We start from the raw sequence: 72,089 nt of genomic DNA, 5'->3' as shown, positions 1-72,089 counted from the left end.
ACCACATTACTCAACCAAGAGTCAATCAATTTCCAAACAATTTCAGCCACTATAGGCAAACCAAGTCATTGCTCAACCAATTTCCAAACAAGCGTCCATTCCAGTCTGCATAAGACAATTTCTCAAAACTCAACACAATATTCCATTGTTTCAAACAAATCATTCTATTCCAATATCATTTCATACAAAAATCAAACTCCTCAGAGTTTCCAAACTGGAAAAATACAAAACTTTGGGAGATTTCCAATCAACCCATCTGAATACCATGAAACTTCATAGCTTCCATATCAATCCACTGAAAAGGTACAGTCAAGTTTTCTAAAATTCTATAGGTATCAGATAATCTAGGTAGACCATACTCAAATTTTGGATCACTCAGTCTATTGTAATATCTATCAAACAAGGCTATTCTATTTGCAGAGACAATTCTAGTCACTTCATGATAAATCCACTGATTTTGCGTCATCCTCACGCCACCAATTGTAACCATCCTATCAACTCTCGTTGGCAAGAACACGTACAAACGTACTGGTCCCAGCTCCTCGAACCATCTAAGTTTGCGGAGATCCGTTGATAGATTCGTGATCCGATCAACCCGTATGTTAAAGTATCCACCTGACAAGTGCCATCCTTCTGACCACTGTACTGCTCTAGTGGGGTATGATGGATTTAACTTCTCAAGGGTCCATAACATCATCGTCTTGAAACACAGGTCTGATGATGCACAAGCCATGTAGTACATAATCAGGAAAATATAGTACTTGTCGTAATCATTCTACGAACCAATTATATTAGGATTAGGGTAGAACGAAGAACATGGGGAAATACATAAGTACGAAAACAAGCAAGTACCAAATCAAACATTCCTCAGACATGGTTATCATAACCAACAATTCCTAGGTCAATCTATAATCAATAACTAACCCAGATCAATTAATCAACACATAAGAAAACTGCGCTCTGATACCACCCTGTGAGTAACCCGTCCCAGCCTAGCACAATCACCTTGATCCGCCCAGTCACGAACAAGCTATACTCAGTAGTTGGCTAGCTAATAATGGTAATCCAACACATGCCATTCTAGTTCCAGTAATGAAGACATGGAATACAAGCCATTGGCGCCTAGCATAGCTCTACCTCGCAGTCGAAAGCTATAAAGAAGAGTAAAATAATTCCCTTCACCTTTTTTCAACTCATCAGGAAAGGTCTTGACAGGAACACTGGCTGTTGACATAACTGGGTTATCTAATGCTTTTTTTCCATATTTTCAGGGCATAGCCATTAGATTAACAGTTCGCCCCTTTAATTCCAATGCTTTTTTCCTCATGTATGTTTGAGGCATAGCCATTGTATCTCCAAGACTTTTAGTCACGGAACAAACAAAAATAAAAGAAAACAATCTAATGTGTGTTTCAATGTTTAACAGTTTTAATTTGTTGGAAAGTTACTCGACTAATCGAGTCCACCCATCCATTGAAAGGAGCCGTCGGGGCAACCAATCACCCACTTTCCACCCTGCACACACCCTTTCTTTTTTTAGTGAACTAAGCTACCACACTGTTTAACATATAAAAAAATCTTCCTTATTTATTTCCAAACTTCATTCGTTAAATCAGCCCTTCAATCAATTGAAAACAAATGAATACAGAGACCAAGTAAAACAGTTCATTTAAAAACAAAAACAATCCTTTTCTTGTCTTAGTCTCTTTCATACTATTCATCAAATCATTTCCAATCCAAATATTTCAATCAAATCACAGTCCTCAGACTTTTCAGCACAGTCTCCACAAGACTTTTTCAACATAGTCATCTTTCTTTCAATCTAGTAGGTGTATCTAGAATCCAACCTCTCTCCTAAAGCTACCCACAACTAGGAGAGGAAAACCAAGGGACCAACTCAAACCTTCTTCTACCGGTGCCGAAAAAATTAACGCTCATAGCCCTTCTAAGCTTTTCCGCCCCTCCAAAGTGGTGATCATCTCTTGGGGGCACTCTTTGCACCATTGGTCTCTCAGCCCAGCAAAAACCAACAGCTCATCCACTTCATGGGGACCTCAGTTGCATGCAAGTGGGAGAAAGAAACACAGGAGAGTAGGGATTCAACTCCTTGTTCTAAACCATAGTCAATAATATTCTCTTCTTCGTCATAGACATGACGGAATTCACATATCTTTCTTTCGCCATAGACATGGCAGATTTCATATCAATTCATATCCTTTTCCTCGTCATAGACATGACGGAATTCAACTTCTTCTTGCCATAACTTTACCATATCCTTTCCATAACTTTTCTTACTCTGATTGCAAACAAACTTGAAATCAAACAGCTTCTTTTGGAAAACAGTTTACTTTCCTATTTATGCAAGAAAACATATGCTCATAGTTTCGTGTTTGGAAAAACCAAAACTTGACGTTCAATTCTCGAAAATACTATAGGCAATTCTAGCGTCCGTCTATGCATGCGTGCAATTTAAATTTACAACTTGAAATTACTGGAACCTGATTTCGTATGAGATTCGGTTGCACTGGAGCAACTCGTACTGGCGTTGTCGCTACTGCTTCATTCGCCACTGCTTCTTGAATAATCAAGATTTCTTCTTGGTTTTTTTGCATCTCTTTGTGTACTTCAGGATCATTAACTTGCACTTGTGGGTTAGGAACGTCATTACGGCCACCACGACCTCCACTACCACCACGTCCGCTCGAGTACATGTCATAATGTAGAAAATTCCACGAAAAATCCACACAAGGAGAATACTGCAAATAAACTACTTAGAATTCATCCAAAACACATAGGAAGGTTTGTATTTTCATCCCCTTATTTTTAGAATTCAAAAACTCTATTTTTAGAGCTAATTTGCTCTATTTTTAGGCAAAAATACACACTTTTTACTCTTTTCAGATAGTAAATGAATTTTTATAGTAGCTAAAAGTAATCAAAAAATTCCATAAAAATTAAAGAAAATCACACAACTTAGCTAAAGTACGTGATAATTTTTTCAGAATTTTTGAACTATGGAAAAAGGTATGGAAAACTCAAAAATGACTGAAAATAGTCAAAAATAGGCTGTTTTGACACTAGAAAATTAATAATAAATTTTCTACCCATAAATAAATTCAAAAAAAATTATTTTCATAAAATATAGATGTAGGCATTAGGCTCCTAAGTTTTCATGAATTTTGGAGTCATAAAAATATAAAAAGCATCAAAAAGCAACCCTTGCTGTCCTAAAAAGCAAGAAATAAAGCAAACGGGAGTACGGGTTTGCATCTACATCATCATAGATCTTGGGATATGGGAGTAGCTAATGGATGTAGCTCTCCTTCATCAACAAGATTTACATAAACAAGACAAGAACTAGGGTATGGATGCACAACAACACATGCATCAACACCAATAAACAGTAAAAAAAACAAGGGAGAGGGTAGAGAGAGAAGGTGGGGAAGCATACCTGGCTATGGAGAGCTTGGAGGAGAAGACCACCGTTTGCAGAGCTTCAAAACTTCAACAAGATCAATTGAGTTATGAGGGGGGGTCTTGCTTCTTATATAGGCACCGGGCACTCCACAAATAGCAGAAAAAGCAAGCAGGGGGGGAGAGCTTCAAAATTGCGCAATTTTGATTCTAGAAGCTTCCTCAATTTTTTCTTAGCTTGCCCCCCAAGTTTCATGCTTTTTTTGCACTTTTTCATCTATTTTTGGCAATTCTGACCTATTTTTAGTAGTAAAATCCTAATTTTGCAATTTGGATGCTTCTGGAACATTCCAACACACAAAAATAGTCTTCCCCATAATTAAATACAAAATATATTAAAAATACGTGCTCTGGACTCAATTTTTACGGGAAATTAAGTCTACTGCACTCAGAAAATCCAATTTTGAATCCGAAAAATACGATAATTCAAGAAAAATAATCTTTATTAATAAAATAACTCAGAGTACAAAATTTCCAGAGTCAGGTAATTTTTACAAAATATCTTGGGATATTACATATAGGCCCAATTTCTTCATGGTATACTCAGGCATGATGTTGACTCCCTAACCACCATCAAGGACCACCCCTGCTAGTTCTTGCCCTGCTATGTGTACCACTATGTGTGGGGTGCGGTAGTCAACTGTGGGAGTACTAGAAGGATTGACATTTAGACTAGACACGGAAGAATGTGATAGACGCCCACCACTATAAGGTTCTTGGGATGCAAACTGAGTAATCATTGAGGAAAGGTGGAACCTAAGTATAGGGCTAAGACACATGATATCATAGAGGGAGATAGGCGAGTTACCCAAGGGAATGCTCCTAATAAGTTTGTCATAGATAGAAGTAGCCATGGGACTAGTGGGTGGTACAGGTATAGATGAGAGGGGATCAAAAACTGGGCGTAAGGTTTCTAAATCCTCATAGGCTTTCCTGTAGGCTAGGTCAATGTGGTTATGAGCCATAGGTAAAGGAGCATGTGGTTGTGATGGTGGTTCCAAGTCAGCTAATGGTAGCTTCCCCTTAGAACGGGTGATAGTAGCACAATATGGTGAGGATTGGCTAGGATTAAATAGAGATGAGGCCATGAGTGTGTGTGGATTGGTGGGTTGTGATGGGTGTTGAGATGTGGAAGCATAAGTGGAGGATGATGAATGGATAGAGATGAGTCATGCAGTTGGGGGTGCTTGAGGTGGTGGTTGTGTTGGTGGTGGTGGTGGGTGGTTAGGTGGGTTTGGGCAATCTTTTGTGTAATGATCTTTGGAATGAGGACAATTCCTACAAGGTGGGGAACCTTCAGGAAGAGGACATCTAGATTGGAAGTATCCACACTCTCCACATCTATAACACATGATAGGGCGGTTGCGTACAGGGGGTCTAGCAGGTGGAGATGGGGCAGCTACAAAAGAAGCTGTGTGTGGTTGTGGTGGAAGTTGGGTCGGGACTGGTAGTAATGGGGGTGATGGTTATGGAAAAGTTGGTGGAACAAAATGTGGATAGGTAGGTGAAATATACTGACCTGGCATAACTGGCTGAGCAAATTGGGGTGCTGCTACTGCCGGTTGGGGAATTTGTTGTTGTAAGTGTCAAAATCCCTTGAGGTAGTAACACTCACTATCATCATGACCCCCTTTCTCACAAAAATGACAGTATTTTTGCTTGGGACAATCTTGGTGAGTATGGCCACGCTCATGACAGGTAGTGCACCACATACTACGTTTGACTTCTTGTTTAACTTTGAGCTGCTCCAACTCTTGATTGAGTTGTTTGATACTATTCCCAGGAGAATGATCACTTTTGAGCTTGTTGATTTCTTGACGTAGTGTCTCTTCCTCTTGTTTGACTTGTTGGAGCTTCAATGCATCCAATTCTTGTCGAAGCTTAGGCGATGGATCCTTCAATGCTTGTCGAAGCTTAGCTACTGGGTCACCCCGTTCGGTGGCAGTTGAAGTACATAATAGAAGACGAGCATTTTCAATCTGAGTAGCCATATTTTGAAACTCCACATCTGCCTTGAGATTCTCAGTGAGCCTTTGTTGAGTGCTCCTTGGGAGTGCTTGTTGAACTCATTGTCTGACCATGAAGTCACCCAAGTAGGCTGGTAGCTTAGCTACTAACACATGAGCCCTAGTCATTAGTTCTGCCACCATTTCCCCAGAACGGAGGGGTAGTTTATGGAGCTCATGCAAAACCCTATCTTGATAATTACTTGGCCTAAATGTAGTGTAGAATGCCTCCCTCAAGTCTCCCCATGTTGGAAAATGATTAGCAGCAATCTGGCCGAACCATTGATCAGCATACCCTTCTAATGTAGAAGGAAATAGGGCTAGATATGCATCTTCTCTCTCTAGACCTCTACTTTTACAAATGGCCAGGAACCTCCTGACATGGTCATCAGCATCTTCACTAGCACTCCCCTTGAATGTAGGGAGCTTGACATTGACCCGCCCTAGAATAGTAGTCAAGAGCTCCAGTTGGTTAACCATGGAGACTAGAGGTGGTGGAAGTATGGATGATAGTGGTGGTGATGGAGATAATGTAGAAAGTGGTTGTGCAGGTGAAGGTGGTGTATTTGGTGTTGAATAGAGGATGAAAGGTGTTTTTCTTACTTTTTACTAGTGCTAGCTAACTGTGAGTTTGCCCTAGTTGATACAGGCATGCAAAATGTGTTAGACCCCTGCAAGTTAGAGAGATCCCCAGAAAATTTGCCAAAAATGAGTGCCTATAGATAGGATTGCTACCCACAGATGTGTGGATGGGCCTCTCTTGCGGACGATATGCCCACAGGAGTCTACACTAGCACAATAGCCAAATTGACGCAAAGTACTAACATAGAGGTGTTAACCAAGTGTGGCATTGATATGCATAAGTGGTAGCTAAATGTAAAGATGGTGGTGCTCAACATGAAGGTGATAGCCAAACATGATAGTGACAGTGTGGTTAGACAACACAAAGGTGATAGTCAAATGTGACAGTGCTAGTGCCAATGACTAGCAGCAGGTGATAGTGAGACAAGAGAGAAGTGAGAAGAGAGAGTGAGGTAGACAACAGGAAGGTAGACTACAGAAGGATAAACAAGAGAGAGAAGCATTAGACACAAGGACTAGAGAAGAGAGATAGACAAGCAAGATAGCCAAGACACAAGAGAAGATAGACAAAAGCATGGAACCTATCACAAGTTACTTGTAATCCCATACAATGTTGATACATAGCCTCAAGTAAGGTGAGGTAGAGATGGCTAGTGCACAATGTGCTTGCGGTGACTCACAGTGTGCTGTGCTGTCTACTCAGTGATATCTCTTTGATGAGTGGTGGGTGTATATATACAAGATTATCTGTTGCCATAGAGATAAGATAAGGATGTGTGGTGTGAGGGTAGTACTACCAATAGAGATAGAAATAGTAAATGCATGGTCCGGTGCATGTTATCGAAGAAGTGGCCTTCACCATGTGGGTAGCTGTCATCATGTGGGTAGCTATCACAAGAAAGTAGCATCAACTTGGGTAGTTGTCCCACCCATTGCTTCACGAGGAGTAAGAAAGCAGCATCAACTTGGGGTGTTGTCCCGTCCATTGCTCCACAATATGCATATCATTTAGGATTTAGTGCTTTGTGAGCTCTTTGGAGCATTCATTTTCAGTGTTTTTTGTGTTGTTTATGTTGTTTTGATACTTGATTTTCATAGAGTAGATGTACATGTGTGTTTGCAAGGAGTAAGGTAAGTAGGCATGACCCTAATCCCATTAGTTGGCCATCAAATGCATGTAAGAATCCAAAACAGTCAAAAATGCCATAACCTTCATGCAGATGTTTGAAGGGCAAATGAAGTCCAAATTCAGTGATCAAGGAGTCTATAGAAAGATAAGAATAATATCTAAAACCTGCAAAAATCAGAAATAAGAAATTCATTTTTTTTAGTCTCTGTCATGGGACACGCGTGTCCCATGCACATGCACCAAATTGGACCAAATTTTTGACAGAGCTTCCTTAGAGCCTGTATATCATCTGTCTAGGCTTACATTTTGAGTTGCATCAAGTTTTGCATGTGTTTGAGCACAAAAACTGAAAACAGGGACAAAAACGCAAAAGAACTCCAAAATCACCAAAACAGTCATTTGACAGGTCAAATCTTTTTGAGACACCATTGGAAAGAGGAAAACACCCTCTACAACCTGCACAAGTCAGAATTGCAAAAATCCACCAGTACTTGGGACACGCGTGTCCCATGACACTACTTAAAAACTGACAAATCTCTGCACAATTGACTGAAAAGAAAGAGGAGAGAAAGAGAGAGACCTTCTTGCAAGCACACACATACACAAGGAGAAGCTACACAAAGAGATGGAGGGTTGAAATCTACTTCTTCTTCTTCTCCAATAAAAGTGACTAATACATAAAGAAAACCTACTCACATAAGTAGTATATGAAATGACAATAAGCAGTCCATAGTGTGAACCCGCTAAGTAGCCATGTTGACTAGATAGTTATGTCAGCTGTAGAATCCCTGCTGAAGATATGCGGTGTCGCGGTCACCAACCATGTCGGTGACATAAGTGCTCGCAACGGTCACCGAGGCCCATCATGAGTGCCAACTCATGGACATCTCAACACTCCCCCTTGAGCTCGACATCTTGAGGAGTCCAAGCATGGTACAAAATCTACAGAGCTTCTCAACTCCCATGGCCTTGGTGAAAATGTCTGCAACCTGCTCCTCTGTGCCGACATAGACCAAGTCGATGTCTCCAGCCAAAACTTGCTCTCGAACAAAGTGGTAGTGGACCTCTATGTGTTTGGTCCGTGCATGGAACACTATTCCTGGCTATTTGGATGCCACTAATGTTGTCACAATATATGACAACTCCTCTGTCCACATGCATCCCTAAATCCATAAGTAGCTTGTGTAACCAAGCTACCTCACATGTCGTGATAGCAACACCTCTGTACTTAGCCTCTGTTCTTGACAAGGCAACTGTGGGTTGCTTCTTGCTGCTCCAAGTGATAGCAGCACTCCCAAGTGAAGACATAAAGCCGCTAGTAGATCTCCTGTCTATGATACTACCAGCCCAATCTACATCTGTGTAACCATATAGCTCCAGTGGCACACCTGCTACATAAAACAATGCTTAGTACAATGTAGCCCTCACATAATGCAACGCACATCGCACTCCATCCAAATGTGGCTTCTTTGGAGCGTGCATAAATTGGCTCTGCAAGCCAACAATGTAGCTCAAATCTGGTCACGTGATCGTCAAGTAAATGAGGCTACCCACAATCTTGCGATACATAGTGACATTCTCGAGTGCATCACCAGCATGTGCACTCAACTTCACATTCACATCCAACGGCATAGAAATTGGCTTGCAATCAGCCATACCATATTTGGACAGCATGTCTAAAGCATATTGTCTCTGTGATAACCATATACCATCAGCGGCGGTGTGTATCACCTCAATGCCAAGAAAGTAGCGCAGCTCTCCCAAATCCTTCATTTCAAATTCTTGCTTGAGAAGCCCCTTAACATGCTCTATCTGTGTCTCACTGTCACCTGTTGGGGTAAAGGCCAAAGTGGCCTGCTGCCCATCTAACTCACTAACCCTAATACATGTGTACACTCTATGCTCATTTCTTTTAGTAATAGAGCAATAAGGTGTGGCTCATACATTGTGAGCAAGGGCACCACAAACCTTGTGTGTCTTCATCTCCTTCTTCACGCACACACCACGCACTGCACAGCTCTCACAACTGGTATCAGCGCAAGTGGGAGCCTTAACACAGCGTCGCAGGCCCGTATAGGTAACCTCCTCAGTTTGCCCTCAAATTTGGTGTGCACAAAGAGGGGTATAAGGTCTGCAAATAAACCCATAGGGCTATCCTACTATTAGATTTTGAGTTTGGGCTCATTTCGGCCTCCGTTTACGGCGCGAAGCTCAAAAACAGGTCATGTCGCTACTTCTGCCTACAGGTCGATTTTATGCAATTTCTGTAGATTTGGGGGTTTTGGTCTATTTGAATAGTGTTCAGAGACCGAATGCTATATTAGCATTCTCATCTACACAGGTTATAGGTTTTCTTTTGACATTGCAGATTTTTGGTGCTGCTACTATACAGGTTATTACAGGGTGTGCATATTTGTAGATTTCTCGACATCTGCATTTATGTTTAACATATGCATGAACAGTTGATGTATTTGACATTGTGGGTCTACTTGTTGGACAAACCACTGCTGTGGTTCATAGTCAGATCTATTGTGGAGACGTATAAACAATGTGGTTATGATGTATCATGGCACATATATGCAACCATCTGTGAGGGTCGTTGTGAGGCTTTGTGAAGCTGGCTGGTACCCAAGGTGCGGACCAGTTTGGTGGATTAGCAACTAGAGCAATCCCTCGCGTAGCCTCTCTAAAGACATCACATGCTTTATGGTGTGGGATACAGATGTATGATATTGTGGCAGGACAATTTTGGTGTGCATCTTGCTTTCTGTCATGTGGCATTGTTTTAGAGATGCAATCACTATGCGATGCCTATCAGTTTTTTGTCAATGAGAGTTTATGTGTCAGAGATAGCCATTTTATGCCCTCTACAGTCAATCAGTATTACATACACAGTTTTATGCCTATTTTTAGGTGAGCTTTTATGACAGTTTTCTGATTTTGGGTGTCATTTTACTGCCAGGTTGCTACCAAAATTTTGTCATATTTTTTGCATAGCTGCGGCCATGTCTTCTTCAGGTGAACGTGAGCTCTACAACATTAGGAAGTTTGATGGTACAAACTTCAGCTTGTGGAAAGAGCAGATTAAGGATGTTCTAGTTCAGAAGAAGCAGCTAAATCCTATTTCAGGGCCTACTGCCAAACCTGCTCTGACATGTTAGAAGAAGATTGGGTAGAGTTAGATGTGTTGGCAAAGTCAACAATCAGGCTACACCTAGCAAAATCAGTCTACTTCACAGTGGTGAGCGAGACATCATCATTCAATCTATGGAAGAAATTGTGTAGTACTTATGAGAAAGAGACTGCCTCGAACAAAGTGTACCAAATGAAGAGGCTGTTTGAGCTCCAAATGAAGGAGGGTACTTCCGTGGCAGTTCAACATCATCTTCAGTCAGATGCAAGCACAGAAATTGGAATTTGGTGATGAAGCCAAGGCAATCTTCTTGTTATGTTCATTGCTTGCATCATGGGATACTTTTTGTACAACGATTAGTAATTCTGCACCGAAATCAATGGATCAGGGAAAGAATGGCCAAGCGTTAGCAACGCAGGAGGAAAGAGGCAGAAAACAGTACCGGGACAAAAACCAAAATCGTGGCAAATCACGCAGCAAGTCTAGGTTCAAGAAAGACATCGAATGTTATTGTTGTGGTAAATCAGGGCAAGTGAAAAAAGATTGCTTCAAGTGGAAGCGCATGCAGAAAAAGAAGGAAGGAAAGAGAGAAGAGAAGAAAGACAACAACAAAGGGAAGAAGAAGGTGGAAGAGGTAAATGCAATCACTTACAAAGATGATGGTGAAGTGCTCTTCACGTCAAGTCTTCCTGCAAGTGTGTTGGTGGCAGCAGATCTCAGAACTGTGGTCAGGAGTGGATTCTTGATTCTGGTGCCTCATTTCATGTAACTCCTCATAAGAGTTGGTTCTCTACTTATGATAGCAGCAGGCGTGGATCTGTTCACCTTGAAAATGACTATGTCTGTGACATAGTTGGTGCAGGAGATGTGCAGTTTACTTTTCCAAATGGGTCTACTTTCCTATTGAAGAATGTTCATCATGTGCCACGAGCTTGATTCTACTGGCCAGCTGGATGACATTGGTTATGCTACGACCTTTGGTAGCCAGTCTTGGAGGATTCACAAGGGCTCTCTCATCATAGCTTGAGGAACCAAGTGTGGCACACTCTACCCTATTCATGTTTCCTTTGTACACAATCATGTAATTGCTGTAACCGAGCTGCCAAATGCTTCTTTGTGGCATGGCCGGTTAGCCCATATGTCTTTGAAAGGAATGGAAACATTGTCTCGTTTGGGTTATTTGCCTATGTTAAATTTTTTTCAAGTTTTTCAGTTTGTGAGCATTGTATTTATGGTAAACATGCTTGTTCAACCCATAAAAGATTATCAAATAAAAAGAAAAGTGAACCTTTAGATCTGGTTCATAGTGATGTTTGTGGACCTATGCAGGTTAGATCGCTAGGGGGAACATCATATTTTATCACGTTCATTGATGATTTGACTAGGAAGGTGTGGGTTTATCCTATGGCTAGGAAAGATGATGTCTTTCAATGCTTTCAAAAATTTCTTGCATTTGCTGAAAACATGTCAAGGAAGAAGCTTAAATGTCCTAGAACTGACAATGGTGGAGAGTATGTCTCTCATGAATTCAAGAATTTCTGTGAAATGCATGGTTTCAAAAGAGAACTCACTGCACGTGGTAATCCGGCACAAAATAGTGTAGGAGAGAGGATGAATAGGACAATAAATGAAAGGGTGCTAAGTATGCTTTCTAATGTAGGTCTTACACAAGGGTTTTGGGCTCAAGCTACGGTGACGGCTGTACACTTGATTAATAGGTCACCGAATTCAACGTTGGATGGTGGAGTTCCTAAAGATTTGGACAGGAAAGAAGACTTCATATGATCACTTATGTGTGTTTGGTTGTGAAGCTTATGTGCATGTTCCTAGAGAGAGACGCAGCAAGCTAGAGCCAAAGTCTAGAAAATGCATTTTCATGGGCTATGGAGAAAGTGGAAAAATGGGATATCGTCTATGGGATCCAGAAGCTAGGAAAATTGTTCGCAGTAGCGATGTTATTTTCAATGAAAAGAAGATGCATAAACAACTTAAAGAAGTGGAAACACAGAAGGTATTATTCCAGGATATCATGCCACCAATTGTCTTGCCAAGAAGGGCAAATGTTGAGTCACAAAGTGTGCAGAGAGAAGGCTCTAGCAATGACCATTCTAGTCGACAAGAGGAAAGGACTATTGGTTCACAAGTGCAGAGCCAAATGGTGCCAAGTGATAGAGTTGAGGCTGAAATTCCAACTCAAGAAGAGCCTGTGGTACTGAGAAGGTCTACTCGTGTTTCTCATCCCCTTGAGAGATTTGTACCTGGCTTAGATTATGTCATGCTAACGGATTATGGGGAGCCATCTTGTTACAAAGATGCCATGAGCAGAGATGACAAGCTTAAGTGGGAGCAAGCTATGGAGTCAAAAATGTATTCTATTGAGAAGAATCAGACTTGGGAGCTAGTTCCTTTACCACAAGGTAAAAATGCTTTGCCATATAAGTGGGTCTACAAGTTGAAGGTTACAAGTGACAATGCAAAACCAAAGTACAAGGCTTGTTTGGTAGCTAAAGGTTTTAAGCAAGAAAAAGGTGTTGATTTTGATAAAATCTTTTCACCTATTGTGAAGATGACTACTCTTTGTACAATGCTTGCCTTGGTAGCTAAAGAAGACATGGATCTTGTGCAATTGGATGTCAAGACAGCCTTCTTGCACGGTGACCTACATGATGAGATCTACATGCAACAGCCAGAGGGCTTCATAGAAAAGGGCAAAGAAAAGCTTGTTTGTAAGCTTAAGAAGAGCTTGTATGGCTTAAGCAGGCCCCACATGAATGGTGTAACAAGTTTGATGCCTTTATGCAAATGCAAGGTTATGCTCAAAGTGACACAAATCACTGCTTGTACACTAAAAGGGCGCACATGCGCGCTTAACTGCGACGTTCCACAAATTGGCCTAGCCATCCAAACCCCAAAACCTTAAGGTGTTAGAGACCTTTGGTCTAGCCAATTTATGCAAGCCGTATAGCTCGGCACCTTTTTTTCTTCACAAGTTGGGCTTATCCCAACAACCGCCCCCTTAAGCCAAACTTGGGACTCACCTGTCCCCACCAACATGGTCTAACCGGCTCAGAGGTTGAAATCACCATCAACTTGGCCTTATCCATGGACTCAGAGGTTGGATTTTCAACCATGGCTCTGATACCACTTGTAGGATCTCTGGGGCACCCTTCCCAGGAGGTCACCCCTCCCAGTACTGTCGTCACACATGCACGCTTAACTGCGACGTTCCACAAATTGGCCTAGCCATCGAGGCCCCAAAACCTTAAGGTGTTAGAGATCTCTGGTCTAGCCAATTCATGCAAGCCTTTTAGCTAGGCACCATTTTTTCTTCACAAGTTGGGCTTATCCCAACATCACCCACAATAATCAAATCATCAACGTAGATGGTAATACAATCCCAACATCACTCTCACATACATAGACTGATTGATCTGCATGTGACATATGAAAGCCAATATGCAAGAGATAATCTGCAATCCTATCATGCCATGCTCTAGGTGCTTGCTTCAACCCATACAAGGCCTTCCAAAGCCAACATACATAATCTGGGTGAGCAGCATCTACATAACCAGGTGGCTACTGCACGTACACTTCTTCTTGCAACTCGCCATGCAAGAATGCATTCTTTACATCCATTCGATGCATATACCATCCTTTTGCTACTGCAGCCACTGCAATGACAGTACGTACGGTAGCCATCTTAGCTACAGGAGCAAAGGTCTCCTCATAATCAATGCCATAAGTCTGTGCATAACCTTTGGCAACCAGCCTTGCCTTTTACCTTTCAATACTTCCATCAGCCTTCTGCTTTATCTTGTACACCTATTTACAGCCAATAGCCTTTTTGCCACTTGGTAATGGCATCAAATCCCAAGTATGATTTACATCCAATGCAACCATTTCCTCATCCATGGCTTTCTCCCAATGCACATTTCCAACAGCACTCTCATAAGACGTGGGCTCAACATCCTGCTTTACTTTAGCCATGTACAAATAATGATGAGACACATAGCCATCATAAGTCAACCACTGCACAGGATTTTTGACTCTACTAGACCTGTGTAGCCTGGATCACTGTTTGGAGTCCTCACAGCATCATGTGCTCTCCTCACCCCTGGTGTCCTGACAACTGGAATGCCAAACTCTTCATCAAGACTTTGCTCCAAACCATCAGAGTCTACATCAACATGAGATGAACCCAAAGACACACTGGTCATACATGGGGCTTCACCAACTTTCTCTTTCCCTTTACAAGAAACCTGCGGTACATTTTGTGTACGTAATCTGCCACTCCATGTCCTGTCAACAAAAGCACTAGAAGAGGACTCTCCTGGTCCAATAAGTGTCTTTGACTCTTGCTTCAAACTTGAAGCATCCACACTTTCTTTTACATCAGCTTTTGCTCAGCCAAACCATTTTGTTGTTGCGGAGTGTACCTGCATGAAAGCTGCCTACGTATCCCACTTTCTGTAAGAATTCTGAAAATTCACTAGAGAAATATTCTCCCCCTCCATCAGACCTTAGCGTCTTGATCTGTTTACCTGTTTCCTTCTCAACATCGGTTTTGAACTTCTTAAAGTGCCCAAATACTTCTTTTTTCTGCTTCATAAAATACACCCACACTTTCCTTGTGTGGTCATCAATAAATGATACATAGTATCTGCAGCCATGAATACTCGCTATCTTTGTTGGGCCCCATACATCTGTGTGTACCACCTCAAGTGGCATCTCTTACATACATTGCGTTCTTGCGGAAAAGTACTTCGAGACTGCTTGCCAAACTGACATGCCTCACATACCTTATGCATGCCATCCACTCTGAAATTTGGCAAACCTGCAACAATCTGTTTTGACTGCATAGACCGCAATCGCTGCTTATTAACATGGCCAATGCATCTATGCCACATGTCTACATCAACCACAACTCCTGCACCTTGTGCAAACATAGCAGCTTTAACCTCGGGCATATTTACATCCAAAGTAAACATTCTGCCCACACGTTTTCCCTTTGTTACAAGCTTGCAGCCATTCTCGAAGTCTTCCACAAAATAGCCATTTGGATTGAACCGAACCTGCAATCCTTGTTTAATCATTTTTCCAACATACACTAGATTATTTGTAATGTTAGGCATGTGAAGCACATCAACCAAGCACTTCACTTTGCCATCCTGTATGTTCAAGGGCACCTTGCCAATGTGAGAAATTGGGTGAGTTGTATCGTCACCTATTTCAACATAACCTGGTGCATTCAATTCCTTCATGTCTCTAAACCACTCTCCACGAGATGTCATATGGTTAGAGGTACCAGAATCAACATACCATACATCCTCACTAGCATGTACATTAGTAGTCATAGCATTTACCATATGCTACATAACAAACAACTGCTCACTATAATCATCATCATTATTCCTGTTATTATGCTGCTTCTTTCCTTTACCTTTGTTAGCCCTCTTCTTTGGACACTCTTTAGACATGTGTCCCTTCTCTCCACAATTCCAACATTCTACATCAAAACTTGTATTGTGCTCCCTGTTACCTGAATTCTAATTTCCACGTCTCTCCCTGCCTTGAGAGTTTTGTTATCTTCTTCCACGTCCATAACCCTTGTTGTGCTACATCCTAATTTTGGCCTCAGCCTCCACCTGTGCCTCAACCTCTACCTCTACCTCTATTAGAATAGAAGGCCTACTGCTCAAAAATATTCTTATTCTGAGAAGAAGAAGGGGCAAGACCAAGATTCTTCTCCTCACGAATAAGCATAGATGTCAGTTCTATAAAACCAGGGATATCATCCCTAGTATTCATAGACGACTTGAAGTTTGAGTATGCATCTCCAAGTTCCTCCAGCATTGCACAAACAATGTCATCATCTTCTACGATGATGCCAATAGATCCAAGGGCTTCCATTATGCCCGTGATCTTCAACACATAATCATTGATGCACAGACTTCCTATCTTGACTGTATTCAGCTCTGTTTTGAGCTGGTAGCATTTTCGACGGGACACTCTGGAGCCACTTAATTCTCACCATCGATGTAATCCCAATAACCCTTTCCTTGTAGGAAATTGGACATCCTGAACTTCCATGATGGATAATTGTTCTTATCCAACTTATCACTAACAATGTGGTTGAATCCTTTAGCCATAATGTCTGCACAACACAGAAACTAGCAACCTGCACAAGTCTGCAAACTGCTATAGTGATAGCTGCATTCAGTTTAACACTCAAATGGAGTGATCACAATATACATACATGTAGCCACAATCACAAATACATGTGCCAACCCTGTGTGCACACAAATCTGTATGCAAATCTGTAACCTGCACAGAAATCTAAAACCTGCGAAATTTCTGCAGACTTTCGACGCAGCCTGCAAAAACCTTCAACCTCAAAAATGGAGGCCGAAATGCCCTCGAAAGGAATTTTTGCTCGGATAAATACAGCCCAAAGGGCTATTAGACTGCTCCACTACCTCAAAGCCTGCGAAGACAGCACCCAATTTGGAGATTCCTACCATAGCCCCCGCTTGAGCTCTCGGATCTAGGGTTGCACAGGGGGGTGAAGAGGATGATGAAGCTCTTACCCTTCTACCACTTCCAATGGCTCCTTTGCTTGTTGTTTGCTCTCTTAGCCTTCACTAGGCTCTGATACCATGAAAAGAAAGAGGAGAGAAAGAGAGAGACCTTCTTGCAAGCACACACATACACAAGGAGAAGCTACACAAAGAGATGGAGGGCTAAAATCTACTTCTTCTTCTTCTCCAATAAAAGTGACTAATACATAAAGAAAACCTACTCACATAAGTAGTACATGAAATGACAATAAGCGGTCCATAGTGTGAACCTACTAAGTAGCTATGCTGACTAGATAGGTATGTCAGCTGTAGAATCCTTGCTGAAGATACGCGGTGTTGGTCACCAACCATGTCGGTGACATAAGTTCCTGCAACGGTCACCGAGGCCCATCATGATTGCCAGCTCATGGTGTAGAGCTCGATGACATCTCAACATTGACTTTCCTGCACCTTGTACATATAGTATATGTGAAAAAAGTTGGTTTTTGGACCTATAAATCTCAAAAATCATCAAGTTTTAGCATTTTAGGCTCCGACACTGCAAAAATTGACTTTTAGGAATTACATAAAGTCACAACCTAGTGCAACTTACGCCGAGACCTACACCTAGTGCTCTAAGAGTTTCTTTTGCTGACACTAGAACACCACCCACCATAGGGACACCAGGGATACGACCAATGGGATCAGGAATCATGAACGGATTGAGTGGTCATCCAGCAAACAGAGTGCCACCATGACCACTACCAACATCATCACTACCTGCACCCCTAACAACCACGGGCTTTAGGAAATGAGGATCAATGGGCGCACCCTTGAGAGGCAAAACAAGGCCATCACATTTGTAGATGTGGGTTCAGAAGTACAATGGATCAGGTGATCCCTACAATCACTTGGCATCATTTAGACAAGTCGTTAGGACTAAAGAAGTTACAGATCTTCACGTCCTAAAAGAGGGTTTTGGACTCACTTTAGAAGGTAAGGCATTGTCTTGGTTTCAAACCCTTGATACTAGCCCTTACTATGATTTTGAAACCCTCAAAAGAGACTTCATTGGGGAGTTCACAAAAACCGGAATCAAACATAGCATGAGCTCTCTAATCACGAGCTTCAAGCAAGATGCAAATGAATCTATAAGGGACTGTGTGAATAGGCTTAGGCAATACATTGCAAGGTGCCCGGAAAAAGAGCTTCCAATGGAAGAAAAAATCGTCTCAATCTTCTTAGAAGGTTTGAGGGATAAAACTCTTCATGCCGATCTCTATGCAAAGAAGCACAAGACTCTAAAAGATTTAATTGCCAATGCAATAGATTTAGATGATAATTGTGATATCTATGGCAAGGACAAGCCTCTCTCAGGCACAAAAAGCCAAAGCACAGCTAACTCTAGTGAGATGGGCAGAAATAGACCTAATGAGATGGAAGCCATGGTTAAGCTTATCATGAAGAGAACGAATCAAGTTTTCAAACCACCACAACGACCAGTAAAGTGTGAATTTTGTGGAGGAGACCATCCTACATCACAGTGTCACCCTAAGCAAAACTTACCACCATACAGAGCACCCAGAATGGATAAATGGTACGACTTTGAAAACAAGTGGACCAACCATGAGACTTCAGAGTGCTATCATAAGATACGTTACTTGAGGGAACAAGGAATGGCTCAACAGCCGCCAAATCAACATCCGTAAGGGCACACTTACTCACCGCAGTTGAGGAATCAAAAATACCCAATCCAAGGGATGGAACGAGCGCAACCTATTCTAGGTAACCAACCTCCATTACCTGGCTGAGCGGTAGTTAGATTTCTACAACCTGAAGAAGATAACAATGACAAAATCGTGATTCCAGTCAATTACTATGGTGAGAAAAATATGGACCAGACAAGCCAACAAGCCTCATCATTGATGAGTCCACTAGAAGCACAAACGTATACTCCAGAAGGGCAATATCAAATGGATCATAACACTTTATGGTTCATTGCGAATGGAATGTCGAGACCAGTGAGACCAAGTGGACCTAGATCGTATAAGTCAGGATCACCACCTGTTATGCCACCTGGACCGTGCTTCAACTATGGAGGAGATCATTGGGTAAGAGATTGTCCATATCCCAGAAAAGAGGAGCCTTAAGTGCCAGGACTACAGCCTTTGGCTAGATTCTGCAATGACTGTGGAATCAAACATTTAGTCCAAGATTGTCCAGCAAATTCAGATAACGAGGGGAAAGAGACACTCAATTATATTGAGCTATTGCCATCCTCTAGCATGCCCAGCTCATCAAAGCCCAAAATTATTGTACCCTTATAAGCCATAACAAGGGCCCAAGTGCAAGCTAACGCCAACAAGGAAAAAGAGAAAATAAACAAGGGAAACGAAACTGAGGTTCCCAAAGCAAACATAGTAGAAAATCAAAAGAAACTTGGAAAGCTAGGAGGGCACAGAGCAGCCAGTAAGAAAAGAAGAGCAGAAAGAGAACAAGCAGCTCTTCATGAAACCAAACAAAAAATTGAGGGAGAACAAAGAAACCAACAAAGCAAGACCAAAACAGAAACACATGAACAAACCAAGGAGCAATCGGCAGGGTCAGTGCTTGCAGAGAGAATCCATGAACCCCTAGAAGCTTTATTGAAAGCACATGAAGCAAGGTTGAAGCCTCTAGAGACAGATGGAGACAATACCCAAACCCAGCCCTAGAGTCTAGGCACTTGGAAATCTACAAACGCTTAGTCGAGACTCTACAATCCATAGAGGAGCATACGAGACAAATGGCAACCGAAAGGGAAATTCACTATGAAGAAAGAAACCCCATACAACAAGAAAACAACCAAGAAACAAAAGAAGGGGGAAGCAACCACGCCAAACTAACCCTTGAAACCTGCGCTAACAACCTAGAGCAGCAGAAACCAAAATTGATACCTCATTCGATTCAACCTAGTGTTTGGATTAGATGCAATTCTACCCATAGAATTCCTAATTCCCACAAATTGTCCAAGGAACTAGAGTGGACAAGACATGAACTCTCAAATAGACTCACTGAGTTGGAACAATTGGATGAATTCCACCTATGAGCAATAGCAGGGATGTATGCTCAAAAAAGACGCCTAAAAAAGTTTCATGATGCTCACATCATAAAAAAAGAGTTCAAGAAAGGAGACCTGGCGCTAGCATATACGTTAAAACAGCACACATCAAAACTTAAAAAATGAGGCATGGAACCATACGTTATCCACAATCTATCGTCAAGTGGGACAATGCACCTGGCAACACTTGATGGAGAACCCATGACTAGCTGGATTAGTGGGTGTAGACTAAAGAAGTATCATGAGCCTTTAACACAAGACATACTGAACAGGCTACATGCCACTAAACAATGCAACAAACAAAAAGCCGCAGAAAAGGAACAAGCACAAGTAGAAGCAAGGGAACAGCGAGCTAACCTAAGGAGAGAACAAGGCAGGATACAAGAAATCACCACCCTTACCAAACGCCTTCAAATATGTGCCATACAAGAAGAAGATTATCAAGGTATAGCTCTAAGGCCGTACATCATGGTAGAAATAGGCATAGACTTCAAGCGAGAGATTTCCCTCTACGATACGGGTGTAGATGTCAACTCCTTAAGCTTTGAAGCTTGGGAAAAGATCAACAAACCAACACTTTGCAAATCTGCAACCACTCTCACTTCATTTTTAGGAAAGACAAAACTGGTAGAAGGATATCTTGACTTACCTTTGCTCATTGGGAATACTAACATCCATCATTGATTCTATGTGATGAATCCAGGGAAAGTTGCCACACCAGTTGTTCTAGGACAACCTTGGCAAAGAACATACAATGGTATACCCAATTGGAGGTGAGAAGGGATAAACTTCGAGTATGACCAAGCCAGAATCTTCACCCCTTTCCTAAGTGAAGACGACTATACCATGGATTCGGATTCCAACAAAGACAATGAAGGATATGACGAAAAGAGCACTAAGAAGTCAACAAAAACAACAGAAAACAAGGGCCAAAGAGAAGAGCAACCCAAGCAATACATCCAAGACTTGGCCCACAACCAACCAAAAATACAGAAAGAGCATTACGAGGAGTGCCATGCAAGCCATGACTAGGTGGATACCAAAGAAGCTGGCAGAAGCACAACAAGGCCATGCACTAATATGGGTACCAAAACAAGCAACCAAGTAGGCTTGCACTCCGACCACACGAAGGAATTCACTAAGTAGAGGAAGAACAAGCAAGTAAGGCAAGCAAAAAGCAAGGACTCTACCTAAGGAGATACCAAAGGAACAGAAAATATGGGTAAAAGCAGAGCTCCTCAAAGCACAAGGAGACAGGAGGTACAAATGGGTTCCGAAGAGCCTCTTACACTCAGCCAAATCTCCAAAAACAAAGCCTGCAACCACAAAGCTGCCAACACAATAAAGAACCAACGTTACAAACAACCGCACGGTGGATTCCAAAGAGTGTCCTCAAAGCACAAAGGTACTATCAAGGAGAGTACCTTGTTTGGATCCCAAAACAACCAGACACTGCGCCAAAAGAACAGAGACCAAAGCTGACACCAAGATATCCAATAGTAATTATCGGTGTCACACGACAAAAGTGGATACCCAAGCAAGCAAAAATGCAACAACCCACACACAAAGAAGCTAAAGAAGGTCCACTAACTCTGCCAACTAGGACTATACCTGTCAAGCGGGCTACGGCTCAAGAAAAGGGCAAGTGGATACCAAAACCGGCCAGTATGCAAGGAAAAAGCTACACAATTGATCAACCTCATGCTCCGCTCAAAGATATTGCAACTTGCAGTAAATCAGAGCTCAACATTGGCAAAACACAAGGATCTACAAGCCTAAAAGCATCCGCCCAGCAACTTGTCTACATCTTAATGAATTTCAGAATGGACAAGTTTAAAAGGCACTATCACAGGATACACCAGAACAGGGACAAGCAACGGGAAGCCTCGACAAAAAATACCCTTGGATCACATCTGCTCCAAGACCCGCTTCTTGCACAACATTACTTGTTTCAATTGCATTGACTGTGATAAGTATGTTAGGGTCATATTACAAGGCCATGCATTAGGCACTATTACCACCACCCATGCACGCACTTGCCTTGAAAACCAATAAGTCAAGATGACTTAGAACAAGTGGGAGGGAGGTATGCCACTCACTCAGTCAATCCATGACATTGTAGACTGGCATAAGCAAGAAGAGGCAGTTCAGAGAGAGAGAGAGAGAGAGAGAGAGAGAGAGAGAGAGAGAGAAGCAAAAGCCAAAAATGCTCTCTTACGGCAAAAATTTTGGATACAATAGGCCACACTTGGCACAAGGGACCACATACATGAGCCCATAGGTGTGCGTACATGAGCCACGTAGGCCATATTTGGCTCCAAAATATCAGAAAATGTGTCAAAAGAGCGCCAAATCTTAAGACCGTTAACACTTTTTGCTTATCTTTCTTGACAATTGCACTTACAGACAATTTTAAGATTTTTCAGGCGGGTAATAATGGGGGCTTACTAATTTTTGGCTATTTTTTGCTATTTATCGCTAAATTTATAGCAAGGTCCCGGAGGAGCGGTTGGAGATGGCCCAGATTTATATGGTCTAGGCCCATGAGGTCCTGTTGGTCTGGCCATTATGTTGGCAATGAACCATAGAGTGTTATGATCCATTTGGTATTGCCCCTCTTGTACAAATTTTTGTGCTTCATGTGGATACATAGAGGTTGAAGCTTGCTGGCTTGGCTACTCATTTCCCTCTTCTCCATAATAATTGACCGAAACTAAGGTCTTGTCATGATGCTCATCCTCTGGTTGCATATATCTAACTATAGCTGCTCCAAGTAGTGGTGGCTGATGTCCTAAGACTGGTTGTGCACGTTCCACACCTTGGATTGGGTAGTTTGGATGTCTTATCTATGGTGTGTATCCTTGACCTTGAGGATGCTATTGAGGAGGTTGTTGAGCCATCCCTTTCTCCCTCAAGTATCAAATTCTATGGTAGCAGATAATGGGGGCTTACTAACAGATGATAGGATGACCGAAAAATTAATCCAACCTCAAATGGGTCATCTGCAACACATATCGGACCATCCAAGAAGGCGGGACATCATTCGGAGAAAGTTGAAAAATTCACTTATCCGCCACGGCTCCGAAACGACAAAAACGACCTAACAGGAGCTTGGAAGCTCAGAATCAGGAGCAATTCGACCCATAGCGTAAGTATAAGGTCTAATGAGCACACTGGTGCACAAAAACACTCTGGGTAGGACAGACACTCACAAGGGTATAAGCACTTAGAAGCCAAAAAACTAGTCATTTGCATTCTACAAGCATTGGGGAGAGCTAGAGCCACCATGTGCACGAGCGTTACCAAGCTTCCTACAGCCCAGCACGAGCGACCCATCACTGAGTCATGAGAGGTAGGCATTAAGTACATCATAATGAACCTTTGTATATGCTTTTTACATCAAAGCATCACTTGCATCACATGCAATCATTGAAATCATGCCCGCACATTGCCATACACAAAACACATTGCATGATCGGGTAAATAGGGTTCAAATAGCACCAAAATTTCACCAGAGCTTGGGAATAACATGGGGAACATAAGGCACAACTCAGTTCATGCATAGTCATCAGTGACTTGGGACACGTGTGTCCCATGCCACTCAGTCAGAAATAGGAACTGACCACACCAGCTTCAAGAGTACACTTAGCCCTTCCCATTCATGATATTGATGCATGATTGCCTCTTGTTATCACCCTGATTTGTCAAGAATTACACAAAGTCTCCAACTTCACAATTTTGGTCTCTACACTTCAAGGACACAGTCAAATCAGGAACCAAGCACACCAAAATAGTCAATTGATGAGGACGGCGGGAGCGTACACAAGAGCAAACAAGAGGAAGAGAAAAGAGAAGGCACACAGGATGAGGGTGGAGCTATCCTCACAATGCTAATGTGAGTGAGCCCCTTATTCTATATGTATAAAGAATAAGGAATGTGTACACATGTGGGTGGCCGGACACTGGGTGCAGGCACACTGCCTTTACCCAACATCACTAGCCTATGAGGATCCTAAAAGTATGATTGCATGTCAAAAAGTCTTCAGTGACTTGGGACACGCGTGTACCAAGCACTTACATTGAATGCATCAAAGATTATCCCATAAGCCTACACTTCACATCCCTCATCACTCTCATGTGCATATCCCATAGCCCAGCATCATAAATGGATGAAAAATCAATGCTTGGTCTTTTTCAGAGGCTCTAGCTAAAAAAATGCCCTCAATCCTTCTTCAATCTTCTCAAATGCAAAGTTCAAGCACACCCAAATGATGGCCAAGCCTTTTCTCACCTAGCCAAGCTCAAAAATTCAGTAAAAACATACCTGACTTGGGACATGCGTGTCCCAAGACATGTCAGTAAAATAGCCAACCTTGTGTCAATTCTGTTCCCCACTGCCTTTGCTAACAAATTTGAGCACTTGATTCACCTCAATCTTCACAAACATAGCCATGTCCCAACTTCCTTGTCATTTTCACAGTATTTAGCCACAAGAATGCTTCTCACATCTCATCCATAAGTTCAGACTCATTTCCAAGCACTCAATGGCATTGCTCACATCATTCATAAGCTTGTCTAACCCAGAAATGCTGCAAAATCATTCATAACTTGGGAAACGTGTGTCCCAAGTACTTCATCAAAAAGACAACTTCAAGCCTTTAAGATGATTGTCCACCTCATCATGAACACTTTCATACACTAGTGCATAATCTCAATCTTCCAAAATCAGCTTTAATCAAGCACTTAGGCATATTTCAGACTTTTCAGCCTCAAATTTGTCTGTTGTTCTCAAAACACATGGCTAGAAGCAGTTCTAACCACACCAGGAGGGTGGAGCAGTCTCAAGAAAGTCAGCCTAGACAAAATTCCATCAAAAATCAAAAGTGAATTGGGACATGAGTGTCCCAAGCACATTGCCAGAAATCACCTAGTTGGGACCCTAGCACTTCCACCATGGTTCTAACATCACTCCTGGGCACTCACTTCATTGCACATCATCATATCATGGTCTAAATAGACACATAAACATATTTTAGAGCATGCAGTTGCAAAATTGGCCATACCAACATGTGCACGGTAAGGAGAGTGGAGAAACCTCGACATCAGACACCCTTTTAGGAGTAATGTTAGCTATTGGAGTGCTTCTAAGTGCTCCATAAGCTACATTTACTTCTAAGAGCACCCACCAAAACTCTTCTCATGCACTGCATATTGTTTCGATTGCATATTTTGTGAATGCATACTAGAGTGTCCCACCCTTGGACACATGCATTAATCACTGTTATTGCTTCCACCCATGCACCATCCTCACATAAGACACAATCTAAAGAGAACTCTAGCATTTGTACATACTCAATAAGATTGACAAGCCAGGGCACTTTTTCCCATTGGGTTTTTTCCCTCGGCCAAATTTGGTGTCGACTAGCGCCAAATCTTTATAGCATAATAAACACTATGGAGAGCAGAGCTTCAAGCAACATCAATCAAGCAGGGCATCAATCTTCTACCACCATTCATAACCCCATAACACAACACACTGCTCAAACGAAAGACAGTCCTACTCTGACACAAATCAATATGTATCACTGGTAACCTTAGTCCTTAGAAGTTGTTTTCATAACTTGGTTGCTACTAACATATCGCTTACTAACTGCATTTCATACATTCATACTTTGGCTACGTATTATTAATCAAGTTGAAAACTATACTATAAAAGAAATATTTTTCTTGCCATTCAATGATTAATTAGTACAAAAAAAAGACCCAACTTTGAATTGCGAAAATGGGCTAGCTATAACAAGGGTGTCTATTTCTTTAAAATAGACAACATTGCCAAACATAACTAACCATCATCTTCTAACATTCATGAGACACTCATATTACTTACTTAAAGCAACCATTTTGTGGATACAGTTCTCTTCGCTTAATGTTGCATACCAGGATTATGCTAAGAATGTTTGCAGAATTCCCCAAGATCTTCATGTCTTCACCGAATCAAATCTCCCAGTACAATCACTTCAACATTCACCGGGTGCCTCATAATCACGCCCGAGGACAGTCGCTAGATTGGGAAGGGGGGAGTGTTTCAGGAAATACAGAACGTGAGCACATACGAAGCAAATATGGAGTATTCACGGGAGAATGCACTTAAAAAGCAATGCTACGGGAATAATTTGGAGCTATGAAGCAAGCAAATGGAAGAAAGTGAAGTAAGTGGAAGCAGAAGTGGGAACCAGTAACATGTGACCACCACGAAGCATGCAAGCAGTCAACGGGAGCAGTTGTGGGAAACGAGGCAATAAGTGAAGAATTAATTATTTTCCGCACCTATTGTTGTAAAAAGCCTCCCACACCTATTTTTATTAAAGCCCCCTTGTAATTATAAAACCCGTTTGTAATTGGGGTCATGGGCTTCCAACTTGTAAATAGAGCTCTTTACTAAGTATGAAACCATCTCTAAAAAAGCCCAAAGTATATAAGTCAATTTTTAGGTTTTTAAGAGAATCCATGATGAAACTTGCCAGGCAGAGCTATTGATGTTTGTTGGGCTACACCAAGGGGCAAACAAATCCATGCCAAGATTGCACAACAGGGTTGTTGCAGAACAACATTGTGTTGGGTACCGCTCTAATAATCATGTATGCCACGTATGGTGTTGTCTCACGGCGGGCAAACAAATCCATGATTAGATCGAAAGGTACGGGGTTGCAGAAGCGGGAGAACCCTCAGGTATTGTCTCCCTCTCTTGCTCTCCCTCTCTCTCGGGTCCACTACAAGAGCAGCCGACAAGGGCAAACAAATCCACGATGAGGTTGTAAGGTTGGGACGGATGCAAAAGTTTGTGCGAGGCAGTGCTCTATAAGTGGATATGTTGCCAAGTGCGAGGATATCTCAAGGCATAACATGTGCTTGTAGGGGCTGCTTTGCAGACGCAGCCAAGGGAAGGCCCCAGCTCTAATTTAGAAAATGGGCCTTGATTGCAAAGGAGGTGAACTTAGGATAAAGATAGGTCTTTCTTGTTGAATTTTGCGATGGATTTGCAGATTTAGCCTTATTTCCTTCCTACAAAAAATGCAATCTTTCTCTCTCCTCGTCTCTCTCTCTTTCCTTCCGTCTCTCTCTTCTTCCCTTCCTTTCTCTCTCCTTTCGAGCCCTCTCTCTCTCTCTTTCTCTCTCTCTCTCTCTCTCTGTGTGCAGACTTGTCTCTTATTTATTTAAGGGATTCCAAGATTTTGGTGCCCATGGATTTTATTGAACTCGGAGCCTGCGCACAGCGGGAAAGGTTTTGAGCAAAAGGTGGAGGAGGGAAAGTAAAGGCTCTGACCGCCGGAAAGGTTTTGAGCAAAAGGTAGGGAGAGGAACGGTGTGCTCAAAACTCCGTCCGTTCGCAGGGTGGTTTATCGAGTCTAATGGACGAGCTTCTGGACGTGCAGTGGGATTGCAACCTCTTCTACTGCGTCATACGGTCTGGAGAGGAGCTCGCTGCAAGCAAAGAAGCGGTGGAGAATCACCATTCTGCAGCATGCACGGGAGTGCCGGATGGGACAAGTCTGTCCGATGCAGCAAGCAAGGTCAAGGAAACATCTGGATTCACAAGAAGTGGCGACAAGATTTTTGGCCTTCGTCTTAACCCAGCTTCGTGGATTGATCTCACAAATGCTACCTATTCGATCAAGTGCAAGAAAGGCACGAATCTGCACTTCAAAGTTGTACCCGATCGGCAAGATGGAGGTAAATTTTTTTTATTTCCACCCCTGTTTCTGCTTCTACCCCATTATATCTGTTTATAGGGTCTGTTAAGATCTCCTGTGTTGTTCTCTAGTAGGGGATAGAGGTGATAGTCAAAAGGGAGAAGGGTGAAACCCCTCTGCATACCATGCTTTTGTTTGCCTAGTCTACCTAGCCTCCCCTTCCACCTTTGGAGGGGCCCAAAAAGACTCCTGTCAAGATTTTGGTCACTGATAGTGCAGGTGTGTGTGTGCACGTGTGTGTGTGTGTGGAAGAGGCCAACAAGAAGTCTATCAAGAGTTTGGTCAATGATAGAGCATGTATGTATGTGTGTTGTATGTTTGTGTGTATATTTACATACCCATATATGTGTATGTACATACATACATACATACATATGTAAACACATTCCTTGATTCTTCCCAAAAGTAAATTCAAATAAAATGGAATTAATTATTTTATTTAATCTTTGATGTTAAAATACAAAGCCTGGCGAGCTCTCATCGCAGATTGGTGGGCTGTCCTTTCAAGGACTGGGGCAATGCCTCGCTCTCCATCAGAGATGGCAATATAGAGGACATCTTGATCTAAGGCAAAGGCACCTTTATGCTTCTTCTGTCATCGGAGGACAATGCCTCCGGATTGATATATCCCATATGCAAAATAGAAGAAAGCAAGCTAGGGCTATGTCTTCTTCCTAGTGGTGTCTTCTCCCTCATCCCAGCAGCAGGTTCTGTTCAGCTTGGGCTTCTTAACAGGATTCAGTTGGATCCTGGTTTTGGGCTTCTTCAGTCGCCCCCCTACGGCATGCTTTTGGTTCAGTTGCCCCGAGGTTGCTGGGTGATTTTCAGATTGGTTTCTATCATTTCGCGGATGATTAGAGCCAAGGCTTCGGTACCACAGGAGATTATTCGAGCAGAGCTAGTTGCCCCTCCCCTGGTGGTCGAGGCACTTGATCATTCTCCTTTATGCACAGTTTATGGGACCTCCCCATTACCCCAATTCTCCTCACTTTAAATTTGACAGTTGAATGATGTTAAATTTGAATATGTTGTGTCACGTGTGTTTCGACTCTAGAATCCTAGATATGATCATCTATACCATCATGATCCATTATCTATTTAAGAGGACTCATTCCGAAGGCCCTAGACGAAAGTTATATATTTTTTAAAAATCACGTTTTTTATTTTGGCCCCTCAAAAAAGATGTCTAGCACGGGTATTATACTTTGTCGTCCCATCTCATACTTGGTTGCTATGGTTTGAATGTGAATTGAGAAAAAACAAAAGCTAAAGGATAAACCAGAAGAAGCAGAGCTATAGACAAAAAGCAATGTTGACAACCAAATTGGTGACTTACACAGGGCAATAAAAAACCCCATGTCATTTTAGAGGGTACTCTCCCATGACATGTAAACTGTGTAATAGGCAAATCCCGAGCACTGTATCAAATGCTTTGCGGAAGTCCACAAAGTAATAACAAATGTTCCTCTTGTTAGGGTATTTTCGGTTATTGCTCATGAGCTATGTTTAATTTTTTATGATGTATCCATCTTATTTCTGCATGTGTGTCATCGTTAGGGGCGCAAGTTTTGAAGGGATATAGTCGGGTTTCTGCTGACCATGGGCTTAAGGATTCTGTCATCACTGCCTAATTGGGAAAAGAGCTTTTACGGACCATAGGCTCAAAGGATTTTGTCCTTACTCTCTAATTGGTAAAAAGCCTTTTATTGAGCATACACCAAAGGGATGTCATTATTGTCTTGGTGAAACCCTAGAGCGACATACTCGCAGCATCCAGAACACAGCCTAGAGCTGAGAGGCACACAGAGGGATAGTGAAAAAGGCTAGGACAGGTTAAGGGGAGAGAGAGTGCGATGGCTGTTCTGCAAGAGAAAAAGGGCGTGATGGTAGGAGATAGAGTGAAAGAGCACACAATGGGTAGAGGGCTGCCAGAAAACTTTTGTAGGCAGGAAAACGCTAGTCCAAAGAGGGGGACGTCTACTGAAAACGCAAGCAGAGGGAGAGAGGAGAAGACTCTGTTGTTAGAGCCTCTCTATTGCTTGGCTGCAAATCCGTTCACAAACACTGATGTAGAAAAAAGAAGTTGGGGAGGGGAGGTTGCTCTTATATAGCAGCTCTCCCCACGCCGTATCAAAAAGCCCACGACTGTAAAAGTTGGGCAGATGCGCAACACACACACACGTAGAGAGAGAAAACGTAGAGAGTTGGTGAAAGAGAGAGTGCGCAGAGAATGAAGATGATGACCAAATGCTTGACAGATTAGCAATGATGTTCACAATGGAGAAATACAAAGGGGAGCAAGGTGTTTAAACTCCATCGTAACACACTCTGAGTGGCCAGGGCATGCCAACCCTGCCTCTGATGTACCCCATTTCTTCAGCTTTAATGCCCCGTTTAATAGCCAATTTTGGTGAGATAAAGTTCACTTTTGCACCTGGGTCAAAGAAAATGAGTGTCCTAACTTTACCCCACACTTTGCATAATTCACTCGCATCCGAAGTTGGCTTATCACCCACCATGTTTGGCACTAAACGGGCCGTGGTTTGGGCTTTTTCCCTTTCCTGTTGTCCTTAGAATCAGCTGGCCTCTTTTTCTCAGGACAATCTGCAGCATAATGGCCAGGATGATCTCATATAAAGCATTTGTTCTCAGCCATTAAAGTCTTCTTCTACTCAAATGATTTGCGTACAAAAGACTTCCTTTTGTTCTTCTTAGCTTGTCCTTCAGACTTATTGGCTGAGTCCTTATCTTTACCTGCTCTTTCGGGCCACTATGATGCTTGGGGAGTCGCTTTAACAAAGGACTTCTTTGCTGAATTTTTCTTCACTTGACTCCCTTTCTCGCTGCCCTAGAATCCATTGTCTTCGCCTTTCAACAAAGCATTCCCTCCATAAGCTGAGTGAGGGTAGCCACTTTGTTCTTCGTACAGTAATTCCTGAGCCCTTTAAGCATCCCACAACAATACTTCTCAATCTGCTGTGTCAACCTATAAGAAGTCACTGAAAGCAACGCTTTACAAAACTTCTTATTGTACTCCTCTAGGTTCTTGCATGTAGCTGCATTAAGTTGGTGCCAATCCGACATAACCTCAACTTCAAACTCATTTGATAGCCACGCAGATGCAAACATTTGCTTGAAGTATATCCATGTGGCAGGTGCTTGTCCTTGCATCAACAGCGTCGCCCACCATGTACGCGCATTTCCTTTCAAGAAGGTGATAGCCTTTTTGACCTTTGAAGCTTCAGTAAAATTTTCCCTTGAATATGCACTATCAAACTATTGGAGGAAAGCTAAAGCCTTTGTCTTGTCTTCAAAGCCACTGAAAGTGTCAAACTTCACAGCTGCACCTCCTTCTTTGTATGGTTTTGGCTTTTCAAACACTCCCAAATTGTCATAAGGAAGCGTCTGCAACATGGGCACTGTAATAGGAACCATCGGCGCTCCTTGACTATTGACACTTTGAGCTAATGGTGCCATATTTGACTGCTGTCCGGAAATACCAGCCATGCCAAGATTGCTCGAATTGCATTGAAAACCTTGCTGCATGCCAATACTACCATTCATGGGGTTTGGCATCATGCCTTGCATGCCCCCAAACACTGTTCCTGGCATATATTGCTGATTTCCAAGCGCATAACCAGCCATGCTTTGGAACACAGATCCGCCCCCAAAATACCTAGGATGTACCGTGGGTGGTGGAAAAACCTGATGCATAGCCTGGAAACTAGTTCCCTACCCATATAATCCAGCATTAAGACCCTGAAAGGTGGTAGACTGAACTGGCACAACCTGTGGAATAGGCATCCATCCTCACCACCTTTTCATCAACAGAAGGTGTCACTTTTTCAATGTACTTGGCATTTTCTAAATAATAGAAACACTTTTTGCCCCTATTTGTGTCTCAATATAATGTGAGTAAACAATTTAAGGGATGTAAGTGTTAGGGTTTCACTTGATGGATCTACGAGAACCAAGTGTGTGCACTTGATGGATCTACGAGAACTAAGTGTGTGTCTAAGGGTGTGTGCTTCAATGTGAAGCCAGACACTAGCTTGGACAAGAGGTCCATTTACGGTACTCGCGTAACCCGTAAATGGGACTTAGCCGCATTTGCTGGATCTACGAGAACTAAATGCTAGTACTTAGCATTTGATGGATCTACGAGAGCCAAATGCTAAGCAGGCAAACACAATAGATGAGATGGGACTTTATCCACAAGCAGTGCATTCATCCATGCTTGTTAATGACATGCATTGATTGCTGATTTTTATGCTTGTAAATGCATGACATGACCTTTGTAAAGCTTTGTGTGTTCGGGGACGCCTGGACATTAACACAAAAGCTAGTATGAATGAGTGTATGTTTTAGTTTCATTGTAAATGATTTTTGTAGGGTTTTGTGGAGCATGGGAACACACCCTAAGGCCATTGGGTCCAAACTCTTGGAGATGGGCAGCTGGGCACCTCACAAAATTTAGCAAATAAAGTGTGGAACAAAGGGTCAAAGTGGGCAATGGTGGGAAATGACTCCATCTTTTGAAAAATCGATTTTTGCAAAAGAAGAAGCATGTGCCAGTTAACTCCAACAACTAACTTAGTTAACTCACCAACTCACTCAAGCTTTCCTTCATGCAAGTGGAGTGTACTCCCTCTCTCCCTCTTTGTCATGTGCCAAACTTCTTTGGACATGGACATTATCCACCGCAGTGGAGAGCCCAGTGGAGAGCTCGCAGCATCGCAGAAAAAGTCCCAATTTTGGGCAAATTTTCCCAGTTTCGAATGAAGCCTAGAATTGCATATTTATTAATTAAATGAAGTCGTGTGCACTTATGTGGCCGACCAGCTTCATAAGGAGGTATTTATATGCAAGCTAGGCGTCATTCTTCATCATTCTGCGCTCTTGCCATAGGGCTGAGCCAGGGTCAAGATAGGGTCCTTAGGGCCATGATCAGAGTACAGCCTTGTACTAATCCCCTTGTACATAGTAATGAAGGAAAACCTCAGCCTCAGCGTTCTCTCTCTTGCGTTTATGTGCTTACAGTGCAGGTACTCCCAATTCCAGACCAAATACAACATTGCTTCCGCTGCACATTACATTGGTATCAGAGCTCCGGATCGAGCCTTGGGGAGCACCAGCTAATTCAGCATGAAAGGGTCCAGATTCAGATCTGCGTTTCAGTTCTGCAGCAGTCAAATCTGCGTTTTCAGGCCATTACAGCAGCAACTTTCAGCATTCAGATCTGCGTTTCAGCCAGCACGGCTGCAGATCAGATCTGCGTTTCCAGGCAGCAGTACAGACGGCAGGGCAGCAGATCAGACCTGCGTTTTCAGGTCAGCAGGGCAGCAGATCAGACCTGCGTTTTCAGGTCAGCAAAGCAGCAGCCAGCATTTGCGTTTTTGCAGATGCATCAGCCAGCAAGTTTTGCACATCAGTGTTGGAGCAGGAGTGGCAAATCAGTGTTGTTTCAGCCAGCAAGCCTGCAATTTCAGCCAGCACAAGAGCAGATAGAGCTACAGCAGTACCCATCATTGAAGAACAAGTAGCAGCCGATTTGCATTTGCGAGTTGTTTGCCGACATCTATTGCCATCAGAGGGCTGTTTTCAGCATATACCTCTACATCTGTTCGGTTCAGCCTATCAGTTGGGAGTTTTCACACGGAGGTTTTCTACCACATCGCGTCTGCACATTCCCCCATCGCAGTCAGCACATCGGGAGGAGTCTCAATCGTGGAGCACCCATATTCAGTGGCTGTCCGACACATTCAGCAGTTCATTTCCTCGGCAATCGTCAGTACTTTGCATATTTTGGAGGAGGGCACTACATCAGCAGATTGGCCATACTCCTAGGCTGTGTTTCTTCCATCAGTAGCAGTAGCAGTAGCAGCAGCAGAGGAAGTCTACGTTCGCGGTCGAGGGCCGGGATCTACTCCGATTGGCCAGTCAGGGGCCGACTGTGGGGGAAAGTCCAGGACGGACCAGGATACCACAATCGACTGTGGGGACTGTCGAGGACAGGCCAGGATACCATAGTCACGGTGGGGGACTGTCAAGGACTGACCAAGATACCACATTTGGGAGGCTCAGACACAGGGAGCAGATCCAATTTACCTCAAGGACCAAGAGCAGGGGATTTCCAGTATCCCAGGGACCAGCAGTCAGAGGACCATTTTGGAGGTGAAGAAAACATTTTGATCAGACAGATGCTGCAATCTTTTCTTCAAGATTAGTCGGGGGGGATGTCATGTGCCAAACTTCTTTGGACATGGACATTATCCACCGCAGTGGAGAGCCCAGTGGAGAGCTCGCAGCATCGCAGAAAAAGTCCCAATTTTGGGCAAATTTTCCCAGTTTCGAATGAAGCCTAGAATCGCATATTTATTAATTAAATGAAGTCGTGGGCACTTATGTGGCCGACCAGCTTCATAAGGAGGTATTTATATGCAAGCTAGGCGTCATTCTTCATCATTCTGCGCTCTTGCCATAGGGCTGAGCCAGGGTCAAGATAGGGTCCTTAGGGCCATGATCAGAGTACAGCCTTGTACTAATCCCCTTGTACATAGTAATGAAGGAAAAGCTTCAGCCTCAGTGTTCTCTCTCTTGCGTTTATGTGCTTACAGTGCAGGTACTCCCAATTCCAGACCAAATACAACATTGCTTCCGCTGCACATTACACTCTTCATGCAAAAAGGCGCATTTTTGAAGAGATCTCTCTCTTGCATGCTCCACCCACTTGCTCATCTATTTAAAGGTACCATGCGTCCCTCATTCACACACTCTCTCATGCACAAGCTAGCCTTCAAGCTCCCATGGAAGCTTGATCTTCATCTTCACCAATTAGGGTTAGGGTTTCGGGTGTCAAAATTAGGGTTTGCAGCATGGAAAACCAGCTATGGTTTTAGGCTCAAATCAGCCCTAAACTCAGCCCTAATTCAGCTCCATTTTCAGCCCAAATCAGCCTCCAAAACAGCCCTGTTTTCAGCTCTAAAACAGCTCCAATTCAGCCCTGATTTCAGCCCCAATTCAGCCCTGATTTCAGCCCCAATTGAGCCCTGATTTGAGCTCCATTTCAGCCCTGATTTCAGCCCTAAATCAGCCCCTAATGGCCCTCAAGTTTGGGGATTTTGAAGCTCTCTCAAGGAGGTTTGAAGAGGTGGACATTCAAGGCTTCAACGGAGAGGAGACGGATTGAAGACGAAGACTTGAATCAAGTGCTGGGCATTTGGTTCTATGCTTGCTAAGCAGGAGGAGTGAGTGCTGGGCATTCAACTCTTGCAAAGGCAATAGAGGTGCTGGGCACCACTCAACCAAGTATTAGCTAGGCTATGCGCTTGGTTTAGTTGTTTTTTTTCATTCATTGTGGATAGAGTGAAAGAGTGGCTGGGCCATCTTCCCCGTCTTTGTGCTTGTAATATCTCTTCCCCTTTAATATTATCATATCTAAAGGGGGGGGGACCAGCCCATCTTCTGGTCCCTAGTGCCGTCTCATTATCTCTCAACTCTCTAATCTCTTTATGTTTATTCATCATACTCTCTTATTACTCTTAAAATGAAAGTGATTTCTTTATTGGCACGTGCCCGACTGTGACAGTGGTATCAGAGCTAAGGTTCTTCTTCTTCTTCCTCAAGGAGAAGACGATCTCTAAGAAATCACAAGGTAAGATCTTTTACGATCTTGAGTAGTTGCAAGGAGTCATTATCCGCCACACCGTGATCTTTGATTAAGCCAGGGTAACCCTCGTCTTAATTTTGCACCCTTACGGGGGGTATCATTGATTTTAGCAAAATTGAGCGTGTTTGGAAAGACCCACCGGCGTCAGGCTCTCACATAGTGGTGGCACTGTTGTACCCTTGTCTACCTATATCGTAATCGAACTAATCGAGTATTTCGAAGGGCACGAAAGGAGCATCCTTGAAGACATTGAAGATGGCTGCGAATCCAAACTATGAAGCAGAAGTTCATGCACTCCGTGAAGAGCTAGGAGCGATACGGGGTATCCTCGCTATGCCGGAGGTGCATGATGCAGTCCAGGGAGTGCGCAAAGGAAAACGCAAGGAGGAAGTAGTGGCTGGGCCAATGCTTTCCCCTTCCTATGAAGAAGGGCTGGTATTTCAAGGGGAGGGAAACGAACATCCAAGGCGAAAGGCTGAGCGGTTGGCACGTACTTATGCCACACCGGAATATATGTCACTTTTCCATTGTATTGGCATTTTTCTAAATAATAGAAACACTTTTTGCCTCTATTTTGTGTGTCTATAAATATGAGTAACAATTTAGGGATGTAAGTGTTAAAGTTTCACTTGATGGATCTACGAGAACCAAGTGTAGGCACTTGATGGATCTACGAGAGCCAAGTGTGTGTCTAAGGGTGTGTGCTTCAATGTGAAGCCAGACACCAGCTTGGACAAGTAGTCCATTTACGGTACTCGCGTAACCCGTAAATGGTACTTAGGCGCGTTTGATGGATCTACGAGAACCAAATGCTAGTACTTAGCATTTGATGGATCTACGAGAGCCAAATGCTAAGCAGGCAAGCACAATAGATGAGATGGGACTTTATCCACAAGCAGTGCATTCATCCATGCCTGCTTATGACATGCATTGATTGCTGATTTTTATGCTTGTAAATGCATGACATGACCTTTGTACAAGCTTTGTGTGTCCGGGGACGCCTTGACATAAGCACAAAGCTAGTGTGAATGTGTGGATACTTTAATTTCACTATGAATGAATTTTTGTAGGTACCTTAGAGCATGGGAACACCCTCTAAGAACTATTTGGTCCAATCTTTGAAGCGGGGCAGCTAGGCACTTTAAAGAAAATAGCATTAAAGTGTGGAGCACAAAGGGCAAAGTGGCCAATGTGTGGGAAATGGCGCATTTTTGAAGTGATCCTCTCCTTGCATGCTTCACCCACTTGCTTAGCTATTTAAAGGCCCCTTTGGCTCTTCATTCACACACTCTCTCAATTTCCCAAGCTTCCATGGAAGCTTGATCATCATCTTCCCAAAGTTAGGGTTAGGGTTAGGGTTTATGAACTCCTATTTTCAGCCCTAATTTAAGCTTCAATTCAGCCCTGTTTTGAGCACCAAATCAGCCCTGATTTTAGGTGCAATTCAGCCCTAAATTCAGCCCTGTTTTCAGCTCCAAAACAGCCCCATTTTCAGCCCAAATCAGTCCCCAAAACAGCCCTGTTTTCAGCTCCAAAACAGTCCCTTTTTCAGCTCAAATCAGCCCCCAAAACAGCCCCTAAAGGCCCTCAAGTTTGGGGCTTTGGAAGCTCTTACAAAGAGGATTGAAGAGGTGGACGTTCGAGGCTTCAACGGAGAAGAGACGGACTAAAGACCAAGATTTGAATCAAGTGCTGGGCGCTTGGTTCTATGCTTGCCTAGCAAGAGGATTGAGTGCTGGGCATTCAACTTTTGCAAAGGCAAAAGAGGTGCTGGGCACCACTCGACCAAGTCATAGCTAGGCTATGCACTTGGTTTAGCTGTTTTCGTTCTATTGGATAGAGTGGAAGAGTGGCTGGGCCATCTTCCCTGTCTATGTGCTTGTAAAATCTTTCCCCTTTAATATTATCATATCGAAAGGGGGGGGACCAGCCCATCTTCTGGTCCCTAGTGCTGTCTCATTCTCTCTCAACTCTCTCCATTCTCTTTATGTTATCTCATCATACTCTCTTATTTATCTTAAAATGGAAGTGATTTCTATAATGGCACGCGACCGTCTGTGACAGTGGTATCAGAGCAAAGGTTCTTCTTCTTCTTCCTCAAGGAGAAGGCGATCCCCAAGAAATCACAAGGTAAGATCTTTTACGATCTTGAGTAGTTGCAAGGAGTCATTATCCCCCACACCGTGATCTTTGATTAGCCAAGGTAACCCTCGACTTAATTTTGCACCCTTACGAGGGGTATCTGTGATTTTAGAAAAATTGAGCGTGTTTGGAAAGACCCACCGGCGTCAGGCTCTCACATAGTGGTGGCACTGTTGTACCCTTGACTATCTTGATCGTGTTAGAGAGAATCAAGTGTTTCGAAGGGTAGGAGAGCATGGATTCTACAAGTAACAATGAAGCTGAATTTCTTTCTTTGAAGAGAGAGGTAGCAGAACTGAAAGCTTTGCTTTCTATCCCAGCAGTCAAGGCCACGTTGGAAGGCCTTAGTAAGCAAGGAGAAAGGATGGAGCAGGACCAACCGATTGGTTTCCCAAGACAAGAAGGTCCATCCAAGATTCATGAAGGATATGAGGAGAATCCACGAGTACGTGCGGAATCAATGGTACGTACTTATGGAACTGATCGTTCAAGCAGCCCCTCCTACTCACCAAATTTCTCTTCAAGCCCTACTTCTTCTCCTCATCGAGAAGGGTGTTCTAGGCAACCTTTCAAACTCCCTTCTCCTCATCGAGAAGGGCGTTCTAGGCAACCTTTCAAACGCCATCATTCAAGAAGACATGCCGCGTAAGAGACATCGTTCTCCTTCCTCTTCCTCTTCTTCATCAAGGGAGAGATCCTCCAAGAAGCAAAGAATTTTCAAAGCTGGGGATAAGGACATCAAATTTGAAACCTATAATTGAAAGAGGGATGTCAACAAAGCCCTCTCTTTCATTCGACAATTTGATGTAGCTTTCGCGGAGGAAGACTTCACTGAGAAGTCTAAATTAAGACATGTGGGCATGTATCTCAGGAAAATGGCTTGTGATTGGTGGCTTATGAAGATTTTGGAGAAGAAGCAAGCAAGAAATTGGAAGGAGTTTAGAAAGCAATTCTTCAAACAATTTCTTCCTCCTGATTTCAAGAAAGATGTGCAAATGGAGTGGGATTGGATTCACCAAAAAGAGGATGAAAGTGTCTCATCCTATGTGGATGAGTTTTGGGCAACTCTTTTGAAGGTTACTCCTTTTCTCTCCATTTCAGAGGAGGAGAAAATGCGCAAGTTTGAATCGGGACTGCATGCCCCGATCCAAAGGAGCTTAAAGGTTTACCCCAATAAGACCCTTTGTCGCATGATAGAATCCGCCATGGTAGCGGAACACTTGCATGTCAAAAGTATAGAAGTTTCAGTTGAGGGCAACTGAATAAAAGTGGGGGGAAATGTCACTTTTCCATTGTATTGGCATTTTTCTAAATAATAGAAACACTTTTTGCCTCTATTTTGTGTCTCTATAAATATGAGTAACAATTTAGGGATGTAAGTGTTAAAGTTTCACTTGATGGATCTACGAGAACCAAGTGTAGGCACTTGATGGATCTAGCTTGGACAAGTAGTCCATTTACGGTACTCGCGTAACCCGTAAATGGTACTTAGTCGCGTTTGATGGATCTACGAGAACCAAATGCTAGTACTTAGCATTTGATGGATCTACGAAAGCCAAATGCTCAGCAGGCAAGCACAATAGATGAGATGGGACTTTATCCACAAGCAGTGCATTCATCCATGCCTGCTTATGACATGCATTGATTGCTGATTTTTATGCTTGTAAATGCATGACATGACCTTTGTACAAGCTTTGTGTGTCCGGGGACGCCTTGACATAAGCACAAAGCTAGTGTGAATGTGTGGATACTTTAATTTCACTATGAATGAATTTTTGTAGGTACCTTAGAGCATGGGAACACCCTCTAAGAACTATTTGGTCCAATCTTTGAAGCGGGGCAGCTAGGCACTTTAAAGAAAATAGCATTAAAGTGTGGAGCACAAAGGGCAAAGTGGCCAATGTGTGGGAAAGGACTCTTACATTTAAAAAATCGATTTTTGAAAGAGAAGAAGCATGAGCTAGTTTACTCAACAAACCACTCAAGTTTGTGCCAGTTAACTCAACTACCAACTCAAGCAAACTCAACCACCACTCAAGCCAACACTTCATGCAAGTGGAGTCTTCTCTCTCTCTCTCCTCCATGCATGAAATGGCGCATTTTTGAAGTGATCCTCTCCTTGCATGCTTCACCCACTTGCTTAGCTATTTAAAGGCCCCTTTGGCTCTTCATTCACACACTCTCTCAATTTCCCAAGCTTCCATGGAAGCTTGATCATCATCTTCCCAAAGTTAGGGTTAGGGTTAGGGTTTATGAACTCCTATTTTCAGCCCTAATTTAAGCTTCAATTCAGCCCTGTTTTGAGCACCAAATCAGCCCTGATTTTAGGTGCAATTCAGCCCTGTTTTCAGCTCCAAAACAGCCCCATTTTCAGCCCAAATCAGTCCCCAAAACAGCCCTGTTTTCAGCTCCAAAACAGTCCCTTTTTCAGCTCAAATCAGTCCCCAAAACAGCCCCTAAAGGCCCTCAAGTTTGGGGCTTTGGAAGCTCTTACAAAGAGGATTGAAGAGGTGGACGTTCGAGGCTTCAACGGAGAAGAGACGGACTAAAGACGAAGATTTGAATCAAGTGCTGGGCGGTTGGTTCTATGCTTGCCTAGCAAGAGGATTGAGTGCTGGGCATTCAACTTTTGCAAAGGCAAAAGAGGTGCTGGGCACCACTCGACCAAGTCATAGCTAGGCTATGCACTTGGTTTAGCTGTTTTCGTTCTATTGGATAGAGTGGAAGAGTGGCTGGGCCATCTTCCCTGTCTAGTGCGGAAGGAAAGTATGCACGCAAGAAGTTGACGCAGGAGAAAGAAACGCAAGAGAGAGGAGAGAGTGACGACGAAGGCTTTAATTATATTAGCAATGAAGTAGTGTATTACAAAGGTTGACGTGGGAGCATTTAAATAGTCTCTCAAGAAGAAGGCCGACTCACTAAGCTAGAAGACATTAATTTGTTGAATAAAATGTCCTTAACTAAGCGAAGGAGTCTGAGAAACCTGCTCTTTAACAGTTTCTTTGGTTGCCATGCTTTAGATGTGCTCTGAGGAGTCTGAGAAACCTGTTTCTTGAACGGCTTCTTTGTTGAAATTTTCTCAGATTTTTCCTCTTGCATGCTGCCCCCAAAACCACTCGATTGTCAGAGCAACAAGGCATTACCTGTGGTGGCAGTTTCAATCAGTTGGGTCAAAGTAGTCACTTTAGTCTTTGTACAATAATTGCACAGTTCTTTAGGAAGCCCACAACAGTATTTCTCTATCTGCTCAATTAACGGCACAAATCTGTAAGAAGTAACGGGGAGCAAAGCCGCCCAAAACTTCTTGTTATAATCTTTCAGATCCTTGCATTTAGTCGCATCCAAATTGTGCCAAGCTGACATAACATCAACCGCAAACTCATTGGTCAACCAAGCAGAAGCAAATACTTGCTTAAAATAAGTCCAAGTGGCTGGAGCTTAACCTTGCATCAACAATGTACTCCACCATTGACTAGCATTTCCCTTTAGGAAAGTGGGAGCTTTTCGGACTTCTTTTTCATGTTAATTCAGCATGATTAGTGTTACATTCCCGTAACGCCGCTACGGGCGTTACCACGAGAGGGGACGGCCTCTGGGGTCCATAGGGTATGTCTGAAGCATAGGGATAGTGATAGGTGGCATAGGAGTTGTCAAACCACTGACTTAAAGGGCTTGTAGACGTAATACCTGCTTGTTGATTTTGATCATGCCTATATTGCCATACATGGGGTTTGGCATCCAACTTTGTGCATCCCCAAACACTCTTCCTGGTGTATAAATTTGGTTTCCAGGCGCGTAACCAGCCATGCTTTGAAATACAGATCCACCTCCAAAGTACCGAGGATGTACATAGGTTGGTGGGAGAAACTGTTGCATTGCTTGATAACTACTTCCTTGTCCATTTGAGCCAACATTTGGTTATTGCAAAGTGGTGGGCTGAACTGGCAAAGCCTGTGAAATTGGCGTTTCAGCCACTTGTTCCTCGACATTAGGAAGCACTCTTGGAGTCTCCATTGACTCTGCAAGCCTTGGCGTTTCCATTGAATCCGCAGCATACTTGCCTTCCCTTTGGACCTCTACTGGATCCGGAATTTGAATAGGTTGCCCAACTTGCTGTGATACCTTAGGTGGTTGTAGAAAGGTTAAAAATCTGGGGTCCTGCATTACCTGTGTGAACATACAGTCTCACAGCAGCAACTAGCTAGGTCTTAAATGAATCATCATCATCCAGCTGTCCTTGACGCATAACCATATCAGGAGGAGGAACACATACAGGTGGTTGGGAAGACTCACCTACTTCTTGGATCATAGGGATCTCCTAGCTCTCCTGAGCTGGTGATCCTGTCTCTCTACTTGCAAATCTCTGAATTTTCACCCACAACAGACCTAGGCTCACTTCTTAAGGAAAAAGTGATTGTAGTCCCGGCAAGGCAACCAATGAAACCGGTCTATGATCACATAAAGCAGTGGTTCCTTAACAAAATACCTGGTCTTTTAATTACACAGAGGACAATTTTCGCTTCCTCACTCAACACCAGATTGGCCCCGAAGTCCGGCGCCCCTTTCGGTGTTTATTTTCAATTCAAAAGAGGAAAAAGTTACAATTCATATATCCTAGGATCAAGACCTAAACCCTGTCATTTAGTGTCAAAGTGGGCAGCGGAAGGTGACACACATGGACAGCAAAGAACAAACGCAAGAGTGAGAGAGAGACACAGAGATTGCTTGGAAGGAGCGGGCTGCTCCAGTATATTACTTAGCACTTGCAATACTTGAAGGGGGATACAACGCCTTCGTTGGGCAGCAAGGGCTTGACGAGCTACTCCACTATCGCTGTGGATCTTCACCACCAGATGAGTGCGTGAGTAGACAAGTGAGTAAGTGAGGGGACAAGGCTACATATAAATACCCACATGAAGGAAATGGCCGACCCACTTAGGAATATCTCCATAAATGCCTACGACTACTTAAATTGGTGGCCAACCAATTTAGATGGCGCATTTACTGAAGAAGCTCTTCTGCTTTGGGTCCATGGCCGGTGCTCGCATGTGCATGGCATAGATGATGTAGGATCTTTACACAAGGCTGACAGGGACCTCACATAGGCCGGGCACAGCCACATAACAGCCCTCACACACACACACACTCTACGGGTAACACTCCCACCGCACGGGAGAAACAGGTAGAATACAGGGTAGATTACATGGTACTCCCCCACACGGGAGATACAGGTAACGGTACTCCCCGCCACACGGGAGATACAGGGTACTCCCCCCACACGGGAGATACAGGAGATGAACCACCATCCTTTAACACCCCCTCTCAGCTCCTGGATCTGGTAACAATCCAAGTGAGCTGGAGAAGTATCTGCGGTAGAGAAGCATCTGCAGTAGAAGCTTCGTCTGAAAATCTGCAAGGGTGGATGCCGTAGGATAGTACTCTAGGATGACAGTACCATCCACCACCTTTTCCCGGAACTGCTCCAGCAACTCCAACACGAACCGCTGCTGGGTGATGAACATACCACCAGGTATCTGCTGAATCTTCAACGTGCCCAAATCCGACGTCTCAAACTGCTGGCATAAGACAGCCTTGATTTGCTCTATCAACAGCAAATCACTACCTGTGATATACGGATCATCATAGAGGATAGGAACACAAAGTCGATCCCCCTCTGTCGGGAAGAACACTGCTTGAGAACGGATGGATTCCTGCTTCTTCAGGTACTGATCCATCTTCTCAATCCAAGCACGAGGTGTCTGTTTAAGACTGTACAGAGCCTCAAACCACCTGTAACTGTATTCCTTCTTCCAAGGTACCACACTGCTGGGAAGCTGTAAGACATACACCTCCTCCTTGGCTCCCTTGAACAAAGACAACAAGGAATATCTTGTCTGCAAGAGATCATCGGCAGACGAACAAACTGAATGATGCCGGGACCGGGTACGGGGTCCAGTATCAATCCAACTGGTGAACTTGGTCATACCTGAATCCTTAAGTGTCTGGATGAGCCACTTAGGAACCACTGCGAACTCCTCATCTGCATCTGCTTGAAGAAACTCTGAGAGCATCCCAGGATCGCTGTACGACTCCTTGGGATCAACAGAAACGGGATCTTCTGCACCATCATCTGGTTCTTCTGCATCTTCTGAGACTGGATCTGGCTCATCACGAACAGGAGAATCCACTCGAACAGGAGAAATCGGTACAAGATGTGAGGAACGGGGCAGTGGGGTAACGGGAACTATGACTACAACTTCTGCAGGGATGTCGCCAGAATCTGCTGACACGGTAGGCTCACGAGTATCCTCCTCTAGTGACAGACTGGATACTCCCTCTAAAACAAAGGACTCATCAAAGATGACATCACGGCTGTGCTCCAATCGATGATGCTCTGGATCGTACAACCGATATGAAGCAGACAGAGAGTTGTACCCCACAAGAATAAACTTGCGGGACTTCGCAACAAACTTGGACTTGTACTTCTTTGGTATATGCGCGTACGCATCACAACCAAACACGCGCAGGTGGGACACCGAGGGTTTCCTGCCAAGATAGGCCTGAAAAGGAGTCTGCTGTGGAACCGCGGATGTAGGAACGCGGTTGAGGATATGGACTGCCGATGCAACAGCCTCTGCCCAGAGACAACGGGGCAGACTTCGGTGTTCGGGCGTCGTCCGAGCCATCTCAACAACCGTCCGATTCTTCCGTTCCACAACTCCAGTCTCCGACGGAGTACCAACATTCGCCAAATCTCGACGAATGCCTAATCCTGAGCAGAAGTCCACAAAACCACGCGAAGTGAACTCTGAGCCATGATCTGATTTGACTGCCTTCAACTTGTGTCCTGACTCTTTCTCAGCAAGTGATCTCCAGCAGATGAACGTCGAAAGAGTCTCTGACTTGTGAGTGAGAAAGTACACCCACATGTACCTGCTATAGTCATCCACGATGAGCATAAAAAACTTAGAGCCGCCAAGAGAGTCCACGGACATAGGACCACACAGGTCTGTATGTACCAACTCCAAGGGAACAGTGGCTCTTCTGGAAGCCGTCTCGAGGAAGACTCCCCTATGCTGCTGTCTTCTGATGCACGGGATGCAACGGCCTTCTGGAGGCTTGACGTCAGGAAGACTGTCAACCATCTGCTGGGTGAAGGCTCTCCTGAATGCATCTGCATCTATGTGACCAAACCGGAAATGCCACAGCCTACTGGCATCTCCTCTCACTGAAGTAAGAGCGTGGAGCTTGTTGATTCCACCGGATGGAAAGCCCCCTCTCACTTCTATTCCGATCGGCTTATCCCCATCTGACACAATGTGCTCGTCACACAACACTTGTGAGGCATGTGTACCTCCTCGTCCTTTTGGGATAAGATGCATGGTCCCCTCACCGTGTATAGGGACCTCGGAATTGACGCCGAGACAGATGGTTCCTTCCTTTGGGATGAAGTCTCCCAAAGCATGTCGCGAAGGAGTCAAGTGTCTCGCTACTCCACTATTTGTAATCCACTCTCGCTGAGAGAGAGTGAGGTCGTCCGCGGGGCCTTCTGTCGCATCTACTACAAAGGCTGGCATCCTGAGCGGATTTGTCGTAGTGGCTATATTCGATGACGAAGGAGAACCAGTGTTCCGAGAGTGGGGACACTGTCTCCAATAGTGGCCTCTCTCGCCACAACCATTACATGTCCTCTGTGCACGAAGAGCGTCTCACTCTTCTCTGGTACGCTGCCTGGGCCTCGAAGCTGCGTCGGGGGCAGCTGGAGTCGATGCAGTTTGCTGATTACGGGGTCCAGCTCTCTGTCGCGGGGATCTAGCAGAAGTGGATGGCACTACTAGAGCCTCCGTTGTTACGGATGCTGCCCTTCCTTGTAATCCTCCAGAACGGACATAAGTGTAGAAGACGGAGTAGCTCTCTGGCAACTGTGACAGCAGTGTCACCGCCATATCCTCCTCCGAATGCTTTCCACCAGCCTGCACAATGCGGTCTCTCAGCAACTCCATCTTGCTGATGTGCTCCCGCATACTACTTGACTTGGCTGGGTCTAGCAGCCGAAGCTGCACCTCCCACGACACCCTCTTCATGGGTGTGATTCGGTCATTGCTGACCGACAACTTGTCCCACATCTCCTTTGCATTCTGAATGGTAAGCACTGACGAGAGAACATCATCCTTACAGTTGTTAATGATGAATGATCTCACCTTACCATTAATGCGACTCCAGATGTAATGGCGATCAAAATCGTCTTGGCTTGGTTCTGGAATGTTTTCCAGAACGAAGCCACGCAGATCGTACGAATCAAGAACCGATAGCATCCTCTCCCTCCAGATGCGATAATTCTTGATTCCTGCCAAATGGGACTCCCGTGGGATGGAAGGCAACGTAGGTAGCTTCTTGTCCGTCATCTCCGAGAACAAGTCAAGGAAGTCCTTGACCTTACCCGATCCAGTGGGAGGGGGAACATCGATCGAGGTCTCCTCCTGGATCTGTGATGTAGACATCGTTCGCTGCCGATACACGAACCTCGAGCACTCCTTTCTCGACGAGAATGCAAGTCCGGTGTCGAAAAACGATGTCTCCTACTGCTCCTGCTGGCTGGAAACGCTGGTCCGATCGCTGTTTTCTACTGCTGCGTTGCTGCAGTCGCTGCTGCTGCGCTGAAAACGCTGATCTGACTGCTGTCTCCTACTGCTGCTGCAGGGAAAGCGCAGGCTGAAACGCTGCTGCAGGCTCCTCTACTGCTGGAAACGCTGCTGCAGGCTGCTACTGCCGGAAACGCAGATCTGAACTGCTGTTTGCTGCTGCTGCAGAAAACGCAGATCTGCTACTGCTACTGGCTACTGCTGGAAACGCTGCTGCGGCGCTGAAATCGCTGCTGCAGGCTGCGGCAGACTGCTGGAAACGCTGCTGCAGGCTGCTGCTGCAGGAAAACGCAGGCCTGAACTGCTGTATCTGCTGTTGCAGAAAACGCAGGTCTGCTACTGCTGCTGGGTACTGCTGGAAACGCTGCTGCTGCGCTGAACTACTGCTGGCTGAAAACGCAGGTCTGAAAACGCTGATTTCACCCGCTTCTTCGCGATGAAAACTTCGCTCTCGCTCTCCTCGTTCAAGCCAACCAAAACGCTGAAGCAAATTCCTCCTCCACAGAGCAAAACGCAAACAAATCTCCTCCTACTGCTCCTCTCCTCTGCTCAAGAAAACGCAGATCTTCTGCTCCCCTTGCTTGAAGAAAACGCAAATCTTCTACTGCTCCTCTTCTTGTAGAAAACGCTGATTTGCTGCTTCTTCACCTTCAAGGAAACGCCAAGCTTTTCTTGAACCTTTGCTCTGATACCATGTCAAAGTGGGCAGCGGAAGGTGACACACATGGACAGCAAAGAACAAACGCAAGAGTGAGAGAGAGACATAGAGATTGCTTGGAAGGAGCGGGCTGCTCCAGTATATTACTTAGCACTTGCAATACTTGAAGGGGGATACAACGCCTTCGTTGGGCAGCAAGGGCTTGACGAGCTACTCCACTATCGCTGTGGATCTTCACCACCATATGAGTGCGTGAGTAGACAAGTGAGTAAGTGAGGGGACAAGGCTACATATAAATACCCATATGAAGGAAATGGCCGACCCACTTAGGAATATCTCCATAAATGCCTACGACTACTTAAATTGGTGGCCAACCAATTTAGATGGCGCATTTACTGAAGAAGCTCCTCTGCTTTGGGTCCATGGCCGGTGCTCGCATGTGCATGGCATAGATGATGTAGGATCTTTACACAAGGCTGACAGGGACCTCACATAGGCCGGGCACAGCCACATAACAGCCCTCACACACACACACTACGGGTAACACTCCCACCGCACGGGAGAAACAGGTAGAATACAGGGTAGATTACATGGTACTCCCCCACACGGGAGATACAGGTAACGGTACTCCCCGCCACACGGGAGATACAGGGTACTCCCCCCACACGGGAGATACAGGAGATGAACCACCATCCTTTAACATTTAGGCACCTGATCTGGCAAAATTTCGGCAACATAACAGCTCCAAAACTTACCACCCAAAACAATCCAAAACTGTCTTGTATCCTGGGATTTGCTTCTAGACACTTAATCCCTCTCAAAAAGAGCAAACCTGTTTTTGCTCTCAATCACACCTGCGATCACCTGGACCTGTTTCCCACTGCAAGGGCTACTTGCCCTATGACTTTGGCTTGTTTCCGACACTTGGAATGATCAAATTCAGCGCATAAACAGAGGTAAAACAGTCCAACCAGCAGAGAAAGTATTTAGCTTTCTCAGTTTCTGCTTTGGGTTAGCATTTAGCTAACCCCGTACATGCTCAGGGAGGGGCTATCAAGCATTTGACTGCACCATTGTACATATCAAATGTTTTAGCCTTTCTACAGGCATAACCATTCACTGAATAGGGATGAGAGTGTGTGGCTATGTTAAAACAGGGCGCCACATACATACAAAGCAAAGGGGGAAAGTTAGCATGCCTCTCCTACACCTGCAACAATCCGCCATAGCTGAAAATGAAGCATTTTTCCCTTTTTCACTCCACCTAGAGATAGCAACAAATTTCGAAATTGACCTCAGAGTGCCATTTGGCACTCATGCAATGCTTTTCAATTCGAACCATCTCCTGGACTATTTTCCAATTGACTTCGGTGCAGAGCAGTAAAGTGTTCCTTGTGTCATTCTGAAGCTAATGATGCGAACACATTTGATGTCCAAAAATAGCAACTTCCTAAAATTTAGGAGATGCTTCCATTGCACCCCTACTGGTCATTTGACCATCTTTGCCTTTTGGCACTGCATCTTAGTGTGCTTAGTGTGCTTGGTTGCTTTGTATATGGTTTTTTGGGCATACACCTTTCTTGTAGCCGGTTTATGATGTATTTTGACCTTGGATCCTTTCTCCCAAAGTGTCTTTTAATAGAAGACTTTTTTCCAAAGGTGCTTTGTATTCTCTGCTGCTTGCTCTACGTCACGCCTCTCTTTCTCAAGGAGTGTGGTAACCAAGGTCTCTGAGGATGGGGGAGTTACGAGTATAAAGAGGACGATACTCACCAATCTTCTTCACCATGACCTTGAAGTACTCAGATATGGTTGCATATCATGATAAAAAAAGCGCACCACAACTCATGTCACATCAAAGCGTACTTTGTCGACGTGATGGAGCTACATGTGGCATGCTAAAGGACCCTTGTGTCTGTGGTGGTTGTGATGGTGGGGACGAAGCTGAAACTTGGCCAAACTGTAAAAAAAACCCAATTTTTTGCATGTCCCCTGCCGTCCCCGTGCATCAATCCCGTCCACAGCATTCGGTGTCCCCAACATCCAGGACAGCTGTCCCCTTGTAAGGGACGGTGTCTGGGATGTCCCCCCTTTTTCAGAACGCGATCATAGTAGCAATGTACTGGAATGGCGCTGGGACGGCCGTTTCCTTTGACTATGAGAAAAATCCCTATTGATCCTATCTCCTAACGAAGTCTTGAAAGCTGCCCTGGCCCGTAGCATGGCATCAAAGTCCCATCTCGCCTCATGCATGGCTTGAATCTTTGCTCTCGCTAGGAAACCTCTCCTCTGATGTTGGTGGAGGCACTTTTCCAGATAGTGGCTTTCATTCAAAGAGTCAAAGCCATACTACCCAGACGGGGCCTTGGAGTCATCCGAGAGGATTGCAGCCTCAGAGATCATGGTATGCTAACGTGCTTTAGTGGTTCTCACAGCACAGGCTTGATATGGCTAGACTTACCCCTTGCCAGTATGATGAGGACTGCCCATACTTCTGTCTTTCCCACTTGAGAAAATCTGACAGGGAGTGTGAAAAAGACACTAGTAAAAGAGATGCAGATTTTACCTGAAGGGGTTCAGGCGTGAGAATATTTTTTTCCTTGTGGACAAGAGGCCCCTTTCCCTTTGTTTTTCCCAAGGTGCGGGTGCGGGTACAACAGTCCCCTATTGTCCAAGTGCACCTAGCTAGGTATGTGGTGAGTCGGTGACACTGCAAAAGCTCATGATGTTGTTGCAGTCCGCAAAGTGGGAATTGCACAATGCAATGCATTCTCTCTCTCTCTCTCTCTCTCTCTCTCTCTCTCTCTCTCTCTCTACCCACACCTACACCTACTCTTATCAACATGACTCTTGAGGAATTACACAATACAATGTATTCCGTAGTCCGCAAAGTGGGAATTACACAATACAATGTATTCTCTCTCTCTCTCTCTCTCTCTCTCTCTCTCTCTCCACACCCACACCTACTCTTATCAACATGACTCTTGAGAAAGAGCAAAGAAGGCGAGTCCGGGCTCTACATGTAAGAGTGAGTGGTCTTAAAGATACAAACAATGTGGACAATGAGGTCACAAGTCTTATGTCCATGATGGGGGTGGAGAAATCCACACACACGAAAGCATGGAGAGTCGGAAAGAAGAGCGAAGACACAGGAGAGTCATCAAAATCAAAAGATCGCGCTCTCATATTTTCTCTTGAGGAGGAGTTCTTGAGGAAAAGACCCACACTCAAGAAAACAGGAATCTTTTTGGGAGATGATCTTACTCTTTCACAGCTTGCATACATGAATGAGGTCATGCCAGAGATTAGAGCAGCGCGAGAGAAGGGAAAGATGGCCTTCTACAGAGATGGACGTGTGGTGATTGTGGAGGACGCGCTACATGACGGTGTGAGACCTATGAGACCACATTACAGATGGCGGCATGAAACTGTAATGGATCATATAGATTGGATGTGGGGGCCTTAAGATTCCTTTAAGGACAGAGACATTGTTTTCTATTCAGAGACACACCAGGCCCCGGGACAGATGATGCCACGCGTGACTGGTTACTCCTGGGAGACAACTTGTCGGACAGATACTAGATCTCAGCATGGGAGTAGAGGCTCAGGAGGAGTGGCAGTCTTATTCAAGGAGGAGTTGCAGCCGCTACTACAGATAGTTAGGAGAGACGATCAAGTGAGATACATGTGGGTGAGGCGAGATACATGTGGGTGAGGCTGAGAGCCGAGACGGGCCGTTTCTTATATATTGCCATATGTTACTTCCCCCCCATTACATTAGTCTATACCTCACCTAGAGGGCAGTCCCCTTTCTCTGTACTTGATGATGACATATGGGAGTTCTCTAGATCATTCTCTTGGGCGACTTTAATGCCAGGACAACAAACTCCCAGACGGTTTTCTATGACACTTTAGAGGAGATGCTCAGAGATGGATGTAGCAGAGATGAGGCTTGATAAACACTCACATGACACAGAGCAGACAGAGTATGGGAGATATCTCATGGAGAAGACGACTACACACGGTTTGGCCATACTTAATGGTCTAGAGATTTTTCCTTCATCTGCGGGGTTTACATGCTTTCCACACAGACATGGAGCCAGCACAGTGGATTATGTCATGGCTCAGCCGAGCTTCATCTCCAGTATACAGGATTTCAGTGTAGGTCCTAGACCTGTGGGAGTAGCAGTGGACCATGCTATCTTGACCTTTTCAATATCTTTTCAGTATAGTGCCTCTCAGACACCACGAGGGGTTGCACATACCCGATATACTTTTACACCAGAGACGGACTCGGTCTATGTAGAGGAGATTTATAGGCGGCTGTGCATAGCCGAACCTGTATACACAGTAGAGGAGATCACCGCTTCATTGACGGAGACATTGCATGGGGCAGCAGCAGCAGAGGCATATCCACATACTCAGCTAGATCAGAGACGTCGTTCAGGGAGCATGCTCCAGAACAACTGGTATGATGAGGAGTGCAGAGATATGAGAGCCCAGATTTAGAGAGAGCTTCTTCTAGGAGTCATTACTTACAGACAGTCGCGGATTGTTCTACGACGTCTTGTGAGACGGAAGAAACGGACCTTCTTGGCCCAGATGGAGAGAGATTTATATCAGCTTTTTCTGAGTTGGGATTTAGGTGAGACCCGGCGTTACTTTCACGAGCATTCACCTCCTCCAGCGATTACCTCTCCCGAGATATGGGGTCAGTATGGAGCATCGTTATATACCGTACCTGGACAACTACCATTACCAGACCCTCTAGAGCCATGCCCAGCCACGAGTACCTTCTTTACCACGGAGATGGCGAAGAAGGCTATTGACTGGATGAAGACCAGGAGAGCATATGATCATGAGGGTTTGGTATCAGAGCACCTGAGACATGCTAGAGATTTGTTCTTGCACGGTTGTTTAACCGTGTCATGTGTGAGGGATTGCCTGAGTCTTGGAGATTATCTACTATTGTACCTATCTTCAAGGCAGGTGATCCTACGGTGCTCGGGAATTATCGTACCGTTATGGTAGGGCACACATTGATACGGTTGTATGCATCCATTCTTGAGCAGTGACTGAGCAGATGGGCAGAGAGTGAGGGCATACGAGCAGCGGGGCAGGCTGGTTTTAGGAGAGATTTCTCCACTCTGGACCATATTTTTACACTCGGAGCCATTATTGAGGAGGGTAGGGCACATGGGAGGCGGATGTATTGTAGCTTTGTGGATTTTCGCAAAGCATTTGACACGGTGCCGAGAGCCAGATTGATGCACAGACTACAGGAGTTGGGGGTACCCACAGAGATCATATGGGGGATCATGGCTTTATACGGCTTAGTGACTGGACATATACGCACTCCTGAGGGGGTTTCTGATATTGTTCACTCCACTATTGGAGTGAAACAGGGATGTCCATTGTCCCCTACATTATTTGTATGTAGATGAGGTTTTACTGTGTTGATATCAGAGTCACCAGAGGGTATGCAGAGGCAGCTGGATGCATTACACAGTTTTGCGGAGGATAGTGGATTGTTTGTGAACCTCGGTAAAACCAAGGTTATGGTGTTTACCGCAGTGGGTGAGGAGAGCAGCACCTATTTTCACATATGGTCAGGACACTGTGGAGTACGCAGATGCATATACATATCTTGGGGTGGTCTTGTCATGTGCCAAACTCTTTGGACATGGACATTAGCCCGCAGCAGTGGAGATCCCGCGGCATCAGCAAAGTCATTCGGAAAAGACCCATATTTTTGGGCATTTTTCTAGTAGTCAGGAGAAGCCAGAATTCGCATTTTTATTATTTATTGATTTATGGATTTGTTGGATTGGCCGACCGGTCCATTAAGAAACTATAAATATGCAGTCTTGGCTTCAGTCTAAGTCATTCTGTGCCTGATAGCCATAGGGCAGGGCCAGGGTCAAGCAAGGTCCTTAGGGCCACATTATGCATTCATTCCACACCCCATCCCATGTGCATGTAGGTACAGCCAATGTAACATAACATGTACATAATACAAGCAGCTTCGCCTCAATCTCTTCCCTCTTCTCTGTGTTTTGCTAACAGTGCAGGTACTCCCACATATGAAAGACCAACATCATTGCTTCCGCTGCACATCACATTGGTATCAGAGCTCAGGACAGAGCCTCGGGGAGCAGCCAGCCAATCAAGCACTCGAGTCCAGATCAAGCTGCCATGCTTGCGTTTTTTTGAAGATGTACCATCAACATGTTGGCGTTTTTGGGTTCGCAGCCCATTTTCGGCGGTGTTTTCAGTCACTTTGTGTCGTTAACACCTTCCACAAGTTGCTAGGCACCTAGGGTACCCATCAAGCCTTTGTTTTTTGAGCAAACAGAAGGTTTTTGGCACCAAAAAGTGCAGCAAAAGTGGGCTTCAAATTGACCTACGTTTTTGCATAGGGCTGCCCCGAGTGAAAAACAGCAGCGTTTTCAGTAGAGGGGGCGCCATTGCATCAGTGTTTCAGCGAGCCAGTAGCAGGAGCATATGATAGTGTTTTTGGGGGGCAATACTCAGCGTTTTCAGCACATCCGCCTCAGCCAAAACAGCCATTTTCAGCCAGCAAACCTGCAATTTCAGCTACAGCAGTGCACATTCATTGAAGGAACAGTAGCAGCCGATTTGCATCAGCGATTTGTTTGCCGACATCAATTGACATCAGAGGGCTGTTTTCAGCATATACCTCTACATTCGTTCGGTTCAGCCTATTAGTTGGGAGTTTCCAGCAGGAGGTTCTCTGCCACATCGCAGTCTGCACATTCCCCCATCGCAGTCAGCACATCGGGAGGAGTCTCAATCATGGAGCACCCATATCAGTGGCTGTCTGACACATTCAGCAGTACATTTCATCCGGCATTCATCAGCAGTTTGCATATTTTGGAGCAGGGCACTACATCAGCAGATTGGCCATACTCCTAGGCTGTGTTTCTTCCATCAGTAGCAGTAGCAGCAGAGGAAGTCTACGTTCGCGGTCGAGGCCCGGGATCTACTCCAATTAGCCAGTTAGGAGCCGACTGTGGGGGGAAGTCAAGGATGGACCAGTATACCACAATCGACTGTGGGGACTGTCGAGGACAGGCCAGTATACCATAGTCACGGTGGGGGACTATCAAGGACCGACCAGGATACCACAATTGGGAGGCTCAGGCCCAGGGAGCAGATCCGATTCCACCTCAGGGACCAAGAGCAGGGGATTTCCAGCATCCCAGGGACCAGCAGTCAGAAAGAGGACCATTTTGGAGGTGAAGAAAACATTTCAGACACAGGCAGATGCTGCAATCTTTTCTTCAAGATTAGTCGGGGGGGATGTCATGTGCCAAACTCTTTGGACATGGACATTAGCCCGCAGCAGTGGAGATCCCGCGGCATCAGCAAAGTCATTCGGAGAAGACCCATATTTTTGGGCATTTTTCTAGTAGTCAGAAGAAGCCAGAATTCGCATTTTTATTATTTATTGATTTATGGATTTGTTGGATTGGCCGACCGGTCCATTAAGAAACTATAAATATGCAGTCTTGGCTTCAGTCTAAGTCATTCTGTGCCTGATAGCCATAGGGCAGGGCCAGGGTCAAGCAAGGTCCTTAGGGCCACATTATGCATTCATTCCACACCCCATCCCATGTGCATGTAGGTACAGCCAATGTAACATAACATGTACATAATACAAGCAGCTTCGCCTCAATCTCTTCCCTCTTCTCTGTGTTTTTGCTAACAGTGCAGGTACTCCCACATATGAAAGACCAACATCATTGCTTCCGCTGCACATCACAGGTCTTCACGGGACGGAGGTTTACTTTGAGGAGAGCAGCGGAGACTAGATTGTCTAGAGCCTATGCGGCATTGGGAGGGCTTGAGAGGATGTGTTCGCAGGATCAGTGCCAGGAACCTCGAACAAAGCTGTGGCTCTTTGATACTTTGGTTGCTTCAGCTATGCTCTATGGGGTTCAGGTTTGGGGACCGTCTGTGGATCAGGACAATTGGAGGAGTATGTGTCAAAGTTGCAGGTTGCGGAAGCTGAACACACACACACGCAGGAGAGGAGAAAGGAAACGCAAGGGAGAGAGAGGGAGAGAGACGACGAAGCTGACTTGATTAAGCAATGAATATTGTAATTACAAAGGTTGACGTAAATGCCCCTTTACTAGCGGTGGTTCCCACATGAGATACCTTACTTTAACACCCTCTCTGTAGCTCATAGTGGGCATATATGGAAAACTAGGTCGATGATGATGCAACCATGGACACCTCAGCATTTCGAACTACTTAGTACACCTCGGACTCCGCACCAATCAATCTGACTCCTCAAGAAATGCCATCCTGAGCTTCAGCCGCCATAGAATAATGAACTGTAGACGACTCCGCGTTCATGATCCTCCTTTCGTTGAACTGAGAACACATCCCGTCCAAAAACTCCATTGAACTGTCGACACACGACGCCCAAAAGATCCTCGAACAATGAACTAGGAACACATCCCGTTCATAGTCTGCTACCAATGAACACATCATGTCATAGAAAATCAAGCCTCGTCCTTGCCAGATGCATGTGCTTTGAATGTCGACACACGGATCCAATGCACCTGTTTGGGAGCTCTGCTATGCCCCCTCTCTCCCGCTCACATGCCTCTCTCTGGCTGAAACAAGTGAGGGGGGTATCTCCTTATGACTAGAAGGCCGGTAGCCTAGCCGAGGTGGCCACAACCGCCACCTTGGCTTGGTTGGTGCCTTCCGATTCACTGGAAGACTCACTGTAACTGCTGTCGTCATGCTCTTGTTTCTTCTCGGAAGTATCTTTGCTCTTCTTTGACTTCCTGTCAGTGGATTTGCAATCCCTAGACAGATGTCCTCGCTTTTCACACTTGTAGCAACGACCCTTTCCTTTCTTCGTTACCTGGGAAGAATGTGCTGCCTCACCTGTGTTGGAGACAGGCACACGCACTTTACCCTTTGAAATTAAGACTGTCTCCTCCTCAATCAGGAAAGAGCTGAGGTCATCAAATTCCAATTTGTTCTTTGTGACCTATAGCCTTAGTGATTGTAGCCTTAGTGACTGGGAGATATTGTCATAGTCCTCCGGTAACTTCACAAGAACTATTCATAGCCAATAATTGGTCATGGATAACTTTGATTTTCATAAGAAAAGCCTGCATGGAACTTCCAGGTGGAAATGTGAGACCAAAAAGTTGGCCAAGCAGTGTGACCGCACGCATAGTGGAGTCCCGATCAAAGTAGTCCACCAAAGCCGACCACGCTGCATGTGCTGACTTTAAGTTATTGATGATTGGAGAAACCTCCTTCGTCAATGACTGGGCAATAGCTGACAGGGCCTTCCAATTTTGAATATCCCAGTCCACAACAGACTTGAGAAACTCATCCTCCATGAACTGAGTCCAACGGTTCCTGCTACTGTTTGCCGGTCGCTCGGGCTTCTTCTCCGTTCCATCCACAATTTCCCATAATCCTTTCTTCTGGAACCAAAGTGTCATTGTCAATCTCCAATGCGCAAAGTTCGATCCATCAGCGAGCTTATCGTCCTTACTCGGGCACGGTGGAGCCATAACTGCCAAAGTAGGAAATGTTGCCTTTTGGAACGAACCGTTAGTAAATCCTTCTCCTCCTCCGCTGCCGAAAAGCGCTGCTCCTTGCTGCTCTCCACGAGGCTGCTGCAATTGCTGCTGAAAAACGCTGCTGTCGCTGCTGAAACTGCTGCTGGCGCTGCTGAAAACGCTGCAGTTGCTGTTGCGCTGCTGAAAAGCGCTGCTGTTGCTGCTGAAAACGCTGCAGTTGCTGCTGCGTACTGCTGCGCTGCTGAAAACGCTGCTGCTGCTGCTACTGCTGCGCTGCTGAAAACACTGCTGTGTGCGCCTTGCCGGGGACCCTAGAGCATCAGCTCTGATACCATGTCAAAGTTGCAGGTTGCGGAAGCTGAACACACACACACGCAGGAGAGGAGAAAGGAAACGCAAGGGGGAGAGAGAGAGACGACGAAGCTGACTTGATTAAGCAATGAATATTGTAATTACAAAGGTTGACGTAGGGGCTTGTTAAATAGACCTCCCCATGTTTGGCCGACCCACACGTTAGAAGACATTAAATTATTTAGAAAAATGCCCCTTTACTAGCGGTCGTTCCCACATGAGATACCTTACTTTAACAGTATGGAGAGGCCCTTGGTGACTATGATTTCTCGGATGATTAGAGCCAAGGCCTCGGTACCCCAGGCGATTATTCGAGTGGAGCTAGCTGCTCCTCCTTTGGAGATCGAGGCTCTGACCAGATCAGTGTCCTTTATGCACAGTCTATGGGATACTCACAGAGACAGATATGCTAGATTGGCCCTCGAGTCCTCCAGACAGTTAGCGATGCAGGGAGACACATCATGCTGGTATGCACAGATGACCTCATGGTTTCAGAGACATGGTTTCAGCATGGATAGAATCTAGATCGCCTCCTTCCAGTATTCCCTTGATGCGCCCTCGCTGCCCATCACACGGATGGAGATCACTAGACTCATTCGCCAGGATCTTATACAGTTGGACACCAGGAGGACATGGATAGAGCCGATATAGGAGTTGGGTATGAAGATGGCTTTCTATAGAGAGCATCTTCTCCAACTCACGGGAGATGGGTTTGTGATACGCCCGAGCTACATGGACACACATTTATCACATGGGCTGCAATGTGCTATTGGTCAGATACGCACATCCTCACACCAGCTTGAGATTGAGACGGGTAGATACAGAGGGATACCAGCAGATAGCAAGATATGGAGGCTTTGCCATACAGAGCCAGAGACAGAGCTACACTACATTTGCCGTTGCACAGTGTATTATGAGATACGAGGACACTTCCATTGCTTATTTAGGGAGGGTTTTGGTCCCCTAGATAGAGTTATGAGATATCAGGATCAGAGATGTCTTGGTTTATATTTACTTGAGCTACACCGACATAGAGACAGTTTACTGAGGAGACATGGAGTGCGACAGTCGCAGAGACAGATTACAGAGTTCTTTGGATTGATGGGTATGGAGGACCAGGCACCAGAGCAGAGCTTTACCCACACTCACACATTGACCGGGCAATTGAGCTCGGGAGATCGAGACGTCCACGACCGAGACAGAGGACCACACTCCACCGACGGAGACTCCAACAGAGGATTAGAGGCATCCTTGCACGGCACCCAGAGTGTTACTGAGCTATTTAGAGTATTACAGGGTTTATTTCACGTTTTACATTTTCAGTACCTTTTTGTACTCAGACATTATATCAGATTCACCAATTTGTATCAGTTTGGTCTCATGGCCTTTTGAAGACGTTAATATATCATTTCATTTCATCTCTCTCTCTCTCTCTCTCTCTCTCTCTCTCTCTCTCCACACACTTCTACCTAGCTACCTAGACCACATTTAGCAGTTTAGGATGCTTTAGTTTCTTTTTCAGTGTTTTTCCAGTACCAGTTTATATTTCTGGTGCTCAGACTTTGTATCAGATTCACCAGATTTGTAACTTTTGGTCTCATAGGTCATTTTGGCCTTCTGAAGACGTTAATATATCATTTCATTTCATTTCATTTCTCTCTCTCTCTCTCTCTCTCTCTCTCTCTCTCTCTCTCCAAGCGTACACGTTTGTCTACTCCATGCAACACCACTACTGCCGCATTAAGACACTCTTACTAATAAGGAATGAAGATGCTAGCAGGAGCGAAGAAAGGTGCGTTCTTCGCTGCTTACAAGTGTGCAATTTTATGGTTGTCACATGATTTACGTTATCAAATGTTAATAACTTTTCATTCAAAAATGCAGATATGCGAAGTTTTTCAGGTCGTCGTGAGGACCATACCAGAGAGTTTTTGATGTCTGTTTCAAAGCCCTTTGATTTTGAGGTTGAAGACTCCGCAGAAGGCTTGCTACGAATGATAAATGAAGAATTGCCTTGCAAACTACCTGTCCATGATTATTTATATCAGCAGCTGGCTTCTGATTCTACATGGAGAGAGAGGCTTATATCAGATGTGGAATTTTGGTGTCCTGCATTTGCAACCAATTTAACTTCTGCACTACAAAAATATCCACTGCCCTCTGACGCTAGTGAGGCTCTCTGCCAGTTGCTGTGGGATGAGTTAGTGGTAAATACATTGCTAGATCTGATAAATAAATCAGGTCAAAGTGGGATCTCTCTCAATCGTAACTGCAGAGATACTTCGGGAAGTTCAAAATCTACCACAAGGCCTGATTTTTTCTTTATTATGTGTGGTTTGCTTATCCTTAAGATGGAGGAGAAGGCCTCTGGCAGTTCCCTAGCAACACCTGCAAATGAGCTCGTAGATAAGCTTGCTGAATATGACCCGGTGTATTTTGGTACCTTTGAGAGGAGCTGGCTTCTAGGGGCGGCAACATCTGGCAGTACTATTGCATTCTATGCCTTGAACCGTTTGTCAAAACTTCAACATTTGATAGCTGGGCCATTCAATGGAGCCCATATTGATGGCAAGTATTTAGTCCTTAAGTGTACTTATAACATATGGAGATATGCTCTTATACTGCAAAAGAATAGAGGCAGCTTCTCAGAACCGAGGCCTTTCCCAGGTGTGATATGGAGCACAACATATGATGGTATCAAAAGGGATATCGAATTCAGAGAAACAACTACAACAAAGAGGATTAACCCATTCAGTCACCATGTGAGGCTGGGCTACAGTAGGATTGATTATCTCAGAGAAGCATACAGGAAAGAGGGAGACAATATGATTGGAATAGTGTGGGCAAAACAGGGTCCCAAAGTCAGAGGTGAGCTATACACAGTAGATATGCAACCAATTGGTTTGGAGAGGAAGCCAGTTCATGAAGCTGAGTTACGTATGGCTATTCGTCAGGTGCTTCTGGGATTGGATGTGTTACATCGCAGAGGCCTGGTGCACAGGGATATTAGATGGAGGAATATATTAAGATGTTCACTTCATGGGTGGTTTTTGATTGATTTAGAGACAGTTTGGGAAGCAGACAAGGTGCCACTTTGTGTTTTGAAGGTGTGGGATCATCGTACTCCGTTCCGTGAAGGCACATACACCAGGCAGTGTGACTTGTGGCTGGTTGGGAAGCTCTGTGAGGAGTTCCACTTCCCGGACTCCAAGGACTTCAATGATTTCAAGACTACGCTTCTTGGGTTGACACCAGAATCTACCATGGATGTGCCTTCTGCGTTGAAAGTGTCGTGGCTACAATAGAAAGAATTTTGCATAGTTCATGTTAACCCATTTTCAAATACAATAAAATGTACTGGTGCCTATGTATATTTTTTTTGGTTCTTGTTAATAGCCAAACATTTTTTTTAATGCCCAAAATTGTTGGTTGATGTATATCCGTCGTGCCAAATATCCTTAAAATTTTTGTAGTGCTGGTCTTACTTTGACCTTACATATCCTACAATTGGTGCAGGCCAAGAGAAAATGTGTTTAATAGGAAGTTCCTTCAGTTGTCAATGTGCATCCAAGAGTTTCAAGTGCCTAAATCCACAGCCCTCTCTTTTTAGAGTCGTTTTGTTGGCGTTCCTCCCATTGAGAACTTGTTCTCAATGTTTACTAATAGAATTGGTTATGATTAGTTTATTTTTGTTTGCATTCAAGGCACTTGTTAAAGCGTAGTCGTTTTTTCGTTTTATTTTCTTACTTTGTAGAAGATGCGACCACACTCGTGTGAGCATGGCTTCCTTTTCATTGTGGTGAGAGAGAGAGAGAGAGAGAGAGAGAGAGAGAGACAGAGGGTAAGGAGAGGGAGGGAGTTGGTTTTTTGAATATAACCTTAGATAGTGCTTGCTTTCTTATTTTGTATGGTTGGATTAGAGCGTAATTACAAGAGCATCATGTTTTGGCCATGCTTTGATATGGTTAATATGAACATTGACAGTGGATACAAGATTTCAAACTATATGTAAATGATGGTAATATCAGAGCATTTGGTTTATTTAATGTGGAAAGATGATGTGTTTTATTGTGGAGACATGAGGAGGGCAGTGCTCTTACGCTCTTGTGCAATCTTGTTTTTTTGTTATGCCTATTTTTTCAAAAGGTTACCCAAGCCTTGCCCCATGGAATCACTAGCCTCACCCTCCCATGAAGAAGGATATGTTGTATAATGTTTTTTTGGTTTGTAAGAAGCTTCAAAGAGAATAATTAATGAGTCTATCTTAGTCTCTCTCTCTCTCTCTCTCTCTCTCTCTCTCTCTCTCTCTCTACTTGGAGCTAGTATGCCATCTCTCTTTATCAAGTGCCAGACTAGGAGGATCTCTTGGCTTCCTTGGAGCCTAAGCCACATCTCTCTCTCTCTCTCTCTCTCTCTCTCTCTCTCTCTCTCTACTTGGAGCTAGTATGCCATATCTCTTTATCAAGTGCAAGACTAGGAGGATCTCTTGGCTTCTTTGGAGCCTAAGCCAGATACATCTACTTTTTTTGTAGAGAGGAAATGGTGTGTGACTCATTGACAAGATTAAAACAGGGAAGACATTTGATCATGATGGTTTGGTGGCGAAGCATTTTATATATGCGAGGGGTATGGGGCTCCTTTGTTGGTTCATATGTTTAAGAGGGATCTTTGTGAGGGTTTTCTTCTTGTGTAGAGAGAAAATAATTCCTATTGACTCATAAGAGTAGCTAAGAAGAAGAACAAGCTTAGCTCATTCAAGCACATGAATTCTCCACGAATTAGAGGCATACTTTGGCTAGAGTATTACCAATCATAATGGTGTGGTAATTGCTTGGGTCCATGGGATCCCCTGATGGACAGAGACCACGCCATACAAGTTTTAGGTAGGGATACTCTACATTGGACCATATATTCACAATTAGATCCATCATTGAGGAGGGCCTATCAAAGGGACGAAGGATATATTGTTGCTTGGTGGACTTCCACAAATATTTTGTTATGATGTCACATGCTAGGCTTATGAGGAGGCTATATGACATGGGAGTACCTACAAAGCTCACATTGAGGGTCTTATCTTTGCATGAGTCAGTTATAGGCAGGGTGAGGAGATTAAAGGGTGATTTTGATGTGACTAAGAGCACCATGGGGTAAAGCAAGGATGACCAAGGATTCCCCCTTTCTGCGACTCTTTGGACTTCATGCTGATGAGGTATTAAATTCATAAACAGAGGATGTAGGAGAGGGGCACTTTTGGTAGACACATATATACCTTTTCTCATCTATGCAGATGACATTGTGCTTATAGAAGAGGATATGCAACGACATTTAGAGGCATTATGGTATGATGTAGAGGCATTATGGTATGATGTAGAGTTGAGGAACATCACTGTTAACCTTGGCAAAACTAGGGTCATGATATTTGATACTACACCTTACTAGTGGGTTGGTAGAACTAGTCCTCAGTTTATTTTGGAGTATGTTACTTCCTATGTATATTTGAGAGTCTTCTTTAGTGGCCCATCGTTCTCCAACGAGAACACAAGATTGATATAAGGTCATGTGGGTGGTTCTTAGTTTATTTTGGAGTATGTTACTTCCTATGTATATTTGAGAGTCTTCTTTAGTGGCCTATCTTTCTCCATGAGGGCAGTAGTAGTAGACGTGAGACTGATATAAGGTTATGCAGCCCTTGGGATATTAGAGAAGATGTGCTCACAAGTGTAGTTTCAAGAACCTAGGACCAAGCTTTGGCTTTTTGACACCTTGGTGATACCTTGGTTGCACAAAGACTCTTTTACTAATTCATGGATTTTGGGCTTCTTTTGATGATCATGGATATGCATTTCATATTTTTTGAGCCTTGGTGGTGGATATCCTCCGCATCATTTGGTGCTCAGAGAGAATGTGCTTATGATCTTGCTACGAGGACTATGCAATGGAACAAGGCTAATAATATATAAGCGACTTCACTCTAAGGTGATAGAAGCAGAGTTGATGGCCGGCACAAATGGCTTCTACGAGGCTCTTAATGAGCAAGAGACTCTGAATGATTGTCAACAAAGGGAATATAATATAGTGCTTGAGGTTGTGTACAAAAATGAAGGTGGCGTATTCTTTCTTGATGGTCCAGGTGGTTCCGGAAAGACATATCTCTATAATACACTACTTGCTCGCTTACGTGGTGAAAACAAAATTGCCCTAGCATGTGCATCGTCTGGAATAGCCACAATACTTCTTGCCAATGGACGTACTGCTCACTCTCGCTTCAAAATTGCTTTGATTTTAAGTGCTAATAGCACATGCAACATTGAAGTCAATAGTCCAGTGGTGGCTGAGATTATGAAATTGGCAAGCTTAATAATTTGGGATGAGGCTCCTATGACTCATCGATATGCATTTGAGACACTGGACAGAACATTGCAAGATATTATGGGCAATCATAGTGTTTTTGGTGGTAAGGTCATGCTCTTTGGTGGAGATTTCAGGCAAATTCTTCCAGTTGTTATGAAGGGTTCACGAGAGGAAATTGTGGACTCGCAACATGCGTATTATTCATAGTGTCAGTAATGTCACGGAACATGAATTCAGTGAGTGGATTCTAGGACTTGGCAATGGATCAATATCCCAAACATTAGTAGACGATTCAATGATTATACCTCAAACAATGCTTCTTCATGAAAGTTCTTTGCAAAATTTGATTCAATGGGTATATGGCAATCTTCATCATGTGCAAGACTTTGCAATAGGATTCTAGGGTCCACGAGCATAGTGAGTTCTTGAGTGATGGTGATTTTTTTGCAATCCTATTTATTTTGGAGAAATTAACACAGTATTGTAACATCATTATCATGAAAATGAGAGAGAGAGAGAGAGAGAGAGAGAGAGAGAGAGAGAGAGAGAGAGAGAGAGAGAGAGAGAGAGAGAGAGAGAGAGAGAGAGAGAGAGAGAGAGTAATCCATGTAGATGGCTACGAGATCAGGGTCCTTCTCATTTGACATCTATGGCGAGAGAGACATAGAAGGTAATATTTGTTTATGTCATCAAGCAAGTTCACTGCTTCAATGAGTTTAGATCCTCCAATGTGGCAAGGTGCCGTTCCAGCTCAATTTTTGTTTGATCTTATTGAGACCTCGGGTGTGATGCAGTAAGACACATTATTTCGTGCATGTACCTATACATTTACCTACTTTGTGTGTGTTTACAAAAGATGTCTATGACAGGGAATACCTTGACAGATCGATATTACTCTTAGGGGTATTTGTATGTGATCCTGATAATGGAATGCTCCTGTATCTTGGGTTTTATGAGCTGAAAATTACATTCTTTAAAGAAGAAGGGTGCGTACACCTTACGATCTATTGTGTAAGCTATGAGAAGCCGGATAATGCAAAATGTAGTAGTCGCAGAGGCTATGAGGATTATAGGTTCAGGATGTATAGTTTTATTGCTCCTCCATTTGTGAGTCGAATGGACTGGTGTGTTGGTGCAGCTAAGACTAGGGAAGTTTATTTAAAAAATATGTGAATGATGATTTGGGGAGAAGTGCATTCTATACAACAACGTTTTATATTTTTGTGCTAGGTTGTCATGAGGTCGGTTGTTGGAGATTTCGACCAGATACCCCAGTTGCACGAAGACTCTTTGACTAATTCATGCTTTTCGGAATTCTCTTGACGATCATGGACATATTTTGATGATCGTGGATATGCATTTCATATTCCTATATGATATGTAACGAGCTTGTTACTAATTGAATTTCCTTTTAAAGAGAGAATAGCGGAAGCATAACATTGTGTGCTTCAATTTGAGTGTGTGTGTAGCAATTTGAAGTGAATATGACTAATAATTTGTGTGTGTGTAGCTTGCAATGACGGTAGCTAACACAATCATTAACTAATCATGAAAATTGCAACATAAACCATAAAAACAATTGCAAAGACAATGAGGGCTCGAATTTTACAACGGCCAGCTCCCCCCCCTCCCTCGGAAGGAAATTTTGTATTACTAATGCTCCAAAAAGGAGACTTTGAATACAATCACTAGTTGAGAGAACTAAGGCCACTTGGTAGGCTATGGAGGCTTAGAGCTCCATAAACTACCACTTCTGGGCACTTTATCCTGCAACAAAAACAACGTTTTCCTATTCCCAAGCCCTGGCAAGCCTCTTGAGGCTGGTAGAACTGCGGGGAAAAGGAGTAGAGCCGTCTGCAAAAGAGAGCTTAGCGCGAATACATATTTAAGAGAAGTAGATCTCTAGAATTTGACTAAGTACATAAGTATGCTACCAAGGGCAGCTACCATAGCAGGAGAGAATAGAAGAGAAATATGCATATCAACTTGTGGAGCATGAGAATAGCTTTCACCTGTACTTCTCCACTCTCAAAACAGGCAAGGCATCCACTCCCTAGCTCTACATCAAGCTCACATTTTTGCATTATGAGCATGCACTGTTATTTTTGGCAGAAAAGGTAGAGAGAGAGTGTGGGGAGCCAAAAAGTGTTGTGAATATGTGATGGCAATGGTATATTATGGATATGATATGTTATGGTACATGGACAGATGTATGAGCATGTGGACAGCACATGGATGGTATAATTATGTGAAGGAAGACACGGGATCAAGTTGTAATGGATATATGATTTTAAATGCTAATCATGTGTGTGTGTCGTGACGTACCAGGTTGAAGTGGCCGAGACGTGGGCAGGATGGAGCAAACAAGTTCAAGTATCAAGTTCAAGTTCAAGATCTAGTTCAATTATTAATTAGAGTTTGTAATAAGTGCACCCTGGATTTAATTAGATGGTGTACCTTAGTCTAGTTCAAGAATAATGAGCACCGCTCTTTTTTTCCCAAAGTGGAATGTAAAGCCAAGGTCTTGAGCCACCCTTTTTGAATATATATAAATACATGACTTGAGGAAGAGGCTCACTCAAGGCATGGGGGGAGATTGCACCCATTCTTGTGTTTTTGTGTAATTCTCTCTCTCTACTCTAATGCATGGCATCCTCACTCTAGAGGAGCATGCAACAGTGGTATCAGAGCCAGTCATTCTTAGGCCAAGGTGGGTGAGGGCAAAGTCGTGCACACCTTTTTCACCTATTTTTAGACCACTTTTCATGTGAGCCACTCCTTAATTGGGCAAACCGCAGCTTTTTCACCTATTCTTGCATACGAACCGGGGCTTGCATGGGGAAGGAGAGATTTTGGACCTGCACCAAAACCGACAGAAGTTGTTCCAAATGGCTTAGCAATTGAATTCTAAGCATTTTTGCCTCTTACAGCAGGGCATTTCGTGCACCATAGCTCCGGCTATAAGCAAATCTTTCTCCATCAAGCTCACTTTTTTTTTGCCTGCACGTTTTCTTCATCTTCTTCTTCTTTTTCACATTCTCTTTCACATTACAATTAGTCTAAAGCCTTTTTTTTTCCGAATTGGCCAAAGTTCTTAGCCCGGTTTCTCACCAAGCTTGCCCCATATTCTTCTCCATCAAGCTTCTTCATCTTGATTTGCTTCAAGTGGTGTCGGCAAAGTACTACGACTAATTTACAGCAAGGTATACGCATCAGTAATTTACTGTTTTCAAGTTGGTGCGCACCCGAGGAAATTTTCTTCTCAAAAAGTCGACATACGGCAAATTTCCTCTTCTTATTTTTGTCAAGTCTTCAAGCAAGTAAGCGGCAATGTAGATTTTCATGCAATCTTCAATTTGCAAGCTTCATAATCAAAAATCAAGTGTGCAACTAACCACTTGTCTGGTAAGGCTTCTCTTTGGTGGAATGTAACCCGCAATTCATCTACTCGTCCTACCACTTGGACCGCATTCCAAGAGCTTATCAAGCAAACTTTTCTACCCGCACAATTTCATCTTCAAGCACGCCGTGCTTGGTCTTCTTTCTCATGGATTGAAGGCAAAACGGTGTCTCGCTACACGGATCGTTTAACCCACCCCCACGCACAAACACTAATTCACACCGTCCACCTCACCTCAATGCCACTTCCACCCGCACTCCACCACCTCACGATGCACCCGCAGACACTCGCACCAACACCCCACAACCACCTCATGGCACTCGCATAGTATGCCATGGATGTCACCGTTTTGGGCATACAATTGCAAATTGTCCAAACAATCGTCAACGCTAACAACCTTGGGTCATCGTGGTATACAAAGTACATTTTCTGCATGTTCTGAATATTTCTTTTGGCCTGACATGAAGCATGATGTCACATTGTTTGTATCACAATGCATGGTATGTCAACGTGTCAAACGACATCACGGTAAGAAACATGGTCTCTTAATGCCTTTACCCATCCCACAAGGTCCTTGGGAGGAAATCTCTATGCATTTCATCACAGGTTTTCCCCTCACATCTGCACATCATGATATGATTTGGTTAATTGTTGATAGGTTTAGTAAGCAAGCTTATTTTATTCCTTGTAATAAGACCTTGTCTGCCCCACAAGCTGCTAAAATGTTTCTTGATTTGATTTTCCCACATCATGGTTTTCCTAAAGTTTTAATTTCCGATCGTGATGGTAGATTTTGTAATCACTTTTGGTTAGCACTTTGTAGAAATTTAGGATCTAAAATGGATTTCACATCTGCTTTCCATCCTGAAAGCAATGGTCAGACTGAAGCCACCAATAGCACTATTCTAGATCTTCTTAGGTCTTACACAATAGAGAATCAAGCTTATTGGGATCAACACCTTCCACTTTTACAATTTGCATATAATAATACACCGCACTCTGCCACACAAAAGGAACCATTTGAAATTGTGTATGGTAAGAAACTCCCTACCCCTATGGCTACTTTTTCAAGTGATGTTCCAGCTGCTAATGCTTTAGCACAAGATCACGCACACATTTTACAAGAAGCTACACATGCAATTCAAAAAGCTCAAGTACGATACACGGCACACGCCAACAAGTCACGCAAGAGTATGGAATTTAAGTTGCATGATTATGTTTGGTTACGCATTGAAAAACGAAGATTGAAGCACATCAATAAGCACCCTAAAGTCAAGTTAGCACCTTGTTTTTACGGCCCATTTAAGATTACACAAGTGATTAACCCCAATGCATATCGGCTTGACATTCCACCACACTAGCACATTCATAATTCATTCCATGTAAGTCTATTGCGTAAGTTTAAAGGAGATCCACCAGCGGCACCAATTGTTGATAATCCTCCTTTACTTGAGGATGATGAAGAAATGCTAATTCCTGAATGTATTATTGATCATGATGTCACAACCACACGCATTGGCAAGCAATATCACTGTTATTTGGTTAAGTACAAGAATCACTCTATGGAAGAATGCCAATGGATCGCCGCCACATCTTTAAGTCCCACCTATCACCACTTAATCTCTGCCTACCACGCACACACCACATTGATTGCTAATTGAAGTGAATACACATGATTTTGGCACATTAAGTGATATTTTCCCTTAAGATTTGCAATATGCAGTTATGATTATTATCTCACATATGCAGTAATGATTTGATTGGTAATTTTTGGAATATGGTTTGTACACACATGTTTTTAGAGCTTCGACGTCCTAGGGCCGGACTCTCCGCTCATAGTATTTTTCTCACATGTGTTGACGAGTACCTATGCCATGTTGGCAGGACTCTTGTTTAAAACATTATATGTGGAACTGGCCCAGCACTATATGTTGTCACAACTGAGGATAGTTGTTTTTGTAACCCCGGGGTATGTTGTGAATATGTGATGGCAATGGTATATTATGGATATGATATGTTATGGTACATGGACAGATGTATGAGTATGTGGACAACACATGGATGGTATTATTATGTGAAGGAAGACACGGGATCAAGTTGTAATGGATATATGATTTTAAATGCTAATCATGTGTGTGTGTCGTGACGTAGTAGGTTGAAGTGGCCGAGACGTGGGCAGGATGGAGCAAACAAGTTCAAGTTCAAGTTCAAGATCTAGTTCAATTATTAATTAGAGTTTGTAATAAGTGCACCCCGGATTATTATTAGATGGTGTACCTTAGTCTAGTTCAAGAATAATGAGCACCGCTCCTTTTTCCCCAAAGTGGAATGTAAAGCCAAGGTCTTGAGCCACCCTTTTTGAATATATATAAATACATGCCTTCAGGAAGAGGCTCACTCAAGGCATGGGGGGAGATTGCACCCATTCTTGTGTTTTTGTGTAATTCTCTCTCTCTACTCTAATTCATGGCATCCTCACTCTAGAGGAGCATGCAACAAAAAGTGAGCTACTTTTTCATCTTTTAGGAGGCGCATTTTTGAGATGGGACTTGGGGAGCACTCCAACCTCTCTTGCCCCTACCTAACCCCTAATCTAGTCCACCTGCTCCATTTCCCATGACCTTAGCCCTTGTTCCCACATGTCGACCACATTATTTCACCGTTCCGGGAGCATTTTTGATCCGTTTTGACATCTGAAAAACATGGTGATGTCCTGATCAAAATTCTTATGCACTTGTGAAGCTTGTGTCATCCCTATGGCACTTTAGGATGTCCTAATGACCCTTCATGCATTATCATTACTTGATTTTCTCTCACTAGAATGGCCAATTCTAGAGAGAGAAAATTCTTTTCAAGCCCAAAAATTGCATAGAATATAATTTCATGTTAGAAAACTATACAATATATAATTTTTATAACATTTCCTCGCCCTTAAAATCCATAGTCGTCCTCGACTATACACTCAAGATCCACTTGTGAGTGAAAGTTACATTCCTAGACCCGTTGGCAAAACGAGAAGGCGTTTTGAAGACATCTATCAAGCAAAACTAACTTACATTTGTCTTTACGTGCACGATTTAAACATTTAATGCATCTTCAAACTTAAAACATTAAAACATAAAACATAACATGAGAAAGGACATAACTGCATTAACTTACATTTCGAAATGACATGAGCTCAATTGGTTAACCCTTGGGAAACCTTATAAGCTTGTACAAGATCAATAGAATCTTGTAATTGAGTTTCCTGCATCCATCTAGCATCTTCAAAATGATAGTTCCTATACTTAGCTAGAAATTTACAAAAAACCTTACCATTCCTCAATACCTTATCCTCATGTCGTAGAATACTCTCTGGTTGTAGGATTTTCTCTCCCTCTTCAAAAGTAGGAGGATCCTCTTGTACAAGCCCTGTAGGAGATTGTCCCTTATATGGCTTTAAAAGACCAACATGAAATGAATTATGGATTTGCCAAGTCTCGGGCAACTTTAGACGGTAAGCCATCTCATTGATTCGCTTGAGAATTTGGAATGGTCCATAATACCTTTTGGCAAGCTTGGCATAATACTTTTGATGTCCTGTGGCCACACCGTTATTATCCTTGCTAGTCGTGTGTCTTAACCTTGCCTTGGTAAACTTAAGGAGAACCCAATCATCTGCTTTAAACTCCAAATGCCTTCGATGCTTGTTGGCAGCACACTTTTGCCTTTGTTGCGGCGGCTTTCATACTTCTTGAGAAAGGACGGCTCCTAGACTATCACCACTTGCATCGCAGTGCACCTCAAACGTTTGATCCAAATTGGGAAGCTTAAGTAAAGGTTTAGACTTTAGCCTTTTGTTCCTTTAGAGTCCACTGAAACTTAACCTTTTTCTTAGTTAAGCCATGTAGAGGACTAGCTATTACCGCAAATTTAGCAATAAATCTATGATAGTATGAACACATACCAATGAAACTTCGTAGTTCATGTATGTTCTTTGGCACTGGCCATTCTTCTATCACTCTAAGCTTCTCGGGATCCATACTTATCCCATCCTTAGAAATGATATGGCCTAAGTATCGAATTTCTCGCAAGAAAAATTTGCTTTTCTTTGCATTAACATAAAGCTTATGTGCACGTAGTTCTTCAAAAACTACCTTTAAGTGCTCTTTATGTTCTTCTAGTGTCTTGCTATACACTATAATGTCATCAAAGAACATGCCCGTGTAATGCCTATGCTTACAAAATATGCGATCCATTAACCTATTGAAGGTTGCCGGTGCATTTGTAAGGCCGAAGGGCATTACTAGAAATTCATAAAGACCAAAGCTCGTGCGCAACGTGGTCTTATGAATATCTTATGGCACTATTCTTATTTGACTCTTAAGGTCTATCCTACTAAAGTAAGAAGAGCCTTGTAGCTTATCGAAGATGTCTTCGATGCGTGGAATTGGAAAACGGTTCTTAATTGTACTCTTATTTATTGCACGGTAATCTACACACATGCGGTAGGTACCGTCTTTCTTTTGCACTCAAAGTACGGGAGAGCAAAATGGAGAAGAGCTTGGACGTACAAGCCCCTTCTCAAGTAGCTCTTGCACTTGAGTCATGATCTCCTCTTGTTGTGCATGTGATACATAATAAGGAGGTCTATTTGGAGGCGCACTTCCTGGAATAAGTTCGATCCTATGATCATCCTCATTACGTACAGGAGACTTGTCTATGGAGAGTTTACCGATGGCTCTGAGGTTGCACTTACCTTCTACTCAAACAGAGATAAAGGTAGAGGATGTTAGCGTCTTGGCCTTTTAAAGATTTACTTAGGTTGCATGTTTTGTAACAATTGTAGCATGAAAGACATAACAATTGAATGAAGCACCACAAAGCATGTAAAAGAAAAGAGACGACACAACACTGAGGGCCGAATCTTAGAGGCCGGTCCCCCCTCGAAAGGCGTATGTATTTCTTGTGCCACAAGCTCTCAAAGATTCATTGCTTGTGCCAAATACAACATAGGATCTTCTTACAAAAGGATCTCCATAGCCGCAGCATCATAGGAGCTTGTACCTGCAAAGAAACTTGTAACTACTAGCCGTAGAGGCTAAGTACATAACTAGCTACCAAGGGAGGCAGCATAAGCATGATGATAATAGATGAAGGAGAGAATATATGAGTGTAGATCTTGTGTAGAGCAATCAATTGAGCCTCCTCTTGCTGAAATTGGATGAGAAAAACTCCACTTATAGCCCCCTTCTTGCATGCGCCAAAAAGAAAAGCACTACATGTGCTTTTTCTGCTATTTTTAGCAGCTAGAGAGAGAATTAGGGTGTGGCCAAGCTTGGAGAGCAAGAAATCCAAACCGATTTCACTTCCCCCCCCCCTTTTTGCTTTTCCAACACTTTTTTGACATGTGTAGGTCCTGCTTCCCACCTACAGCCCCTCTGCTCCACTTCCAGCCCTCTCCTAAGCGGTAAATTACTCGTTTTGGCCCTCCCGGGAGTCCGTTTGACCTCCCGTAAAGCATGGTGAGATCCTGTTGTTAAATCCTTGCACTTATGGAATAGCATTCACTTGTAGACAATTC

At 43.8% G+C, this 72,089-nt stretch overlaps 2 protein-coding genes and 3 pseudogenes across 4 annotated transcripts in view; 3 read left to right on the top strand and 2 right to left on the bottom strand.

The window, feature by feature from the left end:
* Positions 1 to 3,601, bottom strand: part of LOC147625126 (uncharacterized) — a 5,455-nt gene extending 1,854 nt beyond the window's left edge. For both annotated transcript variants that reach the window (XM_086818941.1, XM_086818940.1), the window contains exons 1-2: positions 3,452 to 3,601; positions 2,499 to 2,756 (exon numbers count right to left, since the gene is read on the bottom strand). In XM_086818941.1, coding sequence (XP_086675067.1) covers positions 2,499 to 2,711 — 213 coding nt within the window. In that variant the 5' untranslated portion in view covers positions 2,712 to 2,756; positions 3,452 to 3,601. The remainder of the gene's footprint in view (positions 1 to 2,498; positions 2,757 to 3,451) is intronic.
* A 23,257-nt stretch (positions 3,602 to 26,858) lies between these two features.
* Positions 26,859 to 60,247, top strand: LOC147625122 (crinkler effector protein 8-like). Of its 2 annotated transcripts, XM_086818398.1 has the most exons (3): positions 26,866 to 27,329; positions 27,415 to 27,712; positions 58,660 to 60,247. In XM_086818398.1, exon 3 carries the CDS (start codon positions 58,662 to 58,664, stop codon positions 60,078 to 60,080), a length of 1,419 nt encoding a protein of 472 aa, XP_086674524.1. In that variant the 5' UTR covers positions 26,866 to 27,329; positions 27,415 to 27,712; positions 58,660 to 58,661; the 3' UTR covers positions 60,081 to 60,247. The 2 variants fall into 2 exon arrangements, with proteins under 2 accessions (XP_086674523.1, XP_086674524.1); XM_086818397.1 differs by having other exon boundaries at positions 26,859 to 27,712.
* On the bottom strand, positions 28,970 to 31,801 carry LOC147625125 (uncharacterized; annotated as a pseudogene).
* Positions 47,208 to 54,582, top strand: LOC147625124 (uncharacterized; annotated as a pseudogene).
* LOC147625123 (uncharacterized) lies at positions 54,970 to 58,653 on the top strand (annotated as a pseudogene).
* Positions 60,248 to 72,089: the final 11,842 nt, after the last annotated feature.

The sequence above is a fragment of the Cibotium barometz genome, chromosome 24 (assembly GCF_041138505.1).
Source record: "Cibotium barometz isolate CiBa-2024 chromosome 24, ASM4113850v1, whole genome shotgun sequence".
NCBI classification, from domain to species: Eukaryota; Viridiplantae; Streptophyta; class Polypodiopsida; order Cyatheales; family Cibotiaceae; genus Cibotium; species Cibotium barometz.
The sequence above is the reverse complement of the archived record's forward strand: the minus strand, read 5'-3'. Positions and strand labels throughout refer to the sequence as shown.

Bases quoted from the DNA above. Each gene is read 5' to 3' on its own strand.
- LOC147625122 (XM_086818397.1), top strand. From the start codon at position 27,391: ATGGACGAGCTTCTGGACGTGCAGTGGGATTGCAACCTCTTCTACTGC. The intron at 27,713-58,659 runs GTAAATTTTTTT...TCAAAAATGCAG, and splicing joins ACCCGATCGGCAAGATGGAG to ATATGCGAAGTTTTTCAGGT.